The sequence below is a fragment of the Mirounga leonina genome, unplaced genomic scaffold (genome assembly GCF_011800145.1).
Source record: "Mirounga leonina isolate KUSES-001 unplaced genomic scaffold, KU_Mleo_1.0 Mir_454, whole genome shotgun sequence".
In the NCBI taxonomy this organism is placed as follows: Eukaryota; Metazoa; Chordata; class Mammalia; order Carnivora; family Phocidae; genus Mirounga; species Mirounga leonina.
In genome coordinates this window covers 4,642,281-4,713,862 of record NW_023270763.1, presented here as the reverse complement: position 1 = coordinate 4,713,862, position 71,582 = coordinate 4,642,281, and the positions used below count along the sequence as shown (strand labels likewise).

The window sequence follows — 71,582 nt, the reverse complement described above, 5'->3', positions numbered from 1 at the left end:
TAGAAAGTTAAAAAAAAAAGTAATCTTAACATTATTAGACCTAGCTATTCTTTTAAGCTATAATTAAGTAGTATTTAAATGAATTTAAGCTTGGGGCACCTGGGTGGCTCAGTTGTTAAGCGTCTGCCTTCAGCTCAGGTCATGATCCCAGGGTCCTGGGATCGAGCCCCGCATCAGGCTGCCCCCTCAGCGGGAGCCTGCTTCTCTCTCTCCCACTCCCCCTGCTTGTGTTCCCTCTCTTGCTGTGTCTCTCTCTCTGTCAAATAAATAAATAAAATCTTTTAAAAATAAATAAATAAATTTAAGCTTTCAAGTAGACAATGATTCTACTTCCAGTTGTATCCACCATTTGCTGGGGGTCTACCATGTGCAAGCACAGGACAAAGTCCTTTGCATGCTTTAGTACACAAGATCCTCATAATACCCCTAACAACATAGTCATTAACACCTTTTATAAAGAAGGCAGGGGCGCCTGGATGGCTCAGTTGGTTGAGCGTCCAACTCTTGGTTTTGGCTCAGGTCATGATCTCAGGGTCATGAGATCTGAACCCCACATCGGGCTCCACACTCAGCACAGAGTCTGCTTGGGATTCTCTCCCTCTCCCTCAGCCCCTCTCCCCACTCGAGCACGCTCTCTCCCTCTCTCTATCTCTAAAATAAATAAATAAAATCTTAAAAAAAAAAAAAAAGAAGGTAGCTGAAGGTCAAAGGTTACATGCCTCACCGAGGTCACACAACAGCAGTCTGTGGTGGAGGTGAGGTTCAAATCCTGGTCTGAATGTCTGATGGACTCCCAAATCTTCCTACTGAGCCCCCTGCCCAGGGAGCTTGCTACCGGCTAATGGTGTGTATGTGTTTCTGTATGTGTTTGTGTGTGTGTGTGTGGCAAAATATCCAAAACATAAAATTTATCATTTTAACCAGTTTTAAGTGTCCAGTTAAGGGGCATTAAGTACATTCACACTGGTGTGCAACCATCACCAACCCCCATCTCCAGAACTTTCTCATCTTCTCAAACTGCAACTCTGTCCCCATTAAACACTGACCCCCATCCCTTCCCCCAGCCCCTTGCGCCCACCTTCTACTTTCTGTCTCTAGGACTTGACTACTCTAGGTCCCTTACCGAAGTAGAATCATACAATATTGGTCCTTTTGTGTCTGGCTTATTTCACTTAGCATAATTTTTTTTCAAGGCTGCTTTAAGTTAAAAAGCAACTTCAAACACTTCCCAAATGGAAATATTCTGTTTACCTACAACCTTGGAAGGCAAAGCCTGCTTCTGGGCCTGTGGGGGCTGAGACTTGTACCCCCACACCTGTGGAGAGAGCTTCAGGACCTACTGATTCCCAAACATGCAGAAACCAATTAAACCCACTGAGATAAACCAGGGATGCCCAGGGGTGACCCAAAGGAAGTTAGCACCCACCCTCCCTCCTTCCCTCTCTCTTCCTTCCTTCCTTCCTTTCTTTTTTTCTTTCTGCTCAGGCTAAACAGGATTTATTTTCATTCGTAAGAGAACCCTCTTGCAACAGGTTATTCAATTCTCCTAAAAATGGTGGCATTCTTTTAACTATTCTTTTAGAAACAGCAGTTACGGGGCGCCTGGGTGGCTCAGTCGTTAAGCATCTGCCTTCAGCTCAGGTCATGATCCCAGGGTCCTGGGATTGAACCCCGCATCGGGCTCCCTGCTCCGCGGGAAGCCTGCTTCTCCCTCTCCCATTCCCCCTGCTTGTGTTCCCTCTCTTGCTGTCTCTCTGTCAAATAAATAAATAAAATCTTTAAAAAAAAAAAAGAAAAGAAAAGAAGAAAGAAACAGCAGTTACATAAATGGAATATTGGATTCAACCTAAAAATGTGGGCTCTACCTCGTTAACTTTATTATCCTGCATACGATCATGAAAAAAGATTAAGATATTCTTCACATTTCCAAGCAAAATCCAATGCAATGCGCTTCTTCTTACCAAACCCCTAAAAACAGCCATTGCAGAGTAATCCAGAAGAGCATTGCATCACCCCAGTGAAGTTGTAGGTTTCAACACACGCACCAACAAATCTACATGGCTAGCTTCTGCATTCCACTTTTACAGAATTTATTTCACACCTATCGTACCAAACAGCATTTTGTTTTATTTGTTTTAAAGATTTTACTTTTTTAAGTAATTGCTACACCCAACATGGGGCTCAAACTCACAACCCCAAGATCAAGAGTCTCATGCTCTACCTACTGAGCCAGCCAGGCGCTCCCCCCACCCCCTGCAAACAACATTTTTAACACTCTTGTATAAACTCCCTAATAAGATAAAGCAAAGACAAATGGGTTCATCTGATTAGAAACAAGGTACACCATCACTTACAGTCTTCAAACATTATAGCAGTTTAAATTTCATTATTTGACAATCCATTCATGGAACAATCTGCAGACAACTCATTTTATTTTTCTTTATTTTTAAAGATTTTATTTATTTATTTAAGACCGAGAGAGAGAGAGAGAGAGAGAGAGAGCGAGAGAGAGCACATGAATGGGGGGAGGGGCAGAAGCAGACTCCCCACTAAGCAGGGAGCACAATGTGGGGCTTGATCCCAGGACCCTGGGATCATGACCCGAGCCAAAGGCAGACGCTTAAACCACTGAGCCACCCAGGCACATCCAGACAATTCATTTTAACAGACAAATTAAAGAACACATTTAAGCAGACACGCCTGTCCTAAATCGTTACTTTGGTAAGAATTTCACAAACATTACTCATGCTAGTGGCCATGGTGAGCTGAAGAGGATTGCCTCTTCTCCACGCACCACCCCACCCTCCCGCGAGAACCACCAGTGGTGTGCTGGAACTTGGGACGCTTTCCAAGGCCACATGCTGGTGGCCTGCAGATGTCAGCCCTCACATCTCCCTGTGCTTGTGGACTGGTTTGGTGATCCCCTGGGTGCCAGGATTCCTTCTGATAGCTTTATGGGATGGATCGATGAGGATAACCTCAAAGAATTTGTACATGTAATCTTCACCAAACTAGTAAGAATTCAAGACTGTCAGAGCCCCACGGTGGCGTCCAGCTCGCTCCTCTGTAACAGACTGTAGGCTTCGGGCAAACTTGAGCTGGTTAGCACCATGATGGACAGGCTTGCACCCTTAGGAACTGGGCGGCCACCCCATCACACAAGGATCTGGTATATGACATAACCTTGCTTGCCCTTGTCTCGCAGTCTGCATGCTTTATCAGGCCGGGTTGCGTGGGGGGGGGGGGGGCCTGTGGAGGGCAGAGATCTGGTGGTCCTGCCAGCACTGTACCCCAAGAAGAAAGTGCATAATATCGATTGCTTCTTCCTCCATAGCTCCTGGACGTACCTGTAAGCACCCATCTTGGCTTACCTTTGCGCTGATGGCTGCCCCCAGATAGAAAGGAAAGAGCTTTTCTACCCAGCAGACTACTGCTTTGACTTAAATTTTTGGCAATGTATTTTTGGGTCAGGTATATACTGTTTATCACCGAGGAAGGTAAGCTTCCTGGTTTGAAACAAAAGAAATCTTGGTTCCGGTAAGGACTTCACTATCCACAGATGTCCGCAGCAATCCTCGGCTTCTCTTCTTTCTTGCTCTCACCCTAGAGAGGTTCACTGAACAGAAGAAATGCCTGCATTTCCCTAGATTCAAGCTATTTAATGAGAGGCTATTTTTGCTAATCTTTTGGATTAGTTTTTCTAACTGCCAGAGAAACAGCGCCTTAAAAAGGAAATGTTTCTGCCCTAGAACTTATATTCACTCAGTTTAAAATAGTCATGATCAGTTAAAAAAAATAATGCCATGCAAGTACCCAAAAGATTTACCTCAAAACTGGTCCAGCTGGCTAAAAATAACCTCTAAACAAATAACAAAACCTGGGTGAGACCCCAAGGAAGAAACCAGAGCCAATGGATCCCGCAGAAGTGAGGACCTCTGGGCTTAAGGACAGACCAGCTCTTGGCTTAGTTTGATCCAGTACAAGAATCAAAAACGGATGCAGGATACCAAAAACTAAGGCAACGAAAGCAAAAATAGACTACATCATGCTAAAAATGTTCTGCACAGCAAAGGAAACGACCAGCAAAATGAAAGGCCACCTATGGAATGGGGAAAAAAATAATTGCAAGCCATCCCTCTGATAAGAGGTGGTTAATATCCAAAAGCTACAAAGAACTCACACAACTCCAAGGGCAAACAAACAAATCCAATTTAAAACTGGGCAGAAGAAACTGCAGAGACATTTTTCCAAAGGAGACAGACAGGTGGCCCACAGGTCCATGAAAAGGTGCTCAATATCACTCATTATCAGGGAAATGCAAACCAGGGACACGTTGGCTGGCTCAGGCGTAAGAGCATGCGACTCTCGATCTCGAGGTCATGAGTTCAAGCCCCACGTGGGGTGTAGAGGTGACATAAATAAAATAAAGTTAAAAAAAAAAAAAGAAATGCAAAGCAAAACTACAATGAGATCTCACCTCACATTTGGATGGCTGTCATCCAAAAGACAAGAGATATCAACAACAAGCCTTAGCAAGGAAGCGGGTAAAAGGGAACCTTCCTGCTCCATTTGTGGGAATATAAATTGGTGCAGCCACTAAGAAAAACAGTATGGAAATTCCTCAAAAGACTAAAATAGAACCACCATATGATCGGCACTCCCACTGCTGGGTATACATCCAAAGGAAACGAAAACAGGATATTGAAGAGATAGCTACACTCCTGTGCTCATTGCTGCATTATTCACAATTGCCAAGATGTGAAAGCAACCTTAAGGTCCATCAGCAGATGCAAGGATAAAGAAGATGAGAGGTACGTATACATACATACAATGGAGGATTCTTCAGCCATGAGAAAGAGGGAAATCCTGTCATTTGTGACAACATGGATGGAGCTTGAAGGCATTATGCTGAGTGAAATAAGCCAGACAGAGAAAGACAAATATTGTGTGGCATCACTTATATGTGGAATCTAAAAAAAAAAAAAGTCAAACTCATAGAAACAGAAAAGTAGAAAAGCGGTTGGCAGAGGCTGGGTTGGGGGTGGGGGCGGGAATAGTGAGATGTTAGTAAAAGGGTACAAGCTTTCAGCTATAAGATAAATAAGGTCTGGGAATCTAATGTGGACATGAAAGTAGATGTTCTACTTTCTTAGCGAATTTCAATTATACAACACAGTGCTATCAACTATATATGGTGATGGATGTCCTAATGAACTAGATGGGAGGAAATGCTTTCATTATATACATATACGTGTGTATACACACACACACATACATACATATATACACACATATATATCAAATTATCACAATGTATATTTTTTTAAAGATTGTATTTATTCATTTGAGAGAGAGATAGCTAGAGAGAGAGCATGAGCAGGGGGGGAGAGGGAGAAGCAGACTCCCCACTGAGCAGGGAGCCCGATGCGGGGGCCGATCCCAGGACCCTAGGATCATGACCTGAGCCAAAGGCAGATGCTTAACTGACTGAGCCACCCAGGCGTCCCTATACTTTAAATATCTTACAATTTTGGGACACCTGGGTGGCTCATTCATTAAGCATCTGCCTTCGGCTCAGGTTATGATCCTGGGGTCCTGGGATTGAGCCCCGCATCGGGCTCCCTGCTCAGCGGGAGGTCTGCTTCTCCCTCTCCCACTCCCCCTGCTTGTGTTCCCTCTCTCGCTATGTCTCTGTCAAATAAATAAATAAAATCTTTAAAAAATATATATATATATATCTTACAATTTTGTCAGTTATACCTCATAAAGCTGAGGGCATAGAAGCTGATGTGAATTTATTCCTATGGTTGCAAAAATGCAACAGAGCTTTTCAAAGCCTTGTGTAGAAAAGTACTAAAATACATAAATGCTAATGTCAAGAAATCTCCCCCGAGCAAAGTTTTTTGGTTGGAGGGAGGGGGTAGGAAATGGGGTGCTAGTATTGGGATAATTCTTAGTGTGCAGGACTGATGTAGGCATTGCAGGATGTTTAGCTTCTCTGGGTCTCACCCCCTCAATGCCAAGGCACTTCCCAAGTCACGGAATCAACCAACCAACACCCACATTTCCAAATGCCCCCTATGGGTCAGTCCAGCTACCCCCCCACCCCACGCTAAGAACCACTGAGTGTGGCATGTCTGTCTGTAACTTAGGCTTCCCTAGCTTCCATCCCATTACTCTCTTCATTCCTCCCCTTTAACTGACTCTAGCATAGAATTACTGGTTTCACTTAAACTGCTTTATTGAGATACAACTTATACACCATACAATCCATCCATTTAAAGTATACAATTCGGGGCACCTGGCTGGCTCAGTTGGAAGAGCATGTGACTCTTGATCTTGGGGTTGTGAGTTCAAGCCCCACGTTGGGCACAGAGATTACTAAAAAATAAATAAAAATTAGAGTGTACAATTCAATGGCTTTTGTATAGTCATAGTCGTGCAACCATCGCCACAATCAAATTTAGAACATTTTTATTACCCCAAAAAGAGAGTGACATCCATATATGGACACCAGGCCAAATTAGTTTCCTTCCCTTCTCTAAGCTTGAGGGCCAAGACAACATTGTAAAGTTCATAATAGAAAAAAGGTAGTCATGTCTGTATGTTTCTCTGTGATCTCCCCATGGGCTTCCGTAGCAGCAAGGTAGGAGGTGATTATCTTGGCATTTTGGGGGGCATACTCTCTAAGAAGTGTACCAACCAGTGCTTCAGGCACCCTTCCCTCTGAGAAGCAGAGGGTCAGGACATCCCAGGTCTGCAGACATCCCTACAAGTGAAACACGCATTGCACTCTGAGGGTGTCTTCGTCATCCTGGGCTGTTATAACAAAACACTACAGACCGGGGGCTTGAACAACAGACATTCCTTTCTTACTGTTCTGTAGGCTCCAAATACGAGATCGAGGTGCCAGGAGGTTTGTTCTTGGTGAGGGCCTTCTTGCTGGCTTGTAGATGGCCACCTACTTGCTGTGTCCTCACATGGCAGAGAAATAGAGTGCACTCTGGTCTCTTCCTCTTCTTATAAAGACACTAATCCATTTTTCTTGTCTGATTGATGAGGCTAGGACTTCTAGTACTATGTTGCACAACAGTGGTGAGAGTGGACATCACTGACATGTTCCTGACCTTAGGGGGAAAGTTCTCAGTTTTTCCCCATTGAGCATGATATTCGCTGTGAGCTTCTCGTAGATGGCTTCTATAATATTGAGGTATGGTCCTTCTATCCCTACACTGTGAAGAGTTTTAATCAAGAAAGATGCCTTGTTGACAACAAAAAGAAATAAAGGGCATCCGAATTGGCAAAGAAGTTAAACTCTTACTCTTCACAGATGACATGATACTCTATGTGGAAAACCCAAAAGACTCCACCCCCAAATTGCTAGAACTCATACAGGAATTCAGCAAAGTGGCAGGATATAAAATCAATGCACAGAAATCAGTTGCATTTCTATACACTAACAATGAGACTGAAGAAAGAGAAATTAAGGAGTTGATCCCATTTATAATTACACCAAAAACCATAAAATACCTAGGAATAAACCTAACCAAAGAGACAAAGGATCTGTACTCAGAAAACTATAGAACACTCATGAAAGAAATTGAGGAAGACACAAAGAAATGGAAAAACATTCCATGCTCATGGATTGGAAAAACAAATATTGTTAAAATGTCTACGCTACCTAGAGCAATCTACACATTCAATGCAATCCCTATCAAAATACCATCAACTTTTTTCACAGAGCTGGAACAAATAGTCCTAAAATTTGTATGGAACCAGAAAAGACCCCGAATAGCCAAATGGATGTTGAAAAAGAAAACCAAAGCTGGCGGCATCACAATTCCGGATTTCCAGCTCTATTACAAAGCTGTCATCATCAAGACAGTATGGTACTGGCACAAAAACAGACCCATAGATCAATGGAACAGAATAGAGAGCCCAGAAATGGACCCTCAACTCTGTGGTCAACTAATCTTTGACAAAGCAGGAAAGAATATCCAATGGGAAAAAGACAGTCTCTTTGACAAATGGTGTTGGGAAAACTGGACAGCCACATGCAGAAGAATGAAACTGGACCATTTCCTTACACCACACACATATTTTTGTGTGTGAAAGACATATTTCATATTTTTGTATGAAAGATCTACATGTGAGACAGGAATCCATCAAAATCCTCGAGGAGAACACAGGCAGCCTCTTCGACCTCAGCCGCAGCTACTTCTTCCTAGAAACATCACCAGAGGCAAGGGAAGCAAGGGCAAAAATGAACTATTGGGACTTCATCAGGATAAAAAGCTTTTGCACAGCAAAAAAAAACACAGTCCACAAGACCAAAAAACAACCAACAGAATGGGAGAAGATATTTGCAAATGTCTTATCAGATAAAGGGCTAGTGCCCAAATATCTATAAAGAACTTATCAAACTCAATACCCAAAAGACAAATAATCCAATCAAGAAATGGGCAGAAGACATGAACAGACATTTCTCCAAAGAAGACATCCAAATGGCCAACAGACACATGAAAAAATGCTCCACATCACTCGGCATCAGGGAAGAAAACCACAACGAGATACCACCTCACACCGGTCAGAATGGCTAAAATGAACAAGTCAAGAAACAACAGATGTTGGCGAGGATGCAGAGAAAGGGGAATCCTCCTATACTGTTGGTGGGAATGCAAGCTGGTGCAGTCACTCTGGAAAACAGTATGGAGGCTCCTCAAAAAGTTGAAAATAGAGCTACCCTACAACCCAAGAACTGCACTACTAGGGATTTACCCTGAAGATACAAATGTAGTGATCCAAAGGGGCACCCACACCCCAATGTTTATAGCAGCAATGTCCACAATAGCCAAACTATGGAAAGAGCCCAGATGTCCATCAACAGATGAATGGATAAAGAAGATACACACACAGTGGAATACTACTCAGCCATCAAAAAAAAAATATGAAACCTTGCCATTTGCAACAATGTGGATGGAACTAGATGGTATTATGCTAAGTGAAATAAGTCAGAGGAAGACAATTATCCTAGGAGCTCACTCATATGTGGAATTTTTTTTTATTCTTATGTTAATCCCCATACATTACATCATTAGTTTTAGATGAAGTGTTCCATGATTCATTGTTTGTGCATAACACCCAGTGCTCCATGCAGAATGTGCCCTCCTCAATACCCACCACCAGGCTAACCCATCCTCCCACCCCCCTCCCCTCCAGAACCCTGTTTGTTTTTCAGAGTCCATCGTCTCATATGCGGAATTTAAGAGACAAAACAGAGGAGCACAGGGGAAGGGAAGGAAAAATAGAACAAGACGAAATCAGAGAGGGAGACAAACCGTAAGATTCTTAATCATAGGAAACAAACTGAGGGTTGCTGGAGGGGGTGGGGTGGGGGGTTGGGGTAACTGAGTGACAGGCATTAAGGAGGGCACGTGATGTAATGAGCACTGGGTATTATATAAGACTGATGAATCACTGACCTCTACCTCTGAAACCAATAATACATTATATGTTAACTAATTGAATTGAAAGAAAGAAAGGTCAGTAATCCCATCGTGGGGGTCCCACCCTCATGACCTCATCTAAAAATAACTACCTCCTAAAGGCCCTGTCTCCAAATACCTTCACATTGGAGGTTCGGGCTTCAACCTATGAATGGGGGTGGGTGGCGCACAGTTCAGTCCATACGGAGGGTTAAGATCTGTAGCTAGGCAAACAGTGTCCTCACTCCTCCCTCAGGAACAAGAGAGCCAGAGCCAGAGGGGGAGTAGGTCATGGTCCCAGGGTCCTAGGATCGAGCCCTGCATCGGGCTCCCCGCTCTGCGGGAGGCCTGCTTCTCCCTCTCCCACTTCCCCTGCTGTGTTCCCTCTCTCGCTGTGTCTCTCTCTGTCAAATAAATAAAATATTAAAAAAAAAAAAAAAAAAAGACTCCACAGCCTTGGTCATTTCTCCTCAAAAGTTTTTTTTTTTAAGTTTTGTTTGGTTTGTTTTGGTAGTAAAATATACCTCACATAAAATTAAGCATCTGTAAGTGTACAGTTCAGGGACACTAAGTACCTGACATTGTGAGAGATCTCAACACGCAAAGGCAGTTAATGACGGGCTTGGGTGTCACTTTCCTCCCCAACCCGTGCATGTTCCAGACTATCTCGGGTCCTGCTCACTGTGTATCCTTACACCCTGGCACACAGTCACGATGAAATGAGGACGTCCGATTCTTTTTTTTTTTTTTTTAAGATTTTATTTATTTATTTGACAGAGAGAGACACAGCGAGAGAGGAAACACAAGCAGGGGGAGGGGGAGAGGGAGAAGCAGGCTTCCCGCGGAGCAGGGAGCCCGATGCGGGGCTCGATCCCAGGACCCTGAGATCATGACCCGAGCCGAAGGCAGACGCCTAACGACTGAGCCACCCAGGCACCCCGAGGACGTCCGATTCTTCCTGCAAATCCCGGAAACCCCAAATTACTATTGCCAAACATTTCAAGCCATGGCCTGCCTGCTTCAGTCAGCCGTACGTTGGGTCAACGAGCCAAATTCTGTTGTCTGCTCTAATCGTCTAGAGGATGTGAGTGTTTCCCTAATGAGCCGACCTCACCATTTTTATGAGCCGCACAGAGCCCAGAACAGGGGTCAAGAGGATGGAGGGCATGATTACTAATAGCTGACCATACTTTAGGAAGCGTAAACACCCAGGATCATCCGAATCTAGCCAATCTGACCTCTTTTGCTGCCGTTTTGAAGAGCATGCCGTGTTTTCGGACTGAAGAAAGTAGCCTTACAATAAGCGTGCTGACATTCTGTCGTGAAGTAGGACAGAGAAGGCATTCCTTCCCAGACCATCTCCTGGGGACGGCTCGGGCCTGGCAGGAAAGCATTCACTTCCTGCCCACGAGTGTGACACGCATTAGGTCACATGGGGAATAAGTTCCAAATTCTATTTTTGGAGGCGACAAGGGGGAGACCAAGCTGGAAACTGGAAGGAGCTCAAAGATTCCTTGGTAAAACCCTCAGGTCTAGGGGGACAACAGCCTCCAAGACCTGCCTGGATTCCTCACGCTGTCCTCTCTCACGGTTTGAGTCCCCAAGTGGCTCTAGAACGGGGGCCATACAGGATGTTCTCATGAATCATCAACTCCCGTGACCAGAGCCAAGGTCAGGCTTTCAACCTGTGCGTGTTTTTCCTTTGGAGTGTACTACACCACGGTGCACCCTCCTTCCCTAACATCACCGGCTGGGGTGACAAGTCTCACGGAAGCTGACAGTTTTCAAAAGGTGCAGGGTTGAAAGAGACTTTAAAACTTGTTGCCACTGGGCCACAAAATGCTTAGAGTTTAACTGAGAGGGCCCAACGGCTCTACATTTTAAAGTATATTTTTAAATCTACAGAATCCTATAAAGATGAAGAGAGGATGCCACTCTGTGTCCCAGACCTTGCATGTACCTGGCACTGTGCTAAACTTTCACATCTTCCTTCCAGAGAGAGAGAAGGACGCCTGGCCGGCTCAATCAGTAGAGCATGCGACTCTTGATCTCGGGGTCGTGAAGGGCTTCCCCGTGATGGTTAAATTTTACGTGTTGACTTGGCCGGGCTAAGGATGCCCAGAGAGCTGATAGGACATTATTTCCGGTGTGTCCGGTGAGGGTGTTTCTGAGAGATTAGCATTTGAATCGGTAGACTCATAAAGATCTGCCCAAACCAATGTGGGCAGGCAGCCGTGGGCCTGAATAAAACAAAAAGGCAGCGGAAGGGCAGATTCCCTCTTCTTGAGCTGGGACATGCATCTTCTCTTGTCCTCAGTTGCCGGAGCTCCTGCTTCTGGTCTTGGGGTGTCCTGTCACCTGCTCTTCTGCTTCTCCAGCTTGCAAAGAGCGTATCATGGCTCGTGTCAGCCTCCAAAATGGCAGAAGCCCACGCCCATCATCAATCTCTTTTATGCCTTCTGTACACTATTGCTTCCTTTTCTTTCCAGAACCCTAATACACTCATGAATACACGATACAAAGTGAGAGACTAAGACAATCCCTTCTTGTCGAGCAAAGCTCTCAGAAAATCATGTGCAAACTTGTGATACCCTTTCCCCCCACTTCAAGAGAATAGTGTTTTTGTCTTAGTTTGATGGGAGGGGGGGCCAGGGGTGGTTAAAGCTAAAGTCACACACTCTAATATGTCAAAGATCTTCGTATCCCGAAGAAGCAAAATGGTCACAAGTATGTCTGTGACATACCTTCTGTCCGATAGAACTTTCCATGAGAGAAATGTTCTTTCTCTGCATTTTCACTGCCATGGCTGTTAGCTGCAGGTAAGTACGAAGCACTGGAAAGGTGGCTGGTATGAGTGAGGAACTGGACTTTTCTTTAATTTATTTTAATTAAAATTTAAGTAGTCACATGCGGTAGGAGCTGCTGTATTGGGTAGCACCAGTATAATTTTCACAACTTTAGATTCATTCAAGTTGTTTTTTGTTTTTTTGTTTTTTGTTTTTTAATCTTAAAAAAAGTCTGAGGCTGGGGCGCCTGGGTGGCTCGGTCGGTTAAGCGTCTGCCTTCGGCTCAGGTCATGATCCCGGGGTCCTGGAACCGAGCCCCGCGTCGGGCTCCCTGCTGGGCGGGGAGCCTGCTTCTCCCTCTGCCTCTCTCATTCCTCATCTCAGGAGACTGCTCTCTCATTCTGTCAAATACATACATACATACGTGCATAATCTTAAAAAAAAAAAGAAAAGAAAGTCTGAGGCTGACATGGCCGTGATACAGCCTGAGGTTAGGAAAGATTCAAGACAAAGTGGGGGGGACCTGGCTTTCATCCTTGGAGACCTCGCCAATACCAGTTAGCAGTGTCATCCTCTCTAGACAAAACCCGGGTTCTTTGGTGGGACCTTTCTCATTTTCACAATCAGAAAGTCAAATAGCAAATATCGGTATTTTTTAACAGCAAAGACCTTCCACTTCCCCATTCACACCTGCTTGTACCTTGCTTCTTTCGCTCATTACTGAATGAGGAACCAGTATGAACTGCTCGGCTCTGAGAGGACAGCCGGCTTGGTCGTATTTTTTTTAAGTAGTATCTACGCCCAACTTGGGGTTTGAACTCACGACTCCGAGATCAAGAGTCCCGTGCTCGGGCGCCTGGGTGGCTCGGTCGTTAAGCGTCTGCCTTCGGCTCAGGTCGTGGTCTCAGGGTCCTGGGATCGAGTCCCACATCGGGCTCCCTGCTCCTTGGGAGCCTGCTTCTCCCTCTGCCTCTCTCTCTCTCTGTCTCTAATGAATAAATAAAAATAAAATCTTAAAAAAAAAAAAAAAAAAGAGTCCCGTGCTCTACTGACTGAGCCACCCAGGCGCCCCTGGGGCTTGGTTTTACTTTCCGCTGAGTCTCCAACACCTAAGAGGATGCCTTACACAGTAGACACCCGGTGAATATTTCCTGGATGTTGAATGACTATCTTGAAGGGATGTGACCAGGAAAAAAAAAAACAAAACCTGCCCAGCAAACTGGTTAAATCGTAATTCTGCCAGTTAGCAGCTATGCTCTCTCGCCTTCGTGTCTCCTTCAGTCCTGAAATGAAAACCACTGTGTTTCAGGATAGTTCTGAGGATTTCAGAGAGCATTCAACTAGTAGTCACTGCCTCGCCCCTAGGCATGGGTGGGGACTCAATGAATGGCTGTTAGCTATCGGAATGGCCAACTGCCTGATGGCCGCTGAAAAGGTCTTTGGAGTTAGGACATGATGGTTAGTTTTTTTAATAAAACATCCTCATTCTGAAGCATCTTACAACAACAGCCAATCTGGCGAACCATGTGCATAAAAATAGGAGCTCCGTAACATGAAGATGAGTTTTATTTTAAAAAACCATGTCAGGTTTGGTGACCTTGCAAAATGTATGTAAGCGGCTCTGAATAACTACATTCTGAATCAAGCAGGAGAAAGGGAGCGACATCCTAGCAATTCTTCCCCAAGAGAGTAAAACGGAAACATCTAACAAAGGAAGCCTGGAGTTTATTCAAATAAACTGCTTTATTTTAGTAAGTCCTAAGTGGTACTCAGAACATTTCCAAGAAATTAAATAGCTTATCTGCTATTTATATGTGCTCTATTATCCCAATTTATCATTTAGGAAAAGTCCCTGACAGATCTTTTACAAAAAGGCACTGGAAGAGCAGTATACAGAACAATAGTACTTCCCAATATTTTAACGGATCCGACGTTTTAAAAGCATTTCACCAAGAGCCACAAAAAGAAATCTAAAGTTGTGATTTCTCCAGTGAAAACTTGACTGATTCCTGTGGCAAATTTCCCTGTCAGGGTCTCCAAGAGGCTCTCACACATGGGTCAGGCTCAGGACGAGCCCACTGTGGCCCAAGCTGAGTCACCACGGACCCACGACCCGACCAATCTGAAGGGACCCATTGGGGCTCAGCTGCCCGGGAGGCTGTGTGCATCCCTGGGTAGAAGCGAATTCTCTGACAAGCTCCCTCAGAACAAAACCACTGCTCTTCTCGATACTGTGAGAAAATGTGGTTTCAGAGGCGCCTGGGTGGTTCAGTCAGTTAAGCGTCTGACTCTTGATCTCAGCTCAGGTCTCGATCTCAGGTTTGTGAGTTCAAGCCCCTGTGAAGCTCCATACTGGGCGTGAAGCCTACTTAAAAAAAAAAGAAAATGTGTTTTCATACTGAAAGTCACTGTCCAAAATAAAAAATAAAAATAAACCCATCAAATTAATGTTTCCAACACATTTATCTTTTTGTTTTAAAGCACCATCTACGGGTGTTGAGTTCAAGAGTTAAATCTTGTTGTAAGGTTTGATAAATCACGCTCTCTGAGCTTAACCACACCAAAGTGAATTAAGTCCAGCATTTTTATGTTAGTTTTTGAGTTCAAATTCGGATAAATAAAATAAACAACCAAAAAAAACTCCAAACCAAGGTCGTCCCTGAAGGGACACTCCCTAAGTGGACATGTGGCTCCCTCTTGTGGCAAAAGTGAGCCTCACATGACAGACAGGTGGTGGACGGGTGGGGGGCCGGCGGCTTTGCTTCACACCCCATTCATTCCCCCCAAATTAGGCAGCTCCATTAAAATGACTCTGGTTCACTAAATACACATTATCAGGGCAGGAGTATCCCATCCACTGGGGCTTTCTCCACTCATTCACCTTCAGAGGGAGGTGAGAATATACCCCTGAAATGTGTCCAGATTAATAAAGGCCACGTAATAAAGGAACAACTTGGGACGCCTAGGTGGCTCAGTCAGTTAAGCGTCTGCCTTCAGCTCAGGTCATGATCCCAGGGTCCTGGGATCGAGCCCCGCATTGGGCTCCCTGCTCAGTGGGGAGCCTGCTTCTCCCTCAACTGCTCCCCTTGCTTGTGTGTGCTCACTCTGACAAATTAATAACTGCTTGGCAGGGAGTCTGCTTCTCCCTCTCACTCTCCCTCTGTGCTCTCTCTCTTTCAAATAAATAAATAAAATATTTTAAAATAATATCTTTTAAAATAAGTAAAGCTTGGGCGCCTGGGTGGCTCAGTTGGTTAAGCGACTGCCTTCGGCTCAGGTCATGATCCTGGAGTCCCGGGATCGAGTCCCACATCGGGCTCCCTGCTCAGCAGGGAGTCTGCTTCTCCCTCTGACCCTCCCCCCTCTCATGTGCTCTATGTCTCTCTCATTCTCTCTCTCAAATAAATAAATAAAATCTTTAAAAAAAAAAAAAAAAGCTTGACCTTTTCACACATTTGACCTCATCTGCCAACTCCAAGTGTAACACGAAATGCCCCCCACAGCTTCAGAAATAATACCTTCAAAAAAGCCCTGTACCAGGGCGCCTAGTGGCTCAGTCGTTAGACGTCTGCCTTGGGCTCAGGTCATGATCCCAGGGTCCTGGGATCGAGCCCCACATCGGGCCCCCTGCTCAGCGGGAAGCCTGCTTCTCCCTCTCCCACTCCCTCTGCTTGTGTTCCCTCTGTCTCTGTCAAATAAACAAAATCTTAAAAAAGTAAAATAAAAGTAAGTACTGTTAATACTGTAATACTGTTGGAATTTGTTAAAATCAGCGTCTCCTCTTTTTCCTATGTGAGGGATTCTCTTAACGAGAGCATTGTAATCAAACACCACACTTTGGTTCCAGGAGAATATCGTGTATTGGGGTTGAACGTAATCCCCGTACTCTGAGACTCTTTAATTCCCTGAATTTGTCACATGGTCTCTAAAAAGGGTCCTCGGAGATTGGAACCAACCTTTTTATTTTAACACATCACTTAATATGGTGACTATTACATGAAAAAAATGATTTTTTCCATCAGCTTCCTGTAGGTTAGCCGTGAATTTGTCCTTTGACCATGAAAGTGGCAAAATACCTAGCACTTCACTCTCAGACTTGACCTTGACCACTTCACTACTCAGTGCCCTGGGTTTTAGTGTGTTGGGAGGAGGAAGGGAGATCCAGAAAAAGGATGAAAATGCCCAGTTCATTTCAGATGAGAACAGTTCAGGCCGAGAAACCTGCCCCGGGGAGTAAGACACCCCAGGGCTGAAATCCTGTGGAGGCCTCCTCCTTTCTCAGTGGGAAAAATGTGTCATCTTTTTCACAGTTTAAGTATTTTGATATGGCTATTAGCACGACCAAAAAGTCCTGGGTTTTTTTTTTTTTTCTTTTTAAAGATTTTATTTATTCATTTGAGACACACAGAGAGAGAGAGCATGAGCAGGGAGAGGGGCAGAGGGAGAGGGAGAAGCAGGCTCCCCACTGAGCCAGGAGCCCGATGTGGGACTCGATGTAGGGCTCAATCCCAGGACCCTGGGATAATGACCTGAGCTGAAGGCAGATGCTTAACCATCTGAGCCACCCAGGCACCCCTGGGTTTTCTTTTAAAACCTGTTCATTGGTACCCCTGTAAATAAAATCTTTTTAAAAAATTAAAAATAAATAAAATCACGTTATTTGTCAAACCTTGGTTTTACACGGCAGAGTGGGAAATGTGAACATGAATCTACCAGTGAGGCCCGCTGCCCCTCAACTGGGTGCAGGGAAGCGGAATCAGCCCACTCCCCTGAGGCACAAGGCTGGGGAAGGGGGGTGTGCCCCCCACTGCTGCGCTCTCAGTTTCTGCATGAATTCAGACACGTGTCTGTTGGCACTTGCCACCTAGAGAACAAAGTGCCTGTAGTGAAAATAAGACAACACCCCTCCTTTCCCAGATCACTCCTACAAAAAGCAGGTTTTTCTGCACAGGTGTGAGTCCTTACTTACCAAGTCTCGGAGCGGGAGCGGTGGTGACCAGAAACTGCTGTATCCTAGCTATGGCATCCCTCAGGTGTCCTACAAAAAGCAGACTTTTCAGGGCATCTGAGAACTCAGCTGACAAGAGGCAGCTGAACGACAGTGATGGTTAATTTTACATCGACTGGACTGGGCTGAGGGACGCCCGGATGCCTGGTAGGACATTATCTCTGGGTGTGTCTCTAAGAGCGTTTCCAGAAGAGAACTGGTAGAGTAAGGGTCGCCCTTGCAAATCTGGGTGGGCATCATCCAACCCACGTGGGGCCTGAACGGAAGGAGGCAGTTAAGGGGCAATTTTGCTCGCTCTTCACTTGAGCTGAGACCTCCAGCTTCTGCCCTCAGACATTGTGCTCCTGGTTCTTGGGCTTTTAGACTTGAACCGGGAGCACCATCAGCTTCCGTAATCGTCAGGCCTTGCCCACCGGCTTTCCTGGTTCTCCAGCGTGCAGATGGCAGATGGTGGGACTTCTCAGCCTCCACTATCGCGTGAGCCAATTCCTCTAACAACTATCCTTGTCTATCTGTATCTCTACATCCTATTGGTTCTGTTTCTCTATACAGCAACTCATGTCAAAGGAGCAGAGACATGCTTCCTCCAAGTCTTCTTATTAATCAGCAGTGGTAGAGTGCTGGCAGACTTCAGTGTAATAGGAGATAAGCTTCCAGAATTAGAAAACAGAGCCTAATAAAATCTTTAAAAAGGGGGGGGGGCGCCTGGGTGGCTCAGTTGTTGGGCATCTGCCTTCGGCTTGGGTCGTGGTCTCGGGGTCCTGGGACCGAACCCCCATCGGGCTCCCTGCTCCGCAGGAGGCCTGCTTCTCCCTCTCCCGCTCCCCCTGCTTGTGTTCCCTCTCTTGCTGCGTCTGTCAGATGAATAAATAAAATCTTAAAAATTAAAAAAAAAAAAAGGAGGTTGGGGACGCCTGGGTGGCTCAGACAGTTAAACGTCTGCCTTCGGCTCAGGTCATGATCCCAGGGTTCTGGGATCGAGTCCCGCATCAGGCTCCTTGCTCAGCAGGGAGCCTGCTTCTCCCTCTGCTTGTAAGCTCTCTCTCACCCTCTGACAAAATCTTAAAAAAAAAAAAAGAAAGAAAACAGAGCCTAGGGGTGCCTGAATGGCACAGTTGGTTAAGTGTCCGTTTGATTTCTGCTCAGGTCATGATCTCAGGTGCTGGGATCAGGGACCCACATCTGGCTCTGTGCTCAGCGGGCGGTGGGGTGGGGTCTGCTTCTCCCTCTCCCTCTGCTCCTCCCCCTGACTCTCTAAAATAAATCAATAAATCTTTAAAAAAAAAAAAAGAAAGAAAGAAAACAGAGCCTATTCCCCAATCTTCAAACAAATCACTCATTTTATGAGAGCAGAAATAATAGGCAGGAGATGGAAAACAGGATAAATCCACTGCCTTAAAAAAAAACAAACAAAAACCTGAAAGCGTGACTGGGTTAACTGGAGAATTCCCCTGTCAATACCCTGGAGGTGAAGCACAGCTGCCCCAGGAAAACTCCTTATATTGTCATGTAACTAAACACTTTGAAAAATTAACTGTGAAGAGCTACTCAAGGGCGCCTGGGTGGCTCAGTTGGTTAAGCAACTGCCTTCAGCTCAGGTCATGATCCCAGCGTCCTGGGATCGAGTCCCACATCGGGCTCCCGGCTCAGCAGGAAGCCTGCTTCTCCCTCTCCCACTCCCCCTGCTTGCGTTCCTGCTCTCGCTGTCTCTGTCTCTGTCAAATAAATAAATAAAATCTTTAAAAAAAAAAAAAAAAAGAGCTACGCAAGACGCCAGCAGAGCGAAACTGCAGCAAAGCCCACTCTTGCTCCCATAAATAACGGAGCTGTTTACGGGAAGAAAACACAGCACTCAAGGACGACTCAACCCAACGGGCGCGAGCTATAAAGATGGCAATGCAATGGCTGGATGCAGCGGGGGGGGGGGGCCGCCACACCCCCTCCCAACTCAACCCAAACACTTCCCTTAAAACATGTGCCTCGGGCGCCTGGGTGGCTCAGTCGGTTAGGTGACTTCCTTCGGCTCAGGTCATGATCCCGGAGTCCCGGGATCGAGCCCGCATCGGGCTCCCTGCCGAGCTTCTCCCTCTGACCCTCCCCCCTCTCATGCTGTCTCTCATTCTCTCTCTCTCAAATAAATAAAATCTTAAAAAAACAAAAACAAAAACAAAAACATGTGCCTCAATAAAGCAAGATCATCTGTTCCAAGAGGAGGAAAAGTGTATCCTGTGAAGATGGCCTCTCCTAAGCGGCAAGCCCCTTTGCAAACAGTCTTTCCTAGGCAAATTTCGGTCAATCCAATGTAGAGCTCAAAGAAGTTTGCACAGTTTAAGCACAAATGCCTCTTTCATTGACCCGAATGATCAAGTTTTGATAAAAATAAAATTGGAAAAAAGGTAACATTTTAGAAGCAAAGAGGAGCCAAGTAGAAGCAACCATCCTATTAGATTCTAGGTCTCTTCCTTCAAATATCTACACTGAATCTATCACTCAGATGGGGTGTTTCAAAGCTTCCACCACTAGCCAGGGCAAAGAGCACAGTTTCTCGCTCTGAGCTCATCTGGATTGTTTAGGAGACCCCTTAACTCTCTCTTTGGAAGGTTTAAAAAGAATTTTAAAATTATCTATGGGCGAATATAGCGAGAATTCTATAGTACATTTCTTTTTCTATGGAGAACTACAGTAAATAGTCTGTTTGAATACACAGTGATGTACAGCAAGCTCCAAATAAACATGCCTTATTTACAGAACCAGTAGTCCTACAAGGATCTGTTTAAATGCAAGTTTCTTAATTTCTTATTCGTCATTGGCTTGCAACTTCATAATCACTCAACACCTCACTGTTCATTCCAATGTTAAAAATTATGATTTCCATATGTGAATAACCAAGTCCAAGATTTTGTACTATGGGAAGTGCTTCTAAATTTAAAAGGATTGTGTTCCTTTTTTTTTTTTTTAAAGATTTTATTTATTTATTCATGAGAGACAGAGAGAGAGAGAGAGAGAGAGAGGCAGAGGGAGAAGCAGGCTCCCAAGGAGCAGGGAGCCTGATGTGGGACTCGATCCCAGGACCCTGGGATCATGATCTGAGCTGAAGGCAGACGCTTAACCATCTGAGCCACCCAGGCGCCCGATTGTGTTCAATCCTTAAGAGCAGAATCCACAAAGGCAAAAAACAAAGTCATAAAAACTTAACTTCTAAAGCAAACTTCCCTCAGTTTTCATTGCCAAAATGATACAACCTAAAAATTTTTAAATGACTTCTCCCTTTTAGGATACACGCACCCCTATGTTTACAGCAGCATTATTTACAATAGCCAAGATATGGAAGCACCCCAAGTGTCCATCGATTAATGAATGGATAAAGATGTGGTATGTGCGTGTGTGTGTATAATGGAATATTAGTCATAAAAAAGAATGAAATCTTGCCATTTGCAGTAACATGGATGGAGCTAGAGTATTATGCTAAGCAAAATTTAAGTCAGCATATGTCTCTGAAGACAGCATATGATTTCACTCATATGTGAAATTTAAGAAACGAAACAAATAAGCAAAGGGCGGGGGGGAGACAAACCTAGAAATGATTCTTAATTACAGAGAACTGATGGTGACCAGAGGTGAGGGAGGAGGGGGTGGGTTAAATAGGTGATGGAGATTAAGGACTGCACCTGTCGTGAGGAGCACCAGGTGACCTACGAAGTGCTGAATCACTAGATTGTATCTGAAATTAACATTACACTGTATGTTAACTGGAATTAAAATGAAAACTTAGGGCACCTGGGTAGCTCAGTTGGTTGAGCCACTGCCTTTGGCTCAGGTCATGATCCTCGAGTCCCGGGATCGAGTCCCACATCGGGCTCCCTGCTTGGCAGGGAGTCCGCTTCTCCCTCTCACCCTCTTCCCTCTTGTGCTCTCTCTCATTCTATCTCTCAAATAAATAAATAAAATCTTTAAAAAACAAATTAAAATTGTTTAATAAATAAAATGAAAACTTAAAAGACTTATCCCTTTTATAACTCAATCATGGAAACAATTTATCTGAAAGAATACCGTATTTCTATACTAATTGCCTCAGAAAAATGTTTATAGAAGGCCTTATTTTGTAAAGTCATGAAACTTTATACAGTGCATTTATCATCACCTCTCCACCCTAGAACTTCCCACAGGAGAGGCCTGTCTTCGAACAGGAACTGGACACAGCACCAAAGGGAAAAATTTCGGCCAAATATTATGTGTACTTAAGAATTTTATTTTTTTTAAGATTTTATTTTTTTGGACAGAGAGCGAGCACAAGCACAGGGAGAGGAAGAGGAGGGAGCCCGATCCGGGGCTCGATCCCAGGACCCTGGGATCATGACCTGAGCCAAAGGCAGAGGCTTAATTGACAGAGCCACCCAGGCGCCCCATGTATTAAAAAATTAAAGAAATAAGTTGTTATAGTGAACATATACCCCCAAAGTGGCACTCAGAAAAAACACAACTTATTCTAATATAACCACATGAAGACATTCCAAATTTATTTAGCATTGGATACTCAATAGAGAATTCCGTATTTGTTCTTTGCAACTGGTTGAAAGTTTCTATTCTTGCAATTTACAAAACAAAGGAAATAAAACAGTCGATGGGTCACAGAAAGTTCTATCCCAAAGGAGTAGATTTAATTTAAAACAAAAAAGGGCGGGCAGGGGCTTGACAAGAAAACGGTTCCCATTTTAAAACAATTCCGTGTTCTCACCTCACCATCCCTTGGTGACCCCAAACAGGGCTCTTACTGCCCAACCAGGACAGCGTCCTTCACGGTGGCGGCGATCACCAGAGGATCACAACATGTTCTCACTATGTCCTGGGAGGAAAATGAGAGCAGAGAGTTCCGACCTGGCTTCGCGGGTTGTCTTTCAAGCTCTGCTTCCGGTCTTCTAAGTCGGCAGCCTACTTGGACCAGTGCTAAAAGACTTTTCAATATGAGGAAGACAGTGCTGATAAAAGACAAGGTGAACCGAGACTGCACACGTAAAAGAAGACATTTATTATGCTAAATAACACGTTTTATTTTTCGTTTTCCCCAAACACTAAAATAGCACACGGCATAGCAAGTTAGCACACAAACAGAAAGGCAGCCAGTAACCCCGAAACTGATTAAGTCTTACTTTGGGACTCCTGAAAAACTCATGCTCTGAAGGGACCTTTACCAGAGTTCTCAACCACCAGAAGGGCTACTTCAGAAAAAATGTTAGTGTAAGAGACACCTCTGCTCCTGGAAACTGGAAACTTTCTACAGGGGCAGTACAAGGTCTGTCTCCCCCTAAACGGAGCTACCGCCGACGGTCTCGAGGTCATTTCTATTTCAGGCGACACTGCTAGGGCTCCTAGTTTGAGAAAGGATTATACTAAAAGGACACTGAATATTGCAACTTTCACCGTAGGGCCTCCATTTAAACTGCATTTCAAGGGGGAAGGAAAGGGATTTGAGAAAAGAAATCAAATTTTGCTGCAGACCCAAATTATTCTACAGAATGCAGAAATGGTGGCAGGGCCGAGAGCAGGTAGTGAAGGGCTGATCTGAACAAACAGCCTCTCCCACCCACTGATCAGTCTGAGGAGACAGTACCTGGGACGGTGGCCCTTTAGAATGAGCGCTGAAGATACATAAAGAATGTTATTACATCTTTACGTTGTAACCTGACATTTATATGGGATCTATGAATGTTCTCCTCGAAATGGTATCCCAACACTGAACGTCTTTCAGGCACAGGTTAAAACATGTTTAAAAATCTCCTGTCACATCAACCAACTTCCCATGAGTTTAAATTCCACTTAAAGTTTGTCCGATCGTACAAACTGAAGCAGGACCTTCAGAGCTGCCCCTTGTGCATCCAGACTCAGTGTGAAAGAAATCATTCTAAGACAACTTTTAAAATTAATCTCACTATTTTTATTGTTCGGCTTGTACCCTAACTATGGCGTAACGGATTTGCTACTTCAAAAGCTGGTAGAGCCTGTAACCCCAGTATTATTTGCAGATCGTTTGAGGTACTTTTTATACTTGAAAGCATTTTCTTGTATTCTACTGTCTGCTCTGAAAACAGGGGCTCTGGGTGGCCAAGGAAAACACATTTTGTCTCATCACTCAGGAAAACTTCGGGGCGTGCGTGCAGCAGTGTAGATAGGACGAAATGCAGGCCAGACAGTTCCAACTCAAAGCCTAGCCCCTCTAAAAGAGCACTTGGCGGTTCCTCCTCAGAAATCCCCATTTCTGATCGCTTCTGAGGGCACGGTAGTCCTGACGCCCAAGGCTCTCCTGGGCGGCACCATCCTCCGTGGCTGTCAGTGGCCCTGGGCCCTCCTTCCAGCCAGTCCCTCACCAGAGCTTCCCCCACTCTGCAGGACACCCCAGCAAAATGCTCTTCTGCAAGAGCACAGAACACATGCACAGTCTTACTCTGACCCACTACGGAAGCTGAATTTCTTCTTAATGATTCTTTCAAACACGGAAGCGCTTTGTTGTCGCTGTGAAGCAAGAGGCCGGCCTCACTCGGAGCATTTTTCATTTCCATTGATATCTCCTCGTTTTGTGAATTTCCATCCACATCAACCGCAGGTATTTGCATACAGGAGGAGGAAGGTGCATCTGTCGGGCAAAGGCTCTCCCCCTGTGCCCTTCCAAGTCCATATAGCAGCCTGTCTGAGTCCTCTCCCGCCCCCTTCACCTTCCCGAGGCAGGTGCCCAGAGCTCCCACTCTGTCCCTCATGCTGTGTGTTCTCTGATGTTGTGAGCTGGACGACACGCCTCTGTCAGTCTGTGCAATGCCTTCAATGGATCTCAATATGAACCTGGAAAAGATAATCCAATTAAAAGTATTATTATGAAGACAGAGGCTTAAAAGAGCCTACACACACCAGGTACTTCCTAACAAATATGAAGATCTCTTTAACAGTCTCTGGTACCAAGGATTCCCACATTTTGATAGAAAACAGGATGACAACCTACCAATTAGAGATCACAATAAAAAGAACATACTTAAAAAAAAACAGTACTTTATTAATGCAGTGTTTCCTTAAAAATACTTAAAAATTTAAAAAAAATACATTCTTAGGTTTTGTACTTTTCACAACTATTTAGTTATTTGTGGGTTCAATAAAAATCTGCCCTTTCTTTAATCAGGACATAACTGGATGACTCTATTATGCAAACCAAGGCCCTGATGTGTCCTATTTGAGAATGATTCTCAGTGACTCAAGCAGGACAAGCCACTTTTAAGGAATCAAGGTCAACTTTATTTACAGATCTAATGTCCACAAAGCCCTCCCAAGAAAAACCAGCACGGAGAGGTCCTGGCATACAACATTGCAGCCTCAAGGTGGTAAGGAAGATCACTGGCTGGCAGGTCAGGAACCGTAGCAAATTTTGGAGCCTTGATAAGAGAAGAATTCACCCGAATTTATAGGTACTACAAATAAAAACATGGTGGAGAAAGTTTCTTGGGCTTACCTCCCCACTCTCAGACTCGCCCAGTCCGAGATTCTGAGTGAAAACTTCGGGACAGAAGTTGATTTGTGACCTCAGCGGTTGTTCAAGAGCAAACTCAAGGTGACATATGGTTAACACTCTTGCTGCACCTGCAACCCTAATGGGACCAGCCTTTTCTGTGACCAAGAATCATCTTTCTTTGCCATAGTTACGCCCCCAATGGAGAAGATATGTCAGGAAAGGCTGTGAAAGGGCCTTGAGATGGGCAAACAACAAGCTGACTGGGTGTGCTGTCCAGTGCGTCCCTGGGTTACCTAAGTTTATGGAGCCCTGCACCTGTCTGAGCTGCTGTACGAATCTGAGTTGTAAAAAATGTGAGAGGAAGGCAAAATATTTTTAATTTAGGCTTTTTATTTTTCTTTAAGATTTTATTTATTTGACAGAGAGAGAGATCACAAGTAGGCAGACAGGCAGGCAGAGGCAGAGGAGAAGCAGACTCCGGGCTTAATCCCAGGACCCTGCAATCATAACTTGAGCCGAAGGCAGACGCTTAACCAACTGAGCCACCCAGGTGCCCCCAAGGCAAAAGATTTCTTATCCAAAGAAATTAAAAATTTTGTTCAGAGGAATGGAATTATTACCCTGTGGATACTGACCATTTCTTACATCCATTTGTACCTCACTTTGGTGTTCCTGATTACATGTGTGTGCGTGTTTTGTCTAAATTCTCTTTTAAGCTGATTATAACATCTCACTAGTTCCTTCATTAATTGAGGAATTAAAAAAAATGTTGACCCATGGTCCTTTAAAAAACAACCATAACCCCAGAGCATTAATACATGGAAAATAAATATATAAACTGTATTTAGTAATTTTTCTAAGAGGCCAGCCTAAGGAATAACAATCTAACGAAAACACACAACTCTGCTGGGAGAAAGGAGGGATGGAAATGTGGGATGTGAGGCAGAAGAAGCCTGAGAGCGGAGAGCTCATCTCCCACAGTAAGACAAAGACAAAGCCTAAGAGTGAAGAGTCAGGAAGCAACAAGCATGCAATTCAGAGATAGAGAAATACGCACAAGGAGAACCAGCTGTAGCTGAGAGGCTTGGCTATGGAGACAGAAATGGGGGGCAGGAAGCTGCAGTTTCTCTAACCAGGGGACCTAGCTAGGTGAGTGTGTAAGTGTGTTACGTTTTAAAAAAATGTAAAGAGAGTACACTGGGAAGAAAATAAACAAGAATTACTGGATGCTGAAATAGAAGCAAAAAGAGCAAAGGGAGGGGGCGTGAAGCCAACCAGGGCTAACGAGAGGCACTGGTCGTGGTGTAAGGAGCGTGGCCTCCATCAGCAGGCGATGCAGAGCCACTGAGGGACGTTCGGCCGGGAGACATTGGCCGGATCTGCATTTCCGATTAATTCCTTGGCTGCAGTGTGGTGGCTAGACTGGAAAGGAATCACAGTAGACCAATTAGGAGGCTACTGAATAGCGCAGGGAAGCAGTTGAGGCTGTGGGTGAAGAGGAGAGAGAAAATACTTTTCCACTTGGTGGCAGACGGATGTAGAAAGGAAGAGGACCACAGGTTTCTCTGGCTTTCACTTCTGGGTAACGAAGGCGTCACGAACAGAGAATGGACAGGAACAGCAGGTCGGGAGGGACGTCAAACAGCTCAGATGGGAGACGGGAACACACAGAGTTTGACTGTGGGAACTGGGCAAGCATTTGGATTATTAATAAAGCTGTTAGCTCAAGAGTGATGTCAGAGCTGGGACCTAGATTCTGAAGTCGCCGGCTTTGGAGAGGTGGATAAAAAAGAGAAGACGGTAAGGTACAGAAGGCCAGGATCTCCAAGATCTAGCGAGGGCCTCAAAGCCACCAAGGAGGAAGATTCAAAGCACCTCGAGAAACTCCGTGTCATAGATGCCAAGAGCATCGAGTGCTTCAAAAAAGAGGGTGGTTATGGGGCATCTGGGTGGCTCAGTCGTTAAGCGTCTGCCTTTGGCTCAGGTCATAATCCCAGGGTCCTGGGATCGAGTCCCGCATCGGGCTCCCTGCTCAGCGAGAGGCCTGCTTCTCCCTCTCCCACTCCCCCTGCTTGTGTTCCCTCTCTCTCTCTTTTTTTTTAAAGATTTTATTTATTTATTTGAGACAGAGAGAATGAGAGAGAAAGAGCACATGAGAGGGGGGAGGGTCAGAGGGAGAAGCAGACTCCCTGCCGAGCAGGGAGCCCGATGCGGGACTCGATCCAGGGACTCCAGGATCATGACCTGAGCTGAAGGCAGTCGCTTAACCAACTGAGCCACCCAGGTGCCCGTGTTCCCTCTCTTGATGTCTCTCTCTCTGTCAAATGAATAAATTCATTAAAAAATAAAAAATAAACTAAGATAAAAATAATAAAATAAAAAATTCTTAAGAAAAACACATCATTTAATAGGAGCCAACTCTCAGGAAAATTAGTTTCTAACTACTTTTAGCATGTCCTTGTACAAGGACTTGGTGCTGTTCAGAAAATACTTCAGCTAAGGTACCACTAATATAATCATGTATTTAGTGACGTTAGAATATATTGTTTACTGAAGACCTAGTTCTTTAGTAAATTCAGTAATAAACTACGTATTTAATCTCTTAACAAAAATACTTTGGGTCAGTGAAAACATTTTGGCTCTGATCCCTCAACTAGCCAACAAAAAAAAAAAATTTTTTTTTTTTTTGGCCAACAAAAACTTCCAATACTAGACACACACATTACTTATATTTTGAGAGCCAGAAATAATTTTCAAATAATTTCTAAACAAGCAAAATATTTTTTTTAAAGATTTTATTTATATATTTGACAGACAGAGACACAGAGAGGGAACACAAGCAGGGGGAGAAGCAGGCTCCCCGCCGAGCAGGGAGCCCGATGCGGGACTCGATCTCAGAACCCTGGATCATGACCTGAGCCGAAGGCAGATGCTTAACGACTGAGCCACCCAGGTGCCCCATAAGCAAAATATTTTTTATTGAAGTACAGTTGACACACTATAGACTGGTTTCATGTGTACACCGAAGTGATTCAACAACCTTGTCCATTATGCTCTGCTCCCCTCAGGTGTCACTACCGTCTGTCACAGCCCTACAATACCACTCACTGTATTCTCCATGCTGTACCTTCCACGCCCGTGACTTATTCATTCCGTAATTGAAAGCCTGTACCTTCCACTCCCCTTCACCCATTTTTCCCATTCTCCCACCACCCACCTCTGGCACCCATCAGTCTGTTATCTGTATTTATGGGTCTGTTTCTTTTTTGGTTTGTTCATTTGTTTTGTCTTTTAGATTCCACGTATAAGTGAAATCATATGGTATCTGTCTTTGTGAAATATTCTTATAACTTATTCTCACTCTACTACATATATAGGTACATCACATTGTGCCCAATAAAATACACGTAATTACGGGGCGCCTGGGTGGCTCAGTTGGTTAAGCGACTGCCTTCGGCTCAGGTCATGATCCTGGAGTCCCGGGATCGAGTCCCGCATCGGGCTCCCTGCTCGGCGGGGAGTCTGCTTCTCCCTCTGACCCTCCCCCCTCTCATGCTCTCTGTCTCTCATTCTCTCTGTCTCAAATAAATAAATAAAATCTTAAAAAAAAAAGAGAGAGAGAGAGAGAGGGAACACAAGCAGGGGGAGTGGGAGAGGGAGAAGCAGGCTTCCCGCAGAGCAGAGAGCCTGATGTGGGGCTCAATCCCAGGACGCCAGCATCACAACCCGAGTCGAAGGCAGACGCCCAACGACTCAGCCACCCAGGTGCCCCGATCTCACTTTTAAAATAGGGGTGAGGGGCGCCTGGATAGCTCAGTCATTAAGGGTCTGCCTTCGGCTCAGGTCATGATCCTGGAGTCCCGGGATCGAGTCCCGCATCGGGCTCCCTGCTCGGCGGGGAGTCTGCTTCTCCCTCTGACCCTCCTCCCCCTCATGCTCTCTGTCTCTCATTCTCTGTCTCAAATAAATAAATAAAATCTTTAAAAAAATAATAATAATAAAATAAAATAAAATACACGTAATTACATAATTAACTGTCCTTAGCCCTAGAAATCTCATCCCCACCCCCACCCCCGTGGTTAAGTCTACAAAATGATAAGCAGCATAAACTCTGGCAAACAAACTTATCCACCAACACGGAGACCATCAGAGTAAAGGAAGGAGTCTATTTTGAAGTTCAAGACAGTATGATTCAGAAAAAATAAAGTGCAGTACTGGGAGTAAGTTCCTGAATGTACTCCCTCACCCGGTAACAAAGGTTGAGAACTGAACCACAAAACCAGAGGGGTGATGTGTAAGAGAAACAAGATTATCTGGGTCTGTCCATGATCTCCAGGGCAGACAGGAGAAAGGCTCCTCCACAAAAATCTGCCTGCGGGAGGCAGCTGACCTGCTGCATAACAATAGGCCTGACCCAATTTGACAGCAGCTGTCCTCCTGGACTGCTGTCGCCTCACCTTCTCTAACCTGAGCTATTAATGGCCCCAGGGACCTGACAGTCTGGATACCACCTCTCTGTAAACTAAAAATAACCTGGCCTCTATGCTTCTGAAAGCCAGCTGGCAAGGCTATTCCCAAAGGGGGCTGGGAAGAAGACACAGCTCAAGGAGCAGGCTTGGGACAACAATGGGCTTAGAGAGGAGTCCTGCCTCACAACGGCTGGCAAACACGCTGCAGGCCCATCCCCGCCTCGCCTGGCTTCCAGAGCTTCCAGATGTGAACGTCAGTATACCTTAACATCGCTGTGCTCATGACTAAAACAATCAGACTAAGGAGGTGGCCAAAACACATTCCTCAAATTGCTACCTGGGGCACCTGGCGGGCGCAGTCCATAGAGCATGCAACTCCTGATCTCCGGGTCGTGAGTTCAAGCCCCATGTTGGGTGTAGAGATTATTAAGGAAATACAAAATAAAATTTAAAAAAAATAATAGGACTTAAAAAAAAAAAAAAGTGCTACCCAGCTCAAAGGATGAGAAACAGGAACAACTTAGTCATCTCCACATTAAGCTGAATCATAACCACAGGAAACACTAAGAGTGCTGAGTTCCTATTACGAATCATTCAGCACATCCAAATCAAACCTGTCCTTAAAAAGCCAGTCGTGCAGCTCTCGATAGCCACCACCCCGTTTCCGCTTTCTTTCACCTGCCTGCCAAAGGTGCGCTCAGACGTGGGCTCTGTAACAGCTCGGGGACCTCAGGCACTCCTCTGTCCTCAGCATGCTGTGAGGACTCACTGTGTGAAAGCGCCCAGCAACTTCTCTGACCTTCTCTGACCGGCATTCCAAAAACAGCAGCTATCATCATCCAAGAGTGTTTTAAGGAACAACAAAATGGGGCTGGGGGGGGGGGGGGGGCTATGCAGCAGAAGACGCAGGAGTGACCACTGGATGGCAACACTGAAGTGGCCTCAACACGGGCCGTGTGTTTCGTGGAGGGGTAGAAGCCGAGGCCCAGGCTGCAGTGGCCGACCAGTGAACGGGGAGCATTTTAACTTTTAGAATTATTTACAAATGCAATTAACCTTTCCTTCGCAATTCTACTCATATGATTTTCTGCTACAGATTCAATCAGCAAGTGTTCACTGAGCCCTACCCTGGGCCAGGCATTGTTCTAGGCACTGGTGTTAGGACAAACAGGGCTCTTCTTCTTGAAGCTTACTTTCTAGGTAACATACACTCAAGGACAAAAATGTCACTCACACAGTTTTCACGGCGGTGTAGTCTGGATACATATCATAGGAGATTGTATATATATATATATATTTTTAACCAGGATGAAATAGGATTGAATTCCTCATAGCATAAGAGTTGGGAAGGCTTTTTTTTTTTTTTTTTTAAGATTTTATTTATTTATTTGAGAGGGAGCGAGCACAAGTGGGCAGGTGGGAGAAGCAGCAGAGGGAGAAGGAGAAGCAGACTCCCCACTGAACAGGGAGCCTGATGCAGGACTCGATCCCAGGGCCCTGGGATCATGACCTGAGCCGAAGGCAGACAACTGACTGAGCCACCCAGGTGCCCCAGGAAGGCCTTCTAACTAGGTTGAACCCAAAGTCAAAAAGGATGGTTTTAAATTTGACTACATAAAAATAAACTTCAGGGGCACCTGGCTAGCTCAGTCAGTAGAACATGCCACTCTTGATTTCAGGGTTGAGAGTTCAAGCCCCATGTTGAGTGCAGAGATTACTTAAAAGAAACAAACAAGATTTTTAAAAAAGAGGGCGCCTGGGTGGCTCAGTTGGTTAAGCAACTGCCTTCAGCTCAGGTCGTGATCCTGGAGTCCCAAGATCGAGTCCGCATCGGGCTCCCTGCTCGGCGGGGAGTCTGCTTCTCCCTCTGACCCTCCCCGCTCTCTCTCATTCTCTCTCTCTCAAATAAATAAATAAAATCTTAAAAAAAAAAAAAAGATTAAAAAAAATAAAGTTCAGTATGTCAAATATACACCATAAGCAAAGTCAAAACTAAAAAAAAAAACAAAACACTTCTCAACTCTTACCTAACAGATACAAGGCTCTAAGAAATTAAAACCACCAACAATCAACAGAAAAATGGGCAAAGAGCATGAGTAGCTCACAAAAAAAAAAAGAAAAAGAAAAAGAAACGTGAAGGAAGCTTTCTCTGAGTACCCCGTAAGTACGTAATGAGGGCAAGTTGGCTCAAACAACAAAATATACCCACAAGGCAGCCACTCCCAGTATCTCCCCTGCTGGGGCCCTGATCAGGAGCCACCACGGTGTCCCTCCCTCCTGCATTCCGGAGTCTCCCTGCTTCCACCCTCAACTCTGAAGCGCAGTAACAGTGATCCTTCTGAAATGGTTAAACACATGATTACCATATGACCCAGCAATTCCACTCCTATATCCAAGAGAAATGAAATCATGTCCACACAAACCCTATACGTGAATGTTCATAGCAGCATTACTCACTCGTAATAGCCAAAAAGTGAGAACAGCCTGAATGTCCAACTGATAGATATAAGAGACAAGAGGCGGCTACGGAAGTGTCACAGATTGGAGGAGACATGGCAACTAAATGCAGTGCAGGGTCCTGGAACAGGAAAAGGACACAGTGGGAAAAACTGGTAAAATCCCAATGTGTCGGACTGATGCTCATCTCCGAGTTTTTCACTGTGCTAGGATGCAGTTAGCCTCCAACAGGAGAAGGTGGGCAAAGGGTCTATGGGAGCTCTCTGCACTATTTTTGCAACTTTTCTCTAAGTCAAATCATTTCAAAGTAAAAAGTAAAAAAACAAACCAAAAAAGGGATCCATTCTGGCTCGGAGTTTTGTTTTTGTTTTTTTAAATACCCCAGTGTGGGATGAGGAGATGAAGATGGTGTGGGCTTGAGGAAACAAGATAACCCAGATTAGCAAAGAGTTAATCCTTACTGAAAAGGAGTGATGGGGGAGTGGGGGTGGGTGTGTAGGGTTCATTATACTACTCTACTTTTGTGTACATTTGAATATTCCAATAAAGCTTTTTAAAAAAATAATCCTTCAAGGGGCGCCTGGCTGTCTCAGTCATTTAAACGTCTGCCTTTGGCTCAATCATGGTCCCAGGGTCCTGGAATCAAGTCCCGCATCAGGCTCCCTGCTCAGCAGGAAGCCTGCTTCTCCCTCCCCCCCTCCCCCTGCTTGTGTTCCCTCTCTCGCTGTCTCTCTCTGTCAAATAAATAAAATCTTAAAAAAAAAAAATCCTTTAAAAAAGTAAATCACATTAAGTCCCATCTCAGTGAAATATCTCCCACTTCACTCAGAGTACAAGCCAAAGTCCTTACAACGTAGAAGCCACCGTCCCATGTTCCCCGGTCCCCCAGTTTGTTACTGTGATCATAGAACAGAATTAAGAACACTGAGAGGGTACCTGGCTGGCTCAGAGCATGCAACTTTTTTTTAATCAAGGATTTATTTATTTGGGAGAGGGAGAGAGAGAGAACACGTGTGTGCCCATGAATGGGGAAGGAGAGGAGAATCTTAAGCAGATGCTGCCCCTTTCCATGTGAAAGCAATTCATTTTTATTGGCCCTTAGAAAACGATCAGAAGGTGCTATGGTCTGAATGACTGTCCCCCCAAATTCATATGCTGAAACTCTAACCTAAAGATGGCGGTATCAGGAGGTGAAGCCTCGGGGAACTGTGTAGATCATAAGAGTAGAGCCTTCATGAATGGGATTATTGTTCTTACAAAGTGGCCCCACAGAGACCCCTCGCCCTCCAACTATGAGAGGACAAGCAAGAAGGCACCGGCCAGGAATCAGGACTCTCACGAGGGCTTGGCCATGGGGGTGCCTTGATCTTGGACTTTCCAGCCTCCAGAACTGTGAGAAATAAATGTTGTGGTTTATAAGCTGCCCTGTCTGTGGAGGTAAAGAACCACTGGTCCTTCTCCAAAGATCGTTTGAGAAGCAATGCCTAGGCTCTCTCCTGAGTTAGGGCTACTCCCCCCAGGTACCGACAAACATGGTTTTTTTTAAAAGAAATTATTTGTTTATTTGAGAGAGAGCAAGAGTGAGATAGCACAAGAGTGGGGGAGCATCAGAGGGAGAGGGAGAAGCAGGCTCCTCGCTGAGCAGGGAGTCCGATGCCGGGCTTGATCCCAGGACTCCAGGATCCTGACCTGAGCCAAAGGCAGATGCTTAACGGACTGAGCCACCCAGGCGCCCCGACAAACACATTTCTGAAAAAATGGTTTTTAACCTTTTCTTCACTTTTTTTCGCCCCCAAGATTTTATTTATATATTTGACAGAGAGAGAGAGAGAGAGAGAACATGAACACACAAGCAAGGGGAGAGGGAGAAGCAGGCTCCCCACAGAGCAGGGAGCTCAATGCAGGGCTCGATCCCAGGACAGAGACAGGATCATGACCTGAGCGAAGGCAGATGCCTAACCAACTGAGCCACCCAGGCGCCCCACTTTTCTTCACTTTATATATGGTTGGTATCTTTTAACATTAGTACATATAGATCTAACACACTTTGTATGTGCTTGACCCATTATAGGACTTTGTGTTAAGACTTAAAAAAAAGCCTGACTCAAGGATACAGGTGTTCACTGCACTATTCTTTCATATTTTACATAGGCTGAAAATTTTTCAAAAGTTTATGAAAAACAAACCATGATCAAAGCATTCACTTGAATGGAAAGATTCCACAAGTGTTTTTATGTTCCCTGCATGTTCGGTACTTAGCATCTCAAAGTATGCAGTTGTTCCTCATCTCAGAAGCCAGAACAAATTCCTAACCGGGCTGATGCTCTTGACTTGACTCATTAAGATTTCATAAAGCTGGGGCGCCTGGGTGGCTCATCGTTAAGCGTCTGTCTTCGGCTCAGGTCATGATCCCAGGGTCCTGGGATCGAGCCCCGCATCGGGCTCCCGGCTCAGCAGGAAGCCTGCTTCTCCCTCTCCCACTCCCCCTGCTTGTGTTCCCTCTCTCTCTGTGTCTCTGTCAAATAAATAAAATCTTTAAAAAAAAATTTCATAAAGCTCATAAGCTTTTACAACATTTTCTTAATAATCTCTAATTTCCCCCCATCAAGCAACAGAATAAAACTCATTTCAAGCTGCACTTGACCCTGCAACCAGGATCTTGGAATCTTTACTACTATTTAAAATTGTTCAGACATAAGATCATGCAATCTGAGTCAAAGCCAAAGTCCTTTCAATGCTCCTAAACCTCTCAGTCTGAATCTCCTGCCACCTTCTTCACAGACCAGCCTCCTGCTGTTCTGGAACATATCAAGCTTGCACCAGCTGTAGGGCCTTCTCTGCACAAAACAAGATACTCTTCTAACCCAGACATCTCCCCAACCCCAAGGCTAAAGCCCTTACCACTGACTTCAAGGTTTTGTTCAAATGCCACCTAATCAATGAAGCCCACCTGCTCTATTTAGAACGGCAACCAGCTCTCCCAGCCCACCTACACTCCTGAACTCTTTTACCTGATTGGAACAAACAAAATATAGATTTTCAAGTGACAGGCGAACACGGAAAGACAGGGCGTTGTGGATTTAGAAAGTCTATCAGAAAGGAGACTATGACAGAGCAGTCAGAAGCAGGGGAGAGGGGTGGCACAGAGGGAGGAGCCAAAGGAAGCTTCCCGGGCCTGGTCAGCACAGGGCAGCGTGGCCCATGCCACAGAAGACAAGGACATTGCTCAGTCCTCAGTACAATCTATCATCTTGCTTTTACTAATTTTATTTTTTTAAAGATTTTATTTATTTATTTGCCAGAGAGAGGGCAAAGGAGAGAGAGAGCACGAGAGTACAAGCAAGGGAAAGTGTCAGGCAGAGGGAGAAGCAGGCTCCCCGCTGAACAGGGAGCCCGATGAGGGACTCGATCCCAGGGCCCTGGGATCACGACCTGAGCCGAGGACAGACGCTTAACCAACTGAGCCACCCAGACGTCCCACTAATGTTAATTTAGTATTTCATACAGATTCTCATTTTTCTACTCCTTGTATTTCAGATTCTGTACAAATAGGATACTAATGACTCTAGCAGATTAAGGCTTGCTTGCAAACAATATTTTTTTTCAAAATTTTTAAAATTTATTTTTTTAAGCTTGCAAACAATATTTTAAAATCATAAAGCTCCTAGGTTTACAAAGCCCTTTTGCCTCATTTAATCATCTTGCATGTTAAAGAGGTATCAACCACCTGAAAAGGTCTACAAACAAACGACGCAGGGGTCCTAAGTAAACATGTGGGACACAGCATCCCTTATTCCAGCACCCCCCACGGAGAGGCCGACGACACAGTGTGGTGAGTAAAAAGGCAGCGACCCGCAGCTGTCCTCTTGCTCAGATTCTATTTCCCAGGGCACTTCCCTTTACAAGAGGCCAGAGTAATTAAACCCTTAAATCAGGTTAATTTAATTAGTGATTTTCCACAAATGAACAGAAACTCTAAACCTGCAGGGATATTTAAAGTCGCAGCTTAACTATCACAGTAAAGACAGATACCCCGCGCCCACTCCCTCCCCGCCTCAGCACGTGAAGTGACTGCTGCTATCCTGGATCAAGCCCGAGATCCAGCCTAAAATCCTTACACAGTTCTTAGCCGCCAACGAACCTGGTGACCACTTTGTGCCTCCCCCGCTCCCATCTCACCACTGACCTGACCGAACAAGCCCACATGCTACTCCTACAGCTCAGCTCTCAGGCTTCTCTACAGCTGGGCTGCACCTGCACTCCATGTCAAGTATACCACGTCATCCATCACGGGCTTTTGGGGTTGGTGCGCGCTGAGCCCTTCTGACTGCCCAAACCACTCAAAGTAAAGCTAATTTCCCTCCTCCTAAATGCATCTACCTTCAATCATTGTGGTGCAAATTCCTTGTTATGAAAATTGTACTTGAATAACATTTCCTGAGATTCCCAAACAACCACAAACAACTGTGAGATTTGGAAACCCTAAGCATCACATTAGAAATGGAGTCCTTTGTTCCTTATTGCTTATGGAACAAGCAAGCCTTCAGTACTCTTGCAATGAAGAGAACAAAAGTGCAAGATCATATGGATATGGTGATCATGCAAGTCCTCTCTGAAATCAGAACTGAAGTGTGAGACTGTAGGAAGAATAGCTTGTGCAAATGCCCAGGGACAGATATGCAGAGGAGAGTAGTAAGGAAGCTGTGAGAAGAACAGTAAACAAGAAGCCAGTCAGAGAGGTTGGCAAAAGCCAGATCTGCTGGATAAAAATATGTGAACTGCATTCTGTACACAATGAGCAGCAGTTTTGTTCTGTTGTTTTGTGGGAAATGACACCTATGGTAAAAAAAAAAAAAAAAAAAAGAAGAAGAAGAAAGAAAAAGACTTCTCTACTGCCCAGTGGAAAATACATGGTCCAGGTGAGTGACTATGGGTAGTTTGGACTAGAGGGTAATCATAGTTAAGTGGGCATGTGACAAAGCTGATTTTTTTTAATGATACAAAACATGGTAACTTTTTTTTCAAAACATGGTAATTTTTAACATTATGTACTAGGTCTTCTCTTACAATAGTTCTTGTAATTCTACATGTGACTGCAAAGCATTAACGCAATTCTAGACAAAAGGTTCCAAAGTAGGCGCTTGGCGGGGCGGTGGGGGTCAAATGCAGACTTGTTTTGTTTTGGCCACAAAGTTTACTTTCTTAAAACTTGAGCTGATTTGGTATCTAAAAATCAGTATTTCCAATTTCTATTGAAAATCACTAGATCTGGCAAACAACCGTTGGCTAGTGGAAACTGGCTAGAGCACAAGCTTTCTGGTTTCTCCCCAGTCCCCACACCTAGCACCCTTGACTCCTTCATACCACCTACTGGAACGATATTTCAGTTTTCCACTCTTCCAGTCTGGTACCTTCACTTAGGGTGCCAGAAGCCCTTATTCACATAAAAGTATTCCAATTTGAGGGGCGCCTGTGTGGCTCAGTCATTAGACGTCTGCCTTCGGCTCAGGTCATGATCCCAGGGTCCTGGGATCAAGTCTGTATGGGGTCCTTGCTTGGCGGGAGGCCTGCTTCTCGCTCTCCCGCTCCCCCCTGCTTGTGTTCCCTCTCTTGCTGTGTCTCTCCTGTCAAACAAATAAATAAAAATCTTAAAAAAAAAAAAAAGGCAGGTTCATCTCATCTCACCTTAACACATTTTTTTTTTTCTTTTAAAGATTATTTATTTGAGGGAGAGAGAGCACACAGAGTGAGAACACGAGTTGGGGGGAGAGGCAGAGGGAGAGGGAGAAGCAGACTCCCCGCTGAGCAGGGAGCCCGATGTGGGGCCCAACCCCAGGACCCTGAGATCATGACCTGAGCCGAAGGCAGACGCTCAACCGATTGAGCCACCCAGGTGCCCCTCACCTTAACACATTTTTGATCAAGAACTGGTTTTAAGTAGCCTGCCATCACCAGTAATAGGAACCAAAACCTAAGGGTCCAGACACAGAGACAATGCCATCCTGATACAACCAAACCAGAGGGCACAAAAAGGACAACACCTGCATGGTCTCAACAGCCCTGGTCCTAGCACTCAGCCTCCCTCATTTTGCACACCAGGGAGCAGCGCAAGTACGGTCAGACAGAAGCTCAGCGAGGGCAGGAACCTGTCCCTCCTCCATCAAAGCCTGTGCCAGGCACTCCAAGACGTGTAAACGGAATCCAACAGGAGCTCCACATCTGACCATCTCTGATACCCTTACAAAGGAAAACTCTCAATCTGACGACTTTTCATCCCACTAGAAAAAGGCATCTGTAATTCAAGGGGTGAAGGAATGTCATTTACAGCAAAGGTGATCTCCAAGGTGCTGGGTGTGTCTACTTTCCCACATCTGAACATAGTTTAACTCCGAAACCTTTTGCGTCTCTCCCTCCTCCACTTCATTTTCCCTCATTTTCGGCCTCACCCCACCCCGACTCCGACCAGGATAAGTAAAATACATCTACCAAAACACTAACCCATTTTAAGTTTCAGAAATAATTTGTTGAAAAGCTTCGTAAAGTTAGGGAACTAACAAAGTGAACCACAAACCCAACCGTATAATAGTCCTCTGGGCCAAATTTCCTCTTCGGGGCTTTTCCACCGGTGCCAGCATCCACCATCCCCGCGGACCCCACGCCCCAGCTGCAGGCCCTCAGCCGGGGCAAGCCGCTCCACCCCGCCCCCAGCCTCGTTCGCAGAACGGGAACAACAATAACATCAGCGGGCTTTCCTCCCGTGGGGTTGCAGGAGGAATGCACAGCGCATACGCTGAGCACCCAGCTTGGCAGCTCCCGTTAGCATCCTCGCCGTCCCCGGGCGGGACGGGCCGGACCGCGCTGGGCGGACAGGCGCTCGGGGAGGGTCGGGGGAGGGGGGCCCGGCGGGCGCGGCTCACTCACCTGCAGGCGGACGTTGAGCATCATGGAAGCCACGATGTAGAGGTAGGGGAAGTTGATGCGCAGCCGCCAGGCCAGGTCGAAAAAGATGAGCAGCGTGCGGGTCAGCCCCTTGCAGAAGACCCCATAGGAGCGGGCGGCGGCCGAGCGCGAGAGGCGGACAGCCAGGCCCGACAGAGCCGCCGCCATATAGACCGGCGCCCGCCGCCCGCCCGCCGCGCACCGACCGGCCGCGGACCCGGGCCGCCCGGCGCTCCGAAGCCCGCCCGCCCTCTCGGCGCCGCGTCGCCCCCGGGCCTCCGCCCCGGCCGCTGGGCCGCGCTGGGCGCGCTGAGGGAGCGAGGGAGGCGGCGGCGAGGTCGGGGGCGGGCGGGCGGGCGGGCGGCGGGGAGGGGAGTCCGCGCGTCACACTCGCGGAAGCGCCTCCGCGAGCCGCCGCCTGGTCCAAGCCGGGCCGCGCGGCCTGACGTCACAATGCCCGCGCCGCGCCTGCGCACCTCTGTCCCGCCCCCTACCCCGCCCCTTGCCACCTTCCGCAGGTGAGACGCGCATGCGTGGGCGAGGCGGGGCGGGATGCTCCGGCCGAGCAGCGGATGCGTTATCTCGGTCTGCCCCCTAATGGTAAGCTGGAAAATTAAAACAAACGAGAAGGTGAACCGTGAATTTGAATTAGATGTACAATGTCAATGTCCTTAATAATGGGGGACTGTACATTTAAAAATTGTTAAAATAGGCAGCTCTTTCTGCCCAGGGGTCCTGTCACCGTGCTTTAATAAAATTACCTTTTTGCACCTAAATCAATCAATCAAAATAAAAACTGTTAAAATAGCAAGTTTTATGTTATGTATATCTAACCACAATTATAAAAAGCAAACAAAGGGAGGCTTCCTGGGGTGGAGGGGCAGAACATGCTCCCCATGTAGATGGTTTCAGGACCCCTGCCATTGTTGTTCAGTGTTGACTTATATAAAATTTAATCTTTAATAATTGGTATTAATTGACTTGCTAATGAAATAAGCAAAAATATTGAAACTTCCAAAACTTCTAGTATTCTGTGTTTCGGGTTTTTTATCTTTTTGACAATGAGTTTTTACATTCCTACTTCAGCATATAGGTTTCTATCAAAGATTTGCATGGTGTGAAGGTAGATATGTTATTTCTAGTCTCAGACAAAGCATTTCATGTCATTACTTCTGCCCACCAATGAAAGTCTGGGAATTTGGTACAGGTGAGGAAAAAAAAGTTTCATTGATGAAATTAAAAGCAAATCTTAAGTCCTTTAAGAAAGCAACAGTGTGGGGGCACCTGGGTGGCTCAGTCGTTAAGCCTTCGGCTCAGGTCATGATCCCAGGGTCCTGGGATCGAGCCCCACATTGGGCTCCCTGCTCCACGGGAAGCCTGCTTCTCCCTCTCCCACTCCCCCTGCTTGTGTTCCCTCTCTCGCTGTGTCTCTCTCTGTCAAATAAATAAATAAAATCTTTAAAAAAAAAAAAAGAAAGCAACAGTGTGAAAATAGATTTAAATGTAAAAATTCTTTGCCCTAAAATGGGTTTGCAGTAATAATCATTATTGCATTAAATGACTTTTAGAAGTCATTTAAGGGGCACCTCGTGGTGCAGTCGGTTGGGCATCTGACTTGGTTTCCCTTCGGTCCTGGTCTCCGGTTGTGATCTCGGGGTTGTGAGATCCAGTCCTGCGCACTCCCCACTGAGTGCCAAGTCGTCTGGGGTTTCTCTCCCTCTCCCTCTGCCCCTCCCACTCGTGCTCTCTCTCTAAAATAAATAAATAGATCTTTAAAAAAAAAAGTCATTTAGGAGCACCTGGGTGGCTCAGTGGGCTAAGCATCTGCCTTCTGCTCAGGTCATGGTCCCCGGGTCCTGGGATGGAGTCCCATGTTGGGCTCCTTGCTTAGCGGGGAGGCTGCTTCTCCCTCTGACTGCTGCTCTCCCTGCTTGTGCTCGCTCTCTCTCTCTCTCTGACAAATAGAGAATATCTTTATTAAAAATAAAATCTTTATTTAAAAAAATAAAATAAAATAAAATAAAATTCTCTACCCTGAAATTCACACTCAAAATCATTAAAAAATTTTTTTTTCATTTTACTCATCTATAATCCAAAGATTATAAATCACAGAGGACACTTCCAGTATTGTCATTATGACTATTATTTAGCATTATCATTTTTCTTTGAATATCTACTGTGTAAGAAATTGTACTTTTTGGCGGGGGAGGGGGGGAATGCTTGGTCGGCTCAGTTGGAGCATGGGACTCTTGATTTCAGGGTTGTGAGTTCAAGCCCCACCTTGGATGTGGAGATTACTTAAAAAATTTTTTTAAATCTTGAAAAAAAAAAAGGAAGAATTGTACTTTTTGACGCTCATAATACTGTATTTACTATCCATTGTGTTTCAGGCCAAGACCATTTTAAATAGTTATTTCAGGGTTTTTAGCTTTTGGCTCGTCTTGTTATTAAAATAATATTTTTCAAAGTATGTGCACTAATCTTTAGTTCCCTTATTTTTGCAGCATTAGACTTTGCCACATTTATTGCTGCCATAAAAAGCTCACTTCCCTTTTTTTGTAAGCTATTTTTTTCTCTCAGCGCTAAGTGGATGCTATCTTTGAGGATGCAGAACACATGCTCCTGAATTATCATCGTCATTCAAGCTATCCTTCCCAAAAAGCAAAATGAACACTTCTTTAAACAGTATTTAGAAGAATAATTTAAAGATTTTTAAAGACTAGAGTCTTCAGTGGAAAATTTGCCAAAGACATAAAATCAGTCTGACAATGTGTGAACAGGTTTCAAGATCAGCTGAATTTGTTCTTAGGCCTGTAAAGATTTTAACTGGTGGAGATTTGGCAGTGCTGTTTATTAGAAGTATGTTGAAAGACCAGATGGGCTGCAGGGATGTTAGATACATATATATATATATCCTCCCTGGTTACTCATTTCTTTTTCTCTAAATGCCGTTGAGGCAATGAGGCATTTTTAACAAGCCATTCAGTTGCCATAAACAATGGCAAACAACATCACCACAAAACTACACTGAGGAAAGTAAAAAGCCTGCTGTAATTAGATATAATGGGAGGTCAAAGAGAACACGAAAGAACGCTAACGAGATTTGAGGTTTAATATATATGAAGGTTAGTTCCGAGTTGTAGAGCAGGCTGGTAAATTAGTCTAGCCTGCTGACTTAACATTTAACTCAACCCCAATTTTCTGGCATCTCTGGGAAGACATTCTGCTAATTATAATTTGAGAACCAGGCAAAATTAATTATAAGTCAGTGTGGATAGTATTTTTTTTTTTTAATTTATTTGACAGAGAGACACAGCGAGAGAGGGAACACAAGCAGGGGGAGTGGGAGAGGGAGAAGCAGGCTTCCCGCCAAGCAGGGAGCCCGATGCGGGGCTCGATCCCAGGACCCTGGGGCCATGACCTGAGCCGAAGGCAGATGCTTAACAACTGAGCCACCCAGGTGCCCCTTGGATAGTATTTTTATAGAGGTACGTAAGGGTTATAGGAGAAGGTGGAAGAAAAGACGCCAAGGCAAATAGGAAAATGACTTTATGAAGGCTTGATCAAGAGGATCCAGGTGATTTGCCTACAGTCTTCCCTCCTGCAGTTAGAGCAGCAACTCAGGTGAAACAAATAGTCGTCTTTTTTTCTTTCCAGCTTCCCCTGATAAGAAAAGCATAGGGAAACAGGGTTCCACATTCAGCGTCTTCTTTTAGCCCCGTGACCTGCTTCTGTAAAATAAGGATAAAGACACCCATCCTACAGGGTATTTGTGAGAAATAACTGAGAGCAAGTATGCCCAGCATCTGGCACTGTCCTAGGCAGATAGAGGGCACCCAGAAAGTCATAGTTATTTCCATGCTCAGGGCCCTTGGGTCCTTAGAATACAAGTTTAGTGACTCCATTAATAATCATTTTAATTAGAGGGGTGCCTGGGTGGCTCAGCTGTTAAGAGTCTGCCTTCGGCTCAGGTCATGATCCCAGGGTCCTGGGATCGAGCCCCACATCGGGCTCCCTGCTCGGCGGGAAGCCTGCTTCTCCCTCTCCCACTCCCCCTGCTTCTGTTCCTGCTCTTGCTAACTCTCTCTCTGTCAAATAAATAAATAAAATCTTTTTTAAAAAAATCGTTTTAATTAGAGTCACCTGGCTGGTTCAGTTGGTAGAGCATGCGACTCTCAACCTCGGGTCGTGAGTTCAAGCCCACGTTGCGGGTAGAGCTTCCTTAAAAAGAAAAAAGAGATTCCAATTTTGAGGCTCTCGATGTAATAAAAAGTAAAGAAATGAAAAAATATAAGGTTACCAACAATATACATATATAGTTACCAAAAAAACATTATAATTAATAATATTTAACTATGGATCGCAAGAAACCTGAAGAATGAGACACCTTGATTATGTTGCTGGAAGAGAGGATGGACACAAATGATCCAAAATGTTGGTCAGAAATAATTTATATTCCTTTGCTCATTTCCACGGAAACTTGGAAGGGTGGGGTGGATTTAAACATGAGAGTTTAGGGGGCGCCTGGGTGGCTCAGTTGGTTAAGCCACTGCCTTCGGGTCAGGTCATGATCCTGGAGTCCCGGGATTGAGTCCCGCATCGGGCTCCCAGCTCTGCGGGGAGCCTGCTTCTCCCTCTGACCCTCCTCCCTCTCATGCTCTCTGTCTCTCATTCTCTCTGTTTCAAATAAATAAATAAAATCTTAAAAAAAAAAAAACAAAAACATGAGAGTTTAGTTGCCATTGTAAGATAATTCAAGTTTCCAGTCTCTCACTGAAGGGCCCTTTGCAGGCACTTATTTCAGCAGATTAAGGTCAATGTGAATCAGTGACACAGGGCTAGTATGGAGTCATTCTTAAGTGAAGAAAAATAAGGACAAAAGTATGCACAGATATGTGTGTGCGTGCATACATACATATTTATATATAAAAATATACACACATGTGACTATTTGCATACATATACATTTATGGGTGTATATATATATTTATACATATATACACATATGTCAGGATGTTTTGTTTATTCTTTAAATAAAAGGATAAACATACATTTGTTTTAAAGTACTTTTAAAAATCGGGGTGTCTGGGTGGCTCAGTCGGTTAAGTGTCTGACTCTTGATTTTGGCTCAGGTCATGAACTCAGGGTCGTGAGATCAAGCCCCACGTTGAGCTCAGCACGGAGTCTGCTTGAGATTCTCTCTCTCTCTCTCTACCCTACCCCCTGCTCATGCTCTCTTTCTCTCTCTCAATAAATAAAATTCTTTTTTTTAATATTTTATTTATTTATTTGACAGAGAGAGAGAGAGCGAGAGAGGGAACACAAGCAGGGCAAGTGGGAGAGGGAGAAGCAGGCTTCCCATTGAGCAGGGAGCCCGATGCGGGGCTTGATCCCGGGACCCTGGGATCATGACCTGAGCCAAAGGCAGACGCCTAACGACTGAGCCACCCAGGCGCCCCTCAATAAATAAAATTCTTTAAAAAAATTTTTAATCCCTAAAACTCGAAAGCAAAATGAAACAGATGAAACTGTATATCCAGTTGGTGGCATAACACAGAGAGGAACCAGTACAAGAAACATTACAGCTATAAATTGGTTGTACAAAAAAAATTAAAAACTGCTATAAACTCCTAAATCATTTTCAATAATCATATTGTTGATTGTGCCATTGATATTGTTATTCTGAACTACTTTGTGTTTCCAGAGTGGCTAAAATTAACAACTCAGGAAACAACAGATGTTGGTGAGGATGCAGAGAAAGGGGAACCTTCTTACACTGTTGGTGGGAATGCAAGCTGGTGCAGCCACTCTGGAAAATAGTATGGAGTTTCCTCAAAAAGTTAAAAGAGCTACCCTCTGACCCAGCAATTGCACTACTAGGTTTTTAACCAAAGGATACAGACAGTGATTTGAAGGGGCACATGTACCCCAATGTTTATAGCAGCAATATCCACAATAGCCAAACTATGGAAAGAGTCCAGATGTCCATCAACAGATGAGTGGATAAAAAAGATGTGGTATAGGGCGCCTGGGTGGCTCAGTCGTTAAGCGTCTGCCTTCGGCTCAGGTCATGATCCCAGGGTCCTGGGATCGAGTCCCACGTCAGGCTCCCTGCTTGGCAGGAAGCCTGCTTCTCGCTCTCCCACTCCCCCTGCTTGTGTTCCTGCTCTCGCTATCTCTCTCTCTGTCAAATAAATAAATAAAATCTTTAAAAAAAAAAAAGATGTGGTATATATATACAATGGAATATCACTCAGCCATCAAAAAGAATGAAATCTTGCCATTTGCAATGACATGGATGGAACTAGAGGGTATTATGCTAAGCAAATAAGTCAGTCAGAGGAAGACATACCATATGATTTCACTCAGATGTGCAATTTAAGAAACAAAACATGAACATAGGGGAAGGGAAGGAAAAATAAAATAAGACAAAATCAGAGAGGGAGGCAAACCATAAGAGACCCTTAACTCTAGGAAACAAACTGAGGGTTGCTGGAGGGGAGGTGGGGGGGAAGGGATAATTGGGTGGTGGGCATCAAGGAGATATAATGAGTACTGGGTGTTACATGCAACTGATGAATCACTAAATTCTACCTCTGAAACTAATTAAAAAAAATCAATATGAAACTGCTCTGTGTTTGTATCATAATGAGTAGTTATGTTAGTGTTAACTGAGAACAAGGATTTTTTGCATGGGAGAAAGGAGTTGCCCCTATAAGTTTGATGAGTTTAAATAAAAAAAACTATAGTCCTGAATTTGAATTGGAGGTATGGCATTAACTCAGATGTCTTTATCTTAAAAATATGAGCATGGGGTGTCTGGGTGGCACAGTCGTTTGAGTGTCCAACTCTTGGTTTTGGCTCAAGTCATGATCTCAGGGTCTTGAGATGGAGCCCCACAGCAGGCTCTCTCTCCCTCTCCCTCTGCCCCTCTCCCACCTCTCTCTATATATATAATGAAAAAAAATAAATCATTTTTTAAAAAATTTTATTATTTATTCGACAGAGAGAGAAACAGCCAGAGAGGGAACACAAGCAGGGGGAGCGGGAGAGGGAGAAGCAGGCTTCCCGCTGAGCAGAGAGCCCGATGCGGGGCTCGATCCCAGGACCCCGAGATCATGACCTCGATCATGACCTGAGCCAAAGGCAGATGCTTACCCAACTGAGTCACCCAGGGGCCCCCAAAAATAAATCTTTTAAAAAATATGAGTGTGTATGTGTTTCCTAGCTCTACTTACTGCACTTCAGGGTCAGTACTTAAGCGTATGTTTCTCTTTATAGATGGGTTCAGCTAATACATGAAACAGGGATCCTAGAATCAGAGTCTCACCATTTTATAGCCCTTAATAATAATAAATCTAAACACTAACCATTGATGAGTGTTAATGACACAAAAAGAAACCACGAGACAAGTGATTCCCGAGGAAATACGTTGAAAAAAATTTGAATCTGAATCTATCAAGCCTTGAGATCTAATTACCAGAGGAACATATTAAATGTCTACAGTGATGCAGCCAACAAAATCAAGATTGTGACATTTTAAAAAATGATACTAAAAATGAATTAAAGGAAACCTTTCCAATCTCAAAAAGACTTGAGAGATTTATCTACCAAAATCCAGTGTATGGTCTTTATTCAAGAAGTCAACTGTAAAAAAAAGGGGGGGGAGGGTGTTGGGAAAATTTGATAATCTCAAGGAATCATCATTTTTTTTAAATTTTTATTTATTTATTTGACAGAGAGAGACACAGCGAAAGAGGGAACACAAGCAGGGGGAGAGGGAGAGGGAGAAGCAGACTCCCAGCTGAGCAGGGAGCCCGATGCAGGGCTCGATCCCAGGACCCTGATATCATGATCTGAGCCGAAGGCAGACGCTTAACGACTGAGCCACCCAGGTGCCCCCAAGGAATCATCATTTTTTCAGGTTGACAGTGGAATTATGGTTAAGTTTATAAGAAGCTTATATTTTAGAAATACATAGTGAAATATTTACAGATGTCACATGTAATGTACGGAATTTGCTTCCAAATAATGAGGGTGGGGGAGCATGGTTGTAGATGACCCAAAATGACTCAAAAATTGATCATTGCTAAATCAGATGCTGTATATATGGAGATGTGCTCTACTATTCTGTCTGCTTTTGCGTACATTTGAAATTTTCCATTAAAGGAAGCTTAAAATTATTTTTGAGATAATCAGAAATTTGGCCGTGAATTAGGTATTTCCAATGTTAAAGAATTATTTTTTTTAAAGATTTTATTTATCTATTTGAGAGAGAGAATGAGATAGAGAGAGAGAGCATGAGGGGGGAGGGTCAGAGGGAGAAGCAGACTCGAGCCCGATGCGGGACTCGATCCCGGGACTCCAGGATCATGACCTGAGCCGAAGGCAGTCGCCCAACCAACTGAGCCACCCAGGTGCCCCATCAATATTAAAGAATTATTGTGGTAGCTATGCTAAATGTCTTTATAGGCATTTTATTAAGTCTTTCTCTTAGAGATGCAACTTAAAGTAATTATGAACAAAATCTTTTTTTTTAAAGATTTTATTTATTTATTTGAGAGAGAATGAGAGAGAGAGCACATGAGAGGGGGAGGGTCAGAGGGAGAAGCAGACTCCCTGCTGAGCAGGGAGCCCGATGCGGGACTTGATTCCTGGACTCCAGGATCATGACCTGAGCTGAAGGCAGTCACTTAACCAACTGAGCCACCCAGGCGCCCAATTATGAACAAAATCTTATGATGAAGGGAATTCGCTTTCAAGTACTGCAGTGTGGGTATTCCTCCTGAGTGGCTCAGTTGGTTAAGCATCTGCCTTCGGCTCAGGTCATGATCCCAGGGTCCTGGGATCAAGCCCTGCATTGGGCTCCCTGCTCAGTGGGAAGCCTGCTTCTCCCTCTTCCTCTGCTATTCCCCTGCTTGTGCTCTCTGGCTCTATCTCTCTGTCAAATAAATAAATAAAATCTTTAAAAAAAAAAGTTAAAAATAAAACCTAAGGACAATAAATATGTGTCTGTTAAGCTGCAAAATATCAGAAGTTTTCAAGTAGCTTTCATTGTTACCAATATCAATTAATGTTATTAATGTTCATGACACATAGCAGATGGACACGAAATATTTTTTGAGTGAATGATCACTCCAAGGATGCATCAGAATCAAATGCGGGACATTCAAAAAGTCATGGGTCGTCTAGGTAAACCCAGATTATTCTTCTTGATGCTAATTGTTGTGAAATAAATCGCAAAATGTATTCAGTGTCTGTGAAATGTGTATATGGTGTAACAAAAAGCTAAGCGTAATGTAAATTGCAAATTACTTTGTAGGAATAGATATGATGGTTCTCTATAGTCTCATTTAAAGTTTTTATTTTTGACCAAAGTGAGTGTCCCTGTGATGCCTTTTTTATGAATGCTGCTTGAAGACAAAAGAAGTGAACATAGGATAGCCTCTTAGTGTTTCTCTCTGCGTGCTGACTTAGTATTCTCCCACCGTAGCCCTGGGAGTGTGCATCTGCGGGTCTCCCCCAGATCCGCAGGATAATGTGGAAGTGGCTGCCGTCATTCCCTGTGACCCTGCTCACTGTCTCTTGTTTGAAGCCTTGACGTTTGGGAGTGATTTACTACCTAGCAATAGATAACGGATACAGGACCAAGGTTTAAAAAGATGCCAGAATCCCTCCATGGGCTGGATTAAAAGGGCTCGGATCTTTCAGTAACGAAGTTTTGTGCAAAGACCTTAATTTGGGGGCACCTGGGTGGCTCAGTCGTTAAGTCGTTAAGCAGACTTCGGCTCAGGGCATGATCCGGGGGTCCTGGGATCGAGCCCCGCATTGGGCTCCCTGCTCTGCAGGAAGCCTGCTTCTCCCTCTCCCACTCCCCCTGCTTGTGTTCCCTCTCTCACTGTGTCTCTCTCTGTCAAATAAATAAAATAAAATCTTAAAAAAAAAAGACTCTAATTTTTATGCTGGCCAAAGGCAAGGGGACGTTGGAAAGGGTAGTGAACAGGCTTGTGCCTGTGGAAATGGGGGCTGAGGATGGTGTCTGTCTTCCTGCCTGTCCTTGCTTTTGCTGTATCGTATTATTGTTATTTTAAACCTTTGCCATCTCTTTCCTCCTTCTGTTCCTCATTATTCCATATAAGATAAGTTGGTGCTGGTTCTACTTCTGTTTGATCCACAGGTTGCTGAACTCAAGATGGGACTGAAGGCAGAGGGCTCTCCCCAGAGGGAGCCTTTGCGGTACCCTGGACCTGATTCTGCGTTTCTCTCCCCAAGACGGGTGAGTGTGTTCTTGGTTGAGTATAAGATTGTACGGTTAAATTACGGTGGGTGGGAGCATCTGAAAATACTTCACGTGTGGAAAGACGTCTGCTTGTGAGTGCCAGGCAGCCGGATGGCACCTGGTGGATGCGGCAGGACCTGACCATTGTCCTCTAGGACCCATTCTTCTCTTCCTTCGGGGTAACCGACTTTTTAGCAGGGCCTGTAGCTCCCAGCCTGCGCTGCAGCCTGGTGTGGTCACGTGAGTAAGTTCTGGGATGGGGCGTAAGAAGGAGGTACCTGAAGAGACCCTGTGCGTGCACCGCACCCTGATTCCTCCATGCTTCTCCATCCTGTGCTTGGAACATAACGTGCCGGCGAGGGCTCCTTCTGGGTACATGAAGAAGGAGCTGGACCCTGAGGCTTCACAGATAAGAGGAACATACCAGCCGGAATTACTCACCTCCGGAGTTTTGCATTACCGGTGAAATAAACTTGGATCTCCTTGTTGTCGCTTTAGGTCTCTGTCATTCGCCCTGAAACAAATCCTGATGAATACAGTGGATATATTTTCATTTTCGCTGACCTCCCACAACTTCTTATTCTTTTAGGAAGACTTCCTCTACCTCATTTCTTGTGGTCGCGGTGGGCTGTGAGTCACTGGGTGGACTCCCTTTTCCCCAACAAGCCACTCCCCGCCTCCAGGGATGGAAGCCTGAGTGGAGAGATACCTGCAAACAGGTGAGTCTGTTATTGTGACGTCAGTGCCCCAGAAAGAAGATCCTAGAGGGCCCTGGAGTGGCCCTGGATCCTGTCCTTTCTGAGCCCCAGTGAATCAACTTTTCCTTAGATTCTGTGACCTCGCCAGTGTTTTCCCCATGAACATTTTTGTTTTTTCTCAGTCCAGAGTAGCTTTCCGTTGCCTTCAACCCAAGAACCATAGCGGATGAGGTCTCCCCACCTTTCCTTTGCCTTCCCACTTTTTCACCTTTGGTCATGCCAGTACCCCCACCCTGATACCTCTTAGTCACCATTGTCCCCTTACAAGTCGTCCCATCACTTAGTTGCTTAAAACAACAACAATCATTTTATTATCATCTCTCACCATCATGGGGGTTGCGTGGGCTCCACTACATGGTTCTCATTTGGGGTCTCTCATGTGCTTGCAGTCAGGCAGATAGAGCTACTGTCTTAAAGGCTTCCTGCATTTTCCAACATAGCCATTCCTTGATGTTAACTGGGTGTACAACAACTCAATTCTGATACTAACTACCTGGAGTTAACAGCAGACTGCACAGGTTTAAGGCCTCAGTCCCACAACATGGCCCCTTCTTCAGATGCTAGCCCCAAGTCCTGGGAGCTGTTCCTAATTCTGACAGCCTATACATTCGGGGTTCAGGTTAGACCCCTGTTCAGGTTGATAGTTCACTAAAATGACTCACAGAACTCATGAAACAATTATACTTATGGTTACCAGTTTATTATAAAGGATACAAATGAACAACCAGATGAAGAGCCCAATAGGATACAATGGGGTACTATTCAGCCTTAACAAAAAAAGAGAAAGAGGGGCACCTGGGTGGCTCAGTCGGTTAAGCATCTGCCTTCAGCTCAGGTCATGATCTCAGGGTCCCGGGATCAAGCCCCATGTCCAGCTCTCTGCTCAGCAGGGAGCCTGCTTCTCCCTCGCACTCCCCCTATGCTCTCTCTCAAATAAATAAATAAATAAATAAATAAATAAATAAATAAATAAAATCTTTTTTTTTTTTTTTTTAGATTTTATTTATTTTTTTGACAGAGAGAGACACAGCGAGAGCAGGAACACAAGCAGGGGGAGCGGGACAGGGAGAAGCAGGCTTCCCGCAGAGCAGGGAGCCCGATGCGGGACTCGATCCCAGGACCCTGGGATCATGACCTGAGCCGAAGGCAGACGCTTAATGACTGAGCCACCCAGGCGCCCAATAAATAAATAAAATCTTAAAAAATAATAATAGGGGCACCTGGGTGGCTCAGATGGTTAAGCGTCTGCCTTCGGCTCAGGTCATGATCCCAGGGTCCTTGGATCGAGTCCCGCATCGGGCTCTCTGCTCCTTGGGAGCCTGCTTCTCCCTCTGCCTCTCTCTCTCTGTCTCTCATGAATAAATAAATAAAATCTTTTTAAAAAATTAAAAAATAAAAAAAAATAAAAATAACTGATTCAGCTACTGGGAGACTTTTAAGTATCCTTACAACAACCTGAGTATGGGAATCTACTTTTTGAATAGTAAATTTCACAGAGTCCAAACACAGATCAAATATTTCTTTTTTTTTTAAGATTTTATTTATTCATTTGACATATATATATAGAGAGAGAGATAGTGAGAAAGAGCACAAGCAGGGGGAGTGACAGGCAGAGTGAGAGGGAGAAGCAGACTCCCCACTGAGCAAGGAGCCACGCAGGGCTCAATCCCAGAACTCGATCCCAGGATCCTGGGATCATGACCTGAGCTGAAGGCAGACACTTAACAGACTGAGCCACCCAGACGCCCCCAAATACTTCTGATGAACTCTTAGCATCTGAATCTAAATGTGACATAAGTGTAAAATACACCAGATTTCAAAGACGAGTACCAAAAAAAGAATGTAAAATACTCAATAATTTTTTTTATTAATCACATGTTGAAATAATTTTTAATCCTATCCAGTCAAATAAAGCATGTAATTAAAATTAATTGCACATTCCAAACTCATCAAGTTATATGCATTAAATATGTAGCTTTTCATATGTCAATCATACCTCCATAAAATGGTTTTATGTCAATCATACCTCCATAAAATGGTTTTAAAAAATCAATTGCAGGGGCGCCTGGGTGGCTCAGTTGGTTAAGCGACTGCCTTCGGCTCAGGTCATGATCCTGGAGTCCCGGAATCGAGTCCCGCATTGGGCTCCTTGCTCAGCAGGGAGTCTGCTTCTCCCTCTGATCCTCCCCCCTCTCATGCTCTCTCTGTCTCATTCTCTCTCTCAAATAAATAAATAAAATCTTTAAAAAAAAAATCAGTTGTAGGGCGCCTGGGTGGCTCAGATGGTTGGGCGTCTGCCTTCGGCTCAGGTCATGATCCCAGGGTCCTGGGATCGAGTCCCACATCGGGCTCCCTGCTCCTTGGGAGCCTGCTTCTCCCTCTGCCTCTCTCTCTCTCTCTCTCTTTCTCTCATGAATAAATAAATAAAATCTTTAAAAAAAAAAATCAATTGCATTTGTTTCCTTTTGCTTTTTTTTTTTTACAAGAGAACAAATCTACACCTTTATTTATTTACTTTTTAGTAAGTTTAAATCCTTGAGGGGCCCAGCATCGCACTGCTTCTGTGGCCGATGGCTTTAGCAGGAAGGTTGCTTTGGAATTTGGCACAAACCATGCCACTGACACCATGAGCATGAGTTACTTTTCCCCAGATTATTCTGGTTTTATTCGGCTTGCCACCAGGAGTCACTGTGCTGTTCTTTGCTTTGTACACATAAACATAGGTCTTGCCTGGATAGAATTCAGTTTCATCTGTAGCATAAGCATCTTCAATTTTAAGAAGAGCTGCGTGTTCCCTGTGGCTCCACAGACCCCACTTATAGCCAGCAAAAATGGCCTTGGACCACAGCCTTCCAGCCGCATTTGTTTTAGGAGTCCTCTTCCAGCAGGCCTCCACAAGATCCAAGGCAGTGGAAAAAGAAAGGCCTCCTTCTGCTCTTTTTAATGTTGCTTCTAGAATATTCTTTTTCTTTTTTTTTTAAGATTTTATTTATTTATCTGTGAGAGAGAGAGAGAAAGAGAGCACAAACAGAGGGGAAGAGTAGAGGGAGAAACAGACTCTCCACTGAGCAGGGGGCCCGACGTGGGACTTGATCCCGGGACCCTGGCATCATGACCGGAGCCGAAGGCAGACGCTTAACCGACTGAACCACCCAGGTGCCCCCCGCTCTAGAACATTCTTATGTGGTTTGCATTGGATTTCTGTTGGACATTTCTAAGCAGATCAGCTGGTGTGACATATCACTCCTCGGAACCTTAACAGACAAAGAAAAAAGTACCAACGGTCTTGGACTCTAGAGGGGTATGAGATGTTAACATCTTTCCCATCCAAATTCTGGACAGAATGGTCACCTTCAGGGACCAAATGGATGAATCTGCACAAAGTATGAGGCCCTGACAAACATCCTGCCCCTAGGTCAGAGGCACAAGCCTGTTGCCAGCGGCAGCCCTGGTCACTCTCTGACTGCCCAGGCCCAGACCCTACCGGCCCAGGTGAACCTCTGGAGTTATCTTCATCTCACCTAGGAGAATCCAGAGATAGTATGTAGACCAAAGAAGAGAGGGACGGTATTTTATTTAAAGTTTCAACAGTAACCATGAGAAGAACTGAAATAGTGATATATGGAACAAAGGGAGAATGGTGATATCAGTAAGCCAAATCTTCATTTATCAGAGCAGAAACACGAGAAGTAGTGTTGACAGTTTGTGTGTGTGTGTGTGTGTGTGTGTTTTAAGTAGGCTCCATGCTCCACATGGGGCTTGCACTCACGACCCTGAGATCAAGAGTCACATGCTCCACCGACTGAACCAGCCAGGCACACCCTTTTGATAGTTGATCAAGCAAGAAACAGTGATATCAGTGTGTTATTTGAAGATTCGGAGGAAATCACTGCAAGAATATAGACATAGATTTTTAAAAAGTGGTTACCCCTAACTGTACATTTAGGTTTAATGCCTTCTTCTTTAATTTGTTGTATTTCACAATTTTTCTGAAAGATTTTATTTTTAAGTCATCTCTACACCCAACATGGGGCTCGAATTTCCAACCCTGAGATCAAGAGTTGCGTGTTCTACTGACTGAGCCAGCCAGATGCCCCTGCCCCAATTTTACAATTTTTTAAAAAGAAAGTGGTTGCCCGGGGTGTCTGGGTGGCACAGTTGGTTAAGCATTTGACTCTTGGTTTTGGCTCAGGTCATGATCTCAGGATTGTGAGATCGAGCCCCAAGCCAGGCTCCATGCTCAGCATGGAATGCTTAAGACTGTCTCTCCCTCTCCCTCTGCTTCCCCTCTCCCCCATGCTCTCAGAGCTCTGAAATAAAGAAATAAATCTTAAAAAACAAAAAAGTGATTGCCCCTTGGTGGCAGACGTGGGGGTGAGGAGACCCGAGGAGAGGTTGGTCAGGGGACCACGGTCTTTAGTATAAGCGGGGCTATAGTAGTTGTTATTTTAACAATGTGCATGTATGTCTTTATTTACAAAAAATTCCAATAACAAAGTAATGAATTAGTACAGCTGTTTCTCTTCATGTTTCCAGGCTTTGCTGGACTTGTGGCATACAAAACTGAGAGCACAAGCTTCATCTCATTGTGCGATGAGCAAAAAGGCTTGGTGACTTAGCAGATCCATAGGGCCTACTGGTGGCAAAGCTGGGACGTTCCTGGGCTCCTACCCTAGGGCTCCTTCCCTGGGCCACACTTCCGGCATAAGATGGCAGCAAGGCTAACATGATTAAGACAAGCTGTCCATTTTCTTTGGGCCACTGAGTGCTCATAACTGAAGGAATATGAATCATATTCTGGGCTTTGCTTCTTTTCATCAAGATGGCAAAGTACACACACACCCTTTAGATCTGTTTTATTTCCTTTTTGAAATTTCTTAGAGTGAGTTTAATTTTTATTCCTGTTTTAAGCTGGTAATAGGTGCACATTGTTTGAAGAGAGCAAAAAAGCTTTAGGGGCCAAGGGCAGGCTGCCCCCAAAATGTGCCATTTTGGCATATTGATTATTTTATTTTACTTTTTAAAGATTTTGTTTATTTATTTGAGAGAGAGAGAGAAAGAGTGGGTGGGGGAGAGATGTGGTGGGGGGGAGAGGGAGAGAGAATCTCAAGCAGACTCTGCTGAGGGCTGAGCCTGACATAGGGCTTGATCTCAGGATCCTGAGATCATAACCTGAGCAGAAACCCAGTCAGATGCTTAACCTACTGAACCACCCAGGCTCCCCAGCATATTGATTATTTATTTATTTATTTATTTATTTATTTATTTATTTATTTATTTTAAGATTTTATTTATTTATTTGAGAGAGAGAGCACAAGCACTGGGGAGAGGCAGAGGGAGAGGGAGAAGCAGGCTCACTGTGGGGCAAAGAGCCTGATGTGGGACTTGATCCCAGGACCCAGGGATCATGATCCTAGCCAAAGTCAGACGTTTAACCAACTGAGCCACCCAGGCACCCTTGATTTTTTTTTTTAAAAAGCTATTTAAGAAACAGCTGAGGCAAAGACACTCAGATCTTCCTCTGTCACCCTGAAATCGTGAAACAAATCTCCCGTATGAAAAATACCCTCTCTATACTAAGATGTAAGAAGACATCCTATGTTACCAGAAATAGGGACTTCAAAGCAGAGAGAGCTGTAGAAACAAACCTTGTTACTTTTCTTCTAATCTACTACCTCAGCTTAGAATTCTGCTTAGAATTCCCTATTAATGGGGTGCCTGGGTGGCTCAGTCAGTTGGGCAACTGACTCTTGGTTTCTGCTTGGGTCATGATCTCGGGGTCCTGGGATGGAGCCCCTGGGCCGGCTCTGTGGTCAGCTTGGAGTCTGCTTGTCCCTCTCCCTCCCCCTTTGGTCCTCCCCCCACTCATGCTCTCTCTCTCAAATAAATAAATAAAATCTTTTTTAAAAATCCCTATTAATTAGAGGCGCCTGGGTGGCTCAGTCATTAAGCATCTGCCTTCAGCTCAGGTCATGATCTCAGGGTCCTGGGATCGAGCCCCACGTTGGGCTCCCTGCTCCGCGGGAAACCTGCTTCTCCCTCTCCCACTCTCCCTGCTTGTGTTCCTTCTCTCTCTGTGTCTCTCTCTGTCAAATAAATAAAATCTTTAAAAAATAAATAAATAAATAAATAAAAATCCCTATTAATTAAAGCTTCCAAACACCCATTTTCATTATCCTGTCACTACCTCGACAATTTATTGTCTGTCTAAAATGTATAAAAACTGCCTGCCCTGGTCATTTCTTTGGGTCTTCATTTCAATATTGGGCCTCTGTGCAAGTGTAATAAAATGAGGTGTTTTTTTTCCCTCCTGTTTACCCATCTCATGTAAATTTAATTCTTAGTCCAGCTGAAGACCCTAAGGGTAGAGGGAGAATTTTTCCTTCCCTTCCTTGTGTCTCCTTGCAGAGATAGTCTATGCATTGATAAGCATGTATATGTAATAATTTTTCTTATTTGGACAGATCTGTGTTTTTGTCTGCATCATAGGCCACAACTATCAGAAGACTCTTGCCACGTTGTTAGTTAAAAGCACCCACACAAAAATGTTCTACATCATTAAACCAGGGAAATACAAATTAGAGATACCACTAGAAACCCACCAGAATGATTAAAATCTAAAAGACTGATTTTTTAAGATTTTATTTATTTGACAGAGAGAGAGAGAGCACAAGCAGGAGGAGCGGCAGAGGGAGAGGGAGAAGCAGGCTTCCTGCCCAGCAGGGAGCCCGATGTGGGACTCTATCCCAGGACCCTGGCATCACAACCTGAGCCAAAGGCAGACACTTAACTGACTGAGCCACACACGTGCCCTAAAAGACTATTTAGAAATAAAGACTGATAACACCAAGTATTCATGGGGATACAGTGTGATGGGAATGTGAAATGAGACAATGAATTTGGGAAAAAGTCTCAGTTTCCAGTAAATGAAACACACCTTCTCTATGACCTGGCAATTCTACTTCTGGGTCCTTACCCTCAAAAAAGTGAAAATGCATGTCTAAAAAGACTTGGGGTGCCTGGGTTGCTCAATCAGTTAAATGTCTGATTGTTGATCTCAGCTCAGGTCTTGATCTCAGGGTCCTGAGTTTGGGCCCCACACTGGGCTCTGCGCTGGGCGTGGAGCCTACTTAAAACAACAATAATAAATCGGGGCGCCTGGGTGGCTCAGTCGTTAACGATCTGCCTTCAGTTCAGGTCACGGTCCCAGGGTCCTGGGATCGAGCCCCACACCGGGCTCCCTGCTCCGCGGGAAGCCTGCTTCTCCCTCTCCCACTCCCCCTGCTTGTGTTCCCTCTCTTGCTGTGTCTCTCTCTGTCAAATAAATAAACGAAATCTTAAAACCCTAGGTGTCCATCCACAGGAAATCAATAAATATGATCTATCTTACAATGGATTACCACTTAGTGGTGAAAAGTAACAAGTTTCTGACCTGCACAAAATGAATGAATCCCAAGCATTTTACTGAGGGGAAGAAGTCAGGTACAAAAGAATATAAACAACATGATTCCCGCCCCCACACACCTTTTTTTAAGTAGGCTCCAAGCCCAATGTGGGGCTTGAACTCACGTCCCTGAGATTTAGAGTCGCATACTCTTTCCACCGAGCCAGCCAGGTGCCCCAAGACTATATGATTCCTTTTACATGAAGTTCTAGAACAGGCCACAGGAACCTGTGAGAAAGATCACAACAGAGGTGCCTTTGGGAGTGAGGGTGGAGAGATTTTATATCTTGATGGCATTTTGCATCACAACTGTATATATTTGTCAAAACTCAGTGAATGGTAAACTTAAGATTTGTACATTTTATTGTCTGCAATTTTACTTAAGGGAAAAAAAGGATAATTCATTATATGCATGCCGAAGTGTTTAGGGGTGTACTGATTTCTGCAACTTCTTCTGAAATGCAGCCACAAATTTGATGAATAATTAAATGGATAAATAGATATGTGATTAAGCAAGTATAGGAGAATGCGAATTTTAGCATTTAGATGGATATATGAATGTTCACTGTATATTCCTTTCTACTTTTCTGCACCAAAATTTTTTATCATAAATTTTTCATCATAAAATGTGGCAGGAAAGCAAAGAGAAAAAGAGAAGTACAGGGGAGAAGTGTAACCATTCCCATTTGTTACATCCTTGCTCTGTTAGCAGAGCTGAACCGCTCAAAAACAGCGCGGGTTTGTCTTTCACTGTCCCTGGCTGTCCACACTGGGGGAAGTAGGGAGAAGTGGGCAGGGAAACAGTGTGTGGTTTATGGCCACAGAGTTTCCCTGCTCCGAAGTGGGCTGGTCATAAAACAGTCACCATCCCCAGGGTGGGGGTGGGGGGCCTCTCTCCCCTCTGCTGTGTTAGATCTCTGGTTTCTGCCTTGGCGCTTCTTTTGGTTTATTTCCTCTTAGTGGAGGAATACATGTTCCAGAAGCTTCCTGGGATATGGTGTGTGGGAGATAAAACTTTTTTGAGAACTGACTTGTCTGAAAATGTTCTCATTTTACCCACCCACTTGATCAATAGTTAGGCTGTGAGTGGAAGTCTTGATGGAAAATCGTCTTCGTTCAGCATCTGGAAGGCATATTGCTCCGTTGCTGCAACTGTTGGGAAATCTGACCCATTCTATTTCCTGTTTCCTTACGACTTGTGTTTTCTCTTTGGAAACTCGTAGAATCTTATCTGTTCCCATTGTTCTCAAGTTTTCAGGGTGATGAACTCAAGGGTGGGTCTATTTTCATTCACTGGGCTGGCACTTTCTGTCTCTAAACTAGAGTCCTTCAGGTCTGGGAAATTTCCCTGAATATTTTGTGGATATTTTCCTCCTTTGCTTTGTCTTTGTTCTTTGTTTTCTATGACAGGATATTATTAGGATGGTTGGACCTCCTGAGCTAGTTCCCGAATGTCCCTGCCGTTTCCTACTTTCTGTCTCTCCATGTCTTTTGGGTCCTCTGAGAGATTTTCTCAACTTGGTGTTACAAACTTTCTGTTGAGTTTTTCCTGCTAGTTTGTTTTTCCGGTTTTATTTATTTCTTTATTTTTTAATTTTGGGTTTATAAGTCATCTGAATGTTCCTTTTTTTTTTTTTTTCTTAAACAGCACTTCCTTCTTATTCATGGGTGAATTGGCTTTTTTTTTTTTAATCTGAAGATATTGATAGCCTTAAAGAAAAGTTTCTTTCTTCCTGTCCTGTTTTTGTTTCCCCAAATTTATTTATTTTGATTTCTAGCTTCCACTCTGGAAGTTTTCCTCAAATATCTTTTATTTATTTTTTTAAATATATCTTATTTATTTATTTGATAGAGCACACAAGCAGGGGGAGCAGAGAGGGAGAGGGAGAAGCAGGCTCTCCACGGAGCAGGGAGCTCGATCGATGCAGGGCTCAATCCCAGGATCCCTGAATCAGGGCCCAAGCCTGGAGGCAGACGCTCAATCAGCTGAGCCACCCAGGCGCCCCTCCTCAAATATCTTTTAATCCTCCTGGGCAGGAAGGTTGCTCAGAGAAGAGCCCTCCACTCTCCAACCCCCCAACTCTGAAGTAAACTGCCTGCAGGAGCCATGAAGGAGGGGGTTAGAGATTCAGCCCAGGCTACCAAATCCCTTTCTGTTTTGTTTTCCAGGCCCTGTGCCTGGACTCCCCCTGCCTCACTCCCCACCCCCCCCAACCCCATCCAAATACCCTCAGTTTATACACCCTGCAGAGGAGCCTACGGTCTTTTGTAGGGGAAGAGAAGGTGGCTACCTTGCCTAGTGCAAGATTGGAGGCAGTGGAGACTGTCTGTCCACCTCTGTTTATCAACTTTCAGGCCATCTCCTCCACCCTACTCTCCCTCCACCCCAGTTCCTAGCACTTTGATGATCCTCTGGTGTAAATCTGATGTCCATCAATTTTCCCACTGCTGGTCTAAGTGACTAAATCAGTTATAACCAGTCTGTCCCCTCATCCCTACTTCTGACATCTCTTTTCTTCTTCACACTGTTCTAGGATTATGTCTTTTTTTTTTTTTTAATCTCTTTTCTGAAGTTCTAGTGGGGTTTTGGGTCAAAATTAAATTAGATTCTTGTAATTAATCCATCATGTTAATCTGGAAATGAATAAGATGTTCATTTGCTTATGTAAGCATCTCCCCAACTAGAAAGTAGGTTTCCTGATGGTAGGGATCTGTTTTGCTCATTTCACAACAGAATAACTGATTGACCTTGAATGAAGGACCTCTGTAGGAGATATGATTGTGTTAACCTTAAAAATGAAATGGCCAGGGGACACCTGGCTGGCTCAGTTGGTAGATTATGTGATTCTTGAGCTCAGGGTTGTGAGTTTGAACCCCACATTGGGTGTGGAGATTACTTAAAAATGAAATTTTTAAAACACACACACTCACAATAAAACTGCCAGTTATTTTACCAGTAAAAATGGATTTATTTGGGAACAGCAGAGAATTGCAATTGAGGACACACAGGCTACAGCAAACCACAGGACTGTCCAATACATGAAGGAGAGGAACATTATTTTATGGAGAAGAAGGAGGAAGTTGGAAGGGGTTGTTTGGAGTTAAAGTCCATTGGAAAGAAGCAAGAGTTCAGGGTGATGATGGTTTTCCATTGGCTGAGTTGCAGGGGCCGTTGATTTCTTGTAGGAGATGCAATGTACACCTTTCCCTGTTGGGACCCTTAAGGACTGATTCTTTTCTGTTGAGATTCTTCTGTTAGGTGTCTGTAATTGACAATTTTTCCTGTTATTGACATTGAGTGATAGGGCTCCCCCTACCAGCCTCCCCTGCTAGCATCTTGAGGCCACTTCAATGAGGCTTCCCTTATTAATTTTCATAATTGCATACATACTGGCCACTTGAGAAATAACCATGTAGCACATGCAGAAACACACATGGTCTAATATTTGCTTATTTAGTTTTAATTTTAGCTTTTCTGGCCCATTTGTTGCCATGGAGAACATTATAAATAGACACTCAAGGTCAAACTTGAAGAAGTTTTAAACTGAGTGTTAAACAAACTCAGTTTTAACTCAGTTTTTATTTATTCATTTGTTTTTTTTAAAAATAGGCTTCATGTCCAACGTGGGGTTTGAACTCATGACCTTGAGATCAAGAGTTGAACGCTCTACCGACCGAGCCAGCCAGGTGCCCCCTGAAACTCAGTTTCTAATCAGTTTATTTTCATATGTGAGTTGTACCTTTTGTTACTGTATAGTCACGGTCAAATCTCTTGGACAGTGGACTTTCACTTTACCAATCTAGAGAAATGATGATCTGAATGTGGGTTGTGTCGTGTGTTGGCTCAAAAACACATGTCCTATGAGGATAAAGTCCATACTCAAGGCAGCCTATGATTATCTCTTTGGCTTCCAGACCTGGAGCAGCTCAAAGGTGTAGCTCCCTCTGGGTCACATCTGAGGATGGCCCGGAGCCTCTAACTCCCAGGACTTTGTTCTCCCCGTGCAAAACTCTTTTCTTCTCATTCCATCAAGACCCATCAAAAATCCCACCCACTGCCAAGTTTCCATTCTCATCTTCTTGATAAAAGACTTTTTAAATTAGTGTGAGTAGAGTTCTTGCTCCCTGATTGGCACTATATTTGTACCCCACTTACAGCACTGAGAACAGTGGGCCTGGTATCCTGGCAACTATGTCCCTATCTGGTTCATTTACTATCAGTCCATTAGGCAACAGCCATACTCAAACGTTTGTTCCATTGAATTATTGACCTGAGGCCCCACCCTTTTATTTGCTCCTGGTCTAGAAACATGAAGGTAATTATACTGAGTCGTGTAGGTTTGTCATAGATTCACTGGAAATTTTTTTTAAAGATTTTATTTATTTATTTGAGAGAGAGTAGAGCGAGCGAGAGAGAGAGGGAGCACGAGCGGGGGTGGGCGCGGAGGGAGAAGGAGAGGGAGAAGCAGACTCTTTGCTGAGCAGGGAGCCCGATGTGGGGCTCGATCCCAGGACCCTGGGACCATGACCTGAGCCGAAGGCCGATGCTCAACCGACCGTGCCACCCAGGTGACCCGATTCACTGGAAATTTTTATCAGCAAAGGGGACACTGTGGCTCTATTACCCTTGACCTTTCAACTGCTCTTCGAGGGAGATCTTTATGAACAGAGCAAAAAAGGAGATGTCCTTTGCCCTGGGAACATGTTTATTTTAAAATAACTGCAAGACAAAGATGCTTTAAAAACAAAACAAAACCCGTGTAGAGAACGTCTATTTCAGAACACTGTTAACAGTACTGAGCAACGGAGCAAATCCCAGGAAAAGAACAACTACAAGATGAAAACGTCACTGGAAATCAGCTCCCCGGGAGGGTCTACTCTCAGAGCTGATGGGAGTGGAAACTGGTTACTACCTTACAGGAGGGCAATGCAGCAACAGGTATCAAAGCTTTAAAAGCGCTCACCCCTGGGGCGCCTGGGTGGCTCAGTGGTTAAGCGCCTGCCTTCGGCTCAGGTCATGATCCCAGGGTCCTGGGATCGAGCCCCACATCGGGCTCCCTGCTCGGCGGGAAGCCTGCTTCTCCCTCTAACCCTCCCCCCTCTCATGTACTTTCTCGCTCTCTCAAATAAATAAATAAATCTTAAAAAAAAAAAAAAAAAAAAAAGACCGGGCGCCTGGGTGGCTCAGTTGGTTAAGCGACTGCCTTCGGCTCAGGTCATGATCCTGGAGTCCTGGGATCGAGTCCCGCATCGGGCTCCCTGCTCGGCGGGGAGTCTGCTTCTCCCTCTGACCCTCCTCCCTCTCATGTGCTCTCTCTCTCTCTCTCAAATAAATAAATAAAATCTTGGGCGCCTGGGTGGCTCAGTCATTAAGCAACTGCCTTCGGCTCAGGTCATGATCTCAGGGTCCTGGGATCGAGTCCCGCATCGGGCTCCCTGCTCCTTGGGAGCCTGCTTCTCCCTCTGCCTCTCTCTCTCTCTGTCTCTCATGAATAAATAAATAAAAATCTTAAAAAATAAATAAATAAATAAATAAATAAATAAAATCTTTAAAAATAATAATAATAATAAAAAAAAAGTAAGAAACAACCAAGAGGGACATCTGGCTGGCTCAGTCCGTGCAGCATGTGACTCCTGATCTCAGGGTTGTTGAGTTCAAGCCCCAGGGTAGGCATGGAGCCTACTTAAAAAAACAAAAAACAAACAAAAAACAAAACTGACAGAAAATACACCAAAATATTGGCACCTTACTGGTCTGCTGACAGAACGTCATCTCCAGAACTTGGTACAAAGCGTAGGCCTAGTAAATGCTCAACGCACCGGAAACAGAAAACGCAGAGGTAAGGGAAGAAATTTCAACCCATTTTTGGCCTAATGAACAGAAGTTATCTTCGAAAAGTGGTACAGCGTGGGGTATTTCCTTTAGAGTTTCAGGTTCCGAATTTTCTGGAAGAATCTCGTCTCCTGTCTCAGAAGAAGGCTAGTCTTAGGCCCTTCGCCAGGTGGCACAAAGATGGCGGCCGGCCCGCCCCCGCGCCCTCCCTCCCCCGAGCCGAGCGCTCCCGAGCGCTCCCGAGCGTCCCCGAAGCCGGCAGGAAGCCCGGGAGCCGCGCGGGCAGGAGCGGCCCCGCCCCGGAGCCTGGGAGCGGCGCGCCGGCGTGGGGGAGGGGAGACCGGATGTGAGTGGAGCGGCCATTTCCTGTTTCTCCGCAGTTTTCCCTCAGCTTTGGGTGGTGGCCGCTTCTGGGCTCCGGCTTCCCGTCGGCGGAGGGCTAGGCGGCGTGGACAGCGGCCCCGGCACCCCGCGCCCTGCCGCCCGCAGCCGCGCGCCCGCCCGTCCGCCGCGCCCCGAGTTCGCCGCTTTTCGCGTCAGCGCCCGGCCGCCGCCGCGGCCCAGCGAGCGGCCCAAATGCAGGCCATCAAGTGTGTGGTGGTGGGAGACGGGTGAGTGCGCGGGCCGGGGCCGGGGCCGGGGCGGGGGCCGGGAGCCGGGGCGGGCTCGCGCGGGCCGGCAGCCGGCCCCTCAGCGGCGCGGGGCGCGGGCCGCCCCTCACTCCCTCCGGGACCGGACGGCACGGGCCTCGTTCCGGCTTTTTTTTTTTTTTTTTTCTTTTTTTAAATTTTGGGTTGGGCAGGGAGTCGCCGACCGGCGGCCGAAGGGAAAAGTGAACTCCACCCTCCCGCCTTCTTTCGGGCCGGCGGCGCGCCGGGCGGGACCCCCCAGCCGCGCCGCCACCCTCGCTCGTCGGCCCCTACATCGGTGGGCTTGGAGTTGCCTTTCGTAAAAAAAAGGACCCTTTCTGGGCTTTTACATCAACCTCTCGAGCCCGGTGAGGAGCTTCCGTGTGTCCCGGCGGTCGGGTCGATAGGACTTGACGAATATTTGTCTGAGCTGGTTTGGTGACCCCTAAACTGATTAACCACGGGGTCTCTTCCGCTGTATTTCGCCGCTTAAAAAAATTTTTTTTTGGGTGGGGATGTGATAATTTTTGCTCTTTCCGTGGAGAAACTTTTGAGATCCTGGCTGCGAGGAGCTGGGTGTGATTAAGACGGTTCTTTTCTCTGAAAGTGGTGTGGTCATAAAAAAAAAAAAAGAAACTGGCTTTCGCTTCTTGCATTAGGTATGGGATGTAGCAGAACAGGCTCCCTGAGCGGAGCTGCCCTGTGACTCAAGGCATTTCTTTTCATTACTGTCTGTGGTGGTTACAGGCCCTAGAGGAAGACAAGACTTGGCTTATGCAGTTTTTTTTCTCCCATAGAAACAAGAATCTCAGTGTAATCCGAGCAAAATTGTGTGTCTCCGCAGTGCTCGAGTAGTGTTGAGTGTTAACAAGGAAGCTCCAAGAATTACTATCCGTTTCATCAAACTCAGGATGCAGTTGGTACATTTTTCAGGTCCCGTAAAGTCGAAGGAAGAGTTCTGGCATCGCTCTTCCTTTTGATTAATATTCCCCAAACTTGTCATTAGAACTGATGTGGCTTTTATGCCTCCCAAGTTGTGAATTAGCTTGTTGAGATGGTCGTACATTAGACATTCAGAATTGTTTCTGCAGCTAATTCAGATGCAAGGACAGTTGAACTGATTTTTAAAAGATGCCCATCTGTGTGATCTGTCAGGATCAGCGTGTGAAACATTAACACTTAATGGTTGTGTGTGTATAGTTAAAAATTAAAACTTCACCTATTTAGGAGTAATGTATGGTTTTTTTGTTTTTTTGTTTTTTTTTTTTACCCCCTCCCCCGTTTTTTTTTAAACCCTTCAAAAGAAAGCTTTACTTTCGTTTGGGGCAAAAAAATATTCAGCTAATTAGTTTAGTAGGGAAATCAGTAAATTGGTTAAACGAAGTTTGATCCTTTTGTGTAATGAATTAACTAAACCTGTATCACATTGTTTTAGGAACACTTTAACTGAATTTACTTTAAAAATTAAAAATGCTTAAGAGTATGAAATAATACTATTTTTTTTTAGTCAAACTGCTGGTAGTTCAATATCTAACTGTAGTATGTAATATTCTTAATTGAAAATTTCTGAAACTAAAGCGCAGCAGATGTATTTAATGCTTATAGATTATGGACCTCTACTATTTGTATTAGCTTGTTTATCTAGTTACCCACTTGTTGAATGCCTACTGTGGGATCGGGATCCCTCCTTCAAATCCCCACCCCACTGCCTGGGGGGAAACCCTGGGCAAATCACTCGTCCCCCAGGACAGGGGCCTCAAATTGAAGTTGTGAGGATTAAACAAGATGCTGGATACTAACTGCCTCACGGGTGGTTGGCCCCAGCTGAGTAAGTGCCTACAGCCAGTCATACTGTCGCTGTTTCTCTTACTCTCAGGCGCTGCTGGGCTCTGTGAGGGGAGTGCAAGGCATAAAACACAATTCTTGGCTTTCAGTTTTCAGCCTTTTTTGTACTGGATTTGACATTGATGTAGACTGGGGCTAAGCCCTGTTAGAAGTGGAATAAACAATTTAAGCTCTATTTATTTTTTAAGTATTTTTCGTTTATTTAAGTAATCTCTACACCCAACATGGGGCTCAAACTCATGACCCTGAGATCAAGAGTTGCATGTTCCTCTCACTGAGCCAGCCAGGTACGCCCTCTATTACTTTCTTTTTTTAATTTTAATTTTATTTTTTTAAGTAGGCTCCATGGCCAACGTGGGGCTTGAATTCATGACCCTGAGATCAAGACCTGAGCTGAAATCCAAGAGTCGGATGCTTAACCGACCAAGCCACCCAGGCGCCCCCTCTATTACTTTAAATAAGGGACTACGTATAGCAAACATTACTTCAGTGAAAATTTTAGATACATAATATTCCATACCAAAAATATTCTTCTGCTTTTACCCAAACAAAGCATGCCTGATGATATAACTGGAACGTTCTTTTATTCAAAAATTGTTAAAGCTGTAAACGTGGCTCTAAATTTTGTGGGGCAAAGAACTCAATGCTATGGAATTTGAGGCAATTAAGGGCAGTTTAAGCAATAAAGGCAAATTGATTGAAGTTGCACAAATTGCAAGCTCCCTTATCTAAAATATATTCTTGGAAAGTGCGGTTAAAAGCTACGTTATAACCATATTATAAGTAGGATCAATTAGCCTATATTCTTTTTATGGATTTTTTCCTATATAGCAATTCAGTTGCCATTGAGTATAAAATATGAAATGAAATTTTGATATTTTTTAATTCTGCAAATCCTTCTGTTGGTCCTAATTCTTTTAGTCCTTCCTGAACACAGGGTCTGTCACTTTTATTTGGGGGATCTCTGCCCCCAAGAATTTCTCCCAGCTTTATTTAGGTAAGACAGCATCTCACATTCAGATATTTCTTTTTTTTTTTAATTTTTATTTATTTATTTATTTGAGAGAGAGAGTGAGAGAGAGAGCACATGAGAGGGGGGAGGGTCAGAGGGAGAAGCAGACTCCCTGCCGAGCAGGGAGCCCAATGCGGGACTTGATCCCGGGACTCCAGGATCATGACCTGAGCCGAAGGCAGTCGCTCAACCAACTGAGCCACCCAGGCGCCCTCACATTCAGATATTTCTAAACCATTTTTAATAGTGTTGTTTTGACTTTGGTTGACCAGAAGGCTGGGAGTGAGTGACTTGAGCCCTCCTACATGCACTCCAGCTTGGACTAGTGGTCTCTTCAGCCCAATGTTTAATTTAGACATTGCTGTCCAGGAATTTTTTTAGTTGAGTGTGAAAAATACCTTCCATGATGATGTCATCTTTTTAGGAATGTACACCACTTACTCCCCACTCACTTCCATTGAATAATCACTGAAGGTATGATCCATGAATTTAAGTGCTTCATGAAATGTCTTTGTGTATTTTTGTCTTGAGGCATGGGGTTCCATATTTTTGACCTGTTGTAAAGGAGTTTGAACTCTGCACTGGCTTCTAAATTTGGGTTTGTTATTTGACTCTGATCTTGGTGGTTAAAATTATACTTACTTTTTTTTTTTTTAACTTTAAAATGATAATCCCAGTAAAAGTGTGAGGTTGGGTTCAGTAGAGGAGTATCAGTAATTTTTAGAAATCTTAAAGCAGGGCCCCCTGGGTGGCTCAGTCGTTAAGCGTCTGCCTTCGGCTCAGGTCATGATCCCAGAGTCCTGGGATCAAGCCCCACATCAGGCTCCCTGCTCGGCGGGAGGCCTGCTTCTCCCTCTCCCCCTGCTTGTGTTCCCTCTCTCGCTGTGTCTCTCTCTGTCAAATAAATAAATAAAATCTTTAAAAAAAAAAAAAAAAAAGAAATCTTAAAGCCACTTTTTATAATCTTTTGCATTAATCATCGAATGTATTAGTACTTACTACTTTTTCACCTCAGCATCACCCACCAGGTAGTTTTTGTCATTTTAGTCTTACTAAAAAGGAGATGTTTTATCAGGAATCCTGCTACCAAGGCAGTTACCACATGTCATCAGAGGAATATTTTTCCTGCCACATCTTCATATGAAAAGTGTCACACATACAGAAAAGTTGAAAGAGTTGTGCAGTGAACACCTTCCACTTAGATTTTGTAATCAATATTTTGCTCTATTTCCGTATCCCATATCTTCCCATTATCAGGGCTTTTTTTTTTTTTTTTTAAGATTTTATTCATTTGAGGGGCACCTGGGTGGCTCAGTTGTTAAGCGTCTGCCTTCGGCTCAGGTCATGGTCCCAGGGTCCTGGGATCGAGCCCCGCATGGAGCTCCCTGCTCTGTGGGAAGCCTGCTTCTTCCTCTCCCATTCCCCCTGCTTGTGTTCCCTCTCTGTCTCTCTCAAATCTTAAAAAAAAAAAAAAAAAAAAAAAAAGATTTTATTTATTTGACAGAGAAAGGGAGAGCACATATAGGGGGAGTGGCAGACAGGGAGAGGGAGAAGCAGACTCCCCGCTGAGCAAGGAGCCACGCAGGGCTCAATCCCAGAACTCTGGGATCATGACCTGAGCTGAAGGCAGACGCTTAACCGACTGAGCCACCCAGGTGCCCCTATCGGGATATTTTAACAGGATTTTATTTTTTTATTTTTTAAATATTTTATTTATTTGACAGAGAGATACCGAGAGCAGGAACACAAGCAGGGGGAGTGGGAGAGGGAGAAGCAGGCCTCCCGCTGAGCAGGGAGCCCCATGCGGGACTTGATCCCGGAACCCCGGGATCATGACCTGAGCCACCCAGGCGCCCAAGAGGATTTGATTTTGAGGGAGAATGAGAGTGATAAGTAGTTAGATAAAAATTCTTGTTTTTGAACTCTGTATCTTCTGCACGTCCGAATATCAAGTACTCCAGGGTTAGGCTTGGTGGTTCTAGAAGGCAGGGGTCTATAGACTAAAGGCTACTTCAGAATTGAACTCTTAGAGGTAGCATCTTCAGCTCTGGGGGTTTTTGAAACTACATGGGTTTTTTAATTTTTTTGAAGCCTACAATGGTGATAATAGTTTTCTGTAAGTTGGTTGTGGTGTCCCTTGTTAGTGACAGAATATCAGAATTTCAGATTAGAATTTGTGGTTTTGTAGCACTAAACTACTCTCTTCATGCATTTTCTTTCTTTTTTTTTTTTTTTTAAGATTTTATTTATTTGACAGAGACACAGCGAGAGAGGGAACACAAGCAGGGAGAGTGGGAGAGGGAGAAGCAGGCTTCCCACCGAGCAGGGAGCCCGATGCGGGGCTCGATCCCAGGACCCCGGGACCATGACCCGAGCCGAAGGCAGACGCTTAATGACTGAGCCACCCAGGCGCCCCTCTTCATGCATTTTCTGAATTTATTCTCTGCATGGTTATGCATTTACTGAAGGCCTACTGTTGGAGAGTTCCCAAACCCCATTTCACAGGGTAAATTGAGGACTTTCATTCAGGGTCTTTCATTTATGCAGTAAACATAAATACATATTTAATACATGTAATTCACATTTCACTACATTCTGTTCATCTTTAAGATCTAGGTACTTTTAAAAAAAGATTTATTTATTTTAGGGTGAGAGGCAGAGAGTGAGAGCAAGGGCAGGAGTGGGGGTAGGGGAAGAGGGAGAAGAGATGGAATCTCCAGCAGACCACCCGCTGAGCCTGGACCCTGAGGTCATGACCTGAGCTGAAACCAAGAGTTGGATGCTAAACCATCTAGCCACCCAGGTGCCCCAAGATCTAGGTACTTTTAGACAGCAGTACAGGCTCCTTATTTTCTCCTGAGCCGAAGGCAGACGCTTAATGAGACGCTTATTTTCTCTGGTCTTCCAGTCCTATTAAGATTAGTGTAGCTTTTAAATTTTATTTTATTTTTTAAAACGATTTTATTTTAGAGGTAGAGCAAGTGAGAGGGAGAGGGTCTCAAGCAGACTCCTGCTCTTAGTGCGGAGCCTGACATGGGGCTCCCTCTCATGATCCTGAGATCGTGACCTGAGCCGAAACCAAGCGTTGGAGCCGCCCAGGTGCCCCCCAATATATCTTTTTTTAAGTAAGGCAATGCAGAAAGTTCTTATTTTTTAACTTCCTGTACTGTATCCCTTCCCTTTTTGGGGATGGGGTGGGGTAAAAAAAATTTTTTTTTTAAGATTTTATTTATTTATTTGACAGAGAGACAGCGAGAGAGGGAACACAAGTGAGGGGGAGTGGGAGAGGGAGAAGCAGGCTTCCCGTGGAGCAAGGAGACCGATGTGGGACTCTATCCCAGGACCCCAGGATCATGACCTGGGCCGAAGGCAGACGCTTAACGACTGAGCCATCCAGGCGCCCCTAAAGATTTTATTTTTAAGTAATCTCTCTACCCAGCTTAGGCTCAAACTGACACCCCTGAGATCAAGAGTCAAATCAGCCAGGCACCCCTCCTTTACTTTTCTAACATGAGGAAGTTGCCAGTGTTTCCAGATTTATTGATTGTATGTGTTTTGTTTTTTTTTTTTTTAAGATTTTATTTATTTGACAGAGAGAGACACAGTGAGAGAGGGAACACAAGCAGGGGGAGTGGGAGAGGGAGAAGCAGGCTTCTCACAGAGCAGGGAGCCCAATGCAGGACTCGATCCCAGGACCCTGGAACCATGACCTGAGCCGAAGGCAGACGCTTAATGACTGAGCCACCCAGGCGCCCTATTGTATGTGCTTTTTAAGTTTTGGTTTATAGATTTTGGTAATATTGAGATCTACCCCCCAAATTTTAAAAGTTTCCTTAAAGTTCTAATGGAAAAACAAAGAACATAATAGCAACACAGGGGCTCCTGGGTGGCTCAGTTGGTTAAGCGACTGCCTTCGGCTCAGGTCATGATCCTGGAGTCCCGGGATCTAGTCCCGCATCGGGCTCCCTGCTCTGCAGGGAGTCTGCTTCTCCCTCTGGCCCTCCCCCCTCTCATGTGCTCTCTCTCTCTCTCTCATTCTCTGTGTCTCAAATAAATAAATAAAATCTTTAAAAAAAAAAAATAGCAACACAAGTTATTGGCTTTAATCTTGGTTATTTCTACAAGATAGAGCAGGACAGGCACAGATAGGCTAAAAAAAAATGTGCTCATGTGAACTTTCTTCCAGTAGACTCATGTTTATTTTTTAATGTTGTGGCAGCTTTCAAAGATTTTTAAGAAGAGGTTGAACTGAGCAGGTAAGTATATATAAAGTTGGAAACTCCAAAGCAGATAGCAACTTCCAGCGATTCTGCTGCAGCCTCAGGCAAGGCTGTGACCAAACGTGACTTCCATTCTCCCTGTGAGGAGCTCTGACTGCCTGAGCCTGTGTTGACTTTGGCCTCTAGAGCTTGTTTGTGGAGTGTGTTTAAAAGGAATGAATAAGTAACACTAATGGGAGGTGAATAACCGTTTCCTTTTTCTTTTTATCTTTTCTTAAAAACTAAGTAAATATTTAAATCAAAGGTTGGACATGTACTTAATTAAAAAGACAGAATTTTGGGGCATCTGGGTGGCTCCGTCGGTGAAGCATCAGACTCTTGATCTCAGGGTCATTAGTTCAAGCCCCACATTGGGCTTCATACTGGATGTGGAGCCTGCTTAAAAAAGAAATAAAAGGTCAGAATTTTATAATTTAATAATTTCTTACAGAACTTAGCTTTATAGCAAATACTGTAATGATTGTTAAAAAAAAAATTCCAGTCAGTATCAGGTTATGCCAGTACCTTGAATTCCTTTACAGTTAAACCTTTCAAAAGACGATGCCTCAGCTAAAGGTGAAGTTTCAGGAAAAAAATTTTAGAGCATTTAAAACAGAGTTGGTCGTATTTTTAAGTAATGGCTTTGTTCTTCATACATATGGAAGAGATTTAGGGAAGTGCTACTCTGACATTTTAACATAACCATTAAAACCTTCATAGCTGCTTGTTCTTGACATTAAGAGGCAATAAGTAGTAACATTTTTACACAACATCTGTAATTTTGAAGAGGTTCACTGATGATGGCCTTAGACTCCACTCTCCTCCCTCAGCTACCACATCCAACCTATGGCTGAGCTGTCTTGTTCTGCCTTGTGCCTAGGAAGCTCTTG

General features: G+C 44.6%; 2 protein-coding genes and 1 pseudogene across 3 annotated transcripts in view; 1 reads left to right on the top strand and 2 right to left on the bottom strand.

Annotated features, from left to right (window-relative positions):
* Positions 1 to 2,622: 2,622 nt before the first annotated feature.
* LOC117999339 lies at positions 2,623 to 3,361 on the bottom strand (annotated as a pseudogene).
* An 18,544-nt stretch (positions 3,362 to 21,905) lies between these two features.
* On the bottom strand, positions 21,906 to 39,747 carry FAM220A (family with sequence similarity 220 member A). The gene is made up of 4 exons (XM_034988173.1): positions 39,715 to 39,747; positions 38,616 to 38,942; positions 37,937 to 37,986; positions 21,906 to 24,110 (listed from the first exon to the last, which is right to left on the bottom strand). Exons 1-4 carry the CDS (start codon positions 39,745 to 39,747, stop codon positions 23,231 to 23,233), a joined length of 1,290 nt encoding a protein of 429 aa, XP_034844064.1. The 3' UTR covers positions 21,906 to 23,230.
* Positions 39,748 to 63,301: 23,554 nt separating this feature from the next.
* Positions 63,302 to 71,582, top strand: part of RAC1 (Rac family small GTPase 1) — a 25,393-nt gene continuing 17,112 nt past the window's right edge. Inside the window, exon 1 of one of the 2 annotated variants that reach the window (XM_034988344.1) lies at positions 63,302 to 63,558. In XM_034988344.1, the coding sequence (XP_034844235.1) occupies positions 63,524 to 63,558 (35 nt within the window). In that variant the 5' untranslated portion in view covers positions 63,302 to 63,523. The remainder of the gene's footprint in view (positions 63,559 to 71,582) is intronic. The other variant, XM_034988342.1, reaches the window with a different exon arrangement.

Coding starts and splice junctions, on each gene's coding strand:
- FAM220A (XM_034988173.1), bottom strand. CDS start 39,747: ATGCAAATCTTTGATAGAAACCTATATGCTGAA. Junction 37,987..38,615: donor TGCTCAACGTCCGCCTGCAG/GTGAGTGAGCCG, acceptor CTTGAATTACAG/ATGCCTTTTTCTAGTGGGAT. Junction 24,111..37,936: donor CAGATTGAGAGTTTTCCTTT/GTAAGGGTATCA, acceptor TATCTTTTCCAG/GTTCATATTGAGATCCATTG.